Here is a 72,089-nt window from a genome sequence, read left to right as displayed (position 1 = left end):
TCCAAATACATCTTGGTATTTCCTGGGTGAATCGAATATGGTGAATCATGGGCCTCTTGCAGAATTAACTTCCTGATCTCCGAATCATTAGGCACATAAACACGATCTTCAAACCATAAGGTATCATGCTCATCTTCACGAAATCCCTTAGCTTTTCCTTTGCTCATTTTCTCCTTTATTGTGACGCCCCGAGACCGATGTGCCAGGTGTCCTCCAGTTATTCGCTGTTGTTGCCTTGTCATTTGCTTGCGTGTTGCATCTTGTCATGTCATCATGTGCATTGCATCATCATGTTTTCAAAACTTGCATCTGTTCCGGTCTCCTCGTTCTCTCTATTGTCCGTTCTGAGCCCAACCACACTTGCACGTGCCCGCGGCATGTCCGAAATATTATTTTATAAGTGGCCAGAAAATGTTCTCGGAATGGGATGAAAGTTGGCATGCGGTGTTTTTATGTTGTAGATAGGCCGCCTGCCAAGTTTCATCTCGTTTGGAGCCCGTTTGATAGCCCAACCGTTAACTATAGCGACAATATAGTCGGTCAAAACGTCGGACGTTTTCGGTCTCCGGAAACAGATGCCGGGCCCTCTCTCTATCTTCTCCCCCTCGCAGTCCACCTAGGCCCGGCCTAACCTCTCTCGTCAGCCCGCAGCCCCCCTCGCGCGTGTCCAAAAGCTGTCCCGGACCCGACTCGAACAGTCGTTACCGCTGTGTCCGGAACATCCCCAAACATCTACAAAACGTCTCTGTTTTCTTATTTGGACTCCCTAGCTATTTTATCCGCGATCGTCCGTTTGCAATCGTAGGGTCGAGATAGACCCTAACCTAATATCCACCTGCTATATATGTATCAGTCCAACCCTAAGATCCAGGAGGTTTGTCCCACCTCCGCCGCCACTCTTTTGGTTCCCCTCGGGATCCCTCCCGATCTATCCACTCGAACCAGCCACCGAATCCCCTCCTCCTCGATTTCAGCTACCAACCAACCAGCGCCCACCCTCTCGATCCAGGAGCCGAGCTCCCCTGCCAGGCCGACCTCGCCTCCATTTTCTCTCCCTCGTTGCTCTCTCTCTCTCTCACCCGGTTCCCTCTCTCTGTTTCTTCGCGCAGGAGCCGCATCGCAGCATGGCCGGAGCTCCTTCCTCGACACTCGTCACCGACCCCCCCTGTTTCTTCGGTCCCAGCAGGAGACAAGCCGCCGGATCTGACGCCTCACCAGGGAACGCCATGGCCGCCGCACCATGGAGCCACTTCGACCTGGACCCCGGCCGGATCGACGCAGCCCGCCGCCGTCCTGCTTCGCTAGCTCGGGCACGAGCGCCCCATCTTCCTCCTCGTCGCGCAGATCCAGGAAGAGCCCTCGCCAGCACCGCCGCTCCTCTGCGCCCTCGCTGCCCAAGTCGCCTGCATCCCCTGCTTCATGAACGAGAAGACTGGCGTCGCACCTTCGTTGACTTGTCCCATCGCCAGCGTGGACGAGATCCACGTCGCCCGCGCCTGGGTCTTCTCGCCCGAGGCCCAGCTCCTCCCGAGCCGGCCCCTCTCCACGTCGCCCACTCCCTGGCGTCAAGCCAGATCCAGCAGGCCCAGCGCCTCCCCAAGGCCCAGATCGCGCCGGCCTCACCCGGCCTGCTACCTCCTCCTCCTCACCGACTGGGCTTGGCCCATGGTGAGAACTCCCCCACCGCCCATCTTTTTTTTCTCTTGTTGGGCCAGTCCTGTTTCGGCCCGCGTATGTTTTTTTTTCAGCGCCTGGGATTTTCCTATTTATCCTGAGATTGCAGTTTTACAGAAAAGACCCTCATGTTCATGCATATAATAACTCACAATTCGTGCATCGGTTTAAAATGATTTATATATGAAACTTGCTTAAAATTGTGTCTAGTTTCATAATATGCAATTTTCATCCTTGGTTAAAATGATTAAATTGCTGTTTGTGTAAATTTGCTCCTATGCCATGCTAAAATGATTTAATTCATAACTAAATAACCATAGCTCCGTTTTAAATAATCTTTATATGTAAATGGGGTAGAAAAATGCCTAGTTTAACATGGTGGCTTCATTTTGCATGCTTAACAACTCTAAAATAATGTTTAGGGCAGAACAGGACCTAACCTAATATATGCTCATCAGGAGTTCCCGGAATTGTTGTTCGTTGCTTCCGGCCTCATTTAACCTTGACTAGATAGGTAGTTTTACTTTGCTTCACTCTCTTGCCATGTTTAACAACATTTAATATTGTTGGGTACATAAACGAGAGAGAACTAAATAATTGATGTGGTGTTTTGTCAATATGCATCCCGATGCATATTGAGCTCCATTTAAGTTGTAGGTTTGCTTGTGCACCTCGCCATGCCATGCATACTTAAACCGTACATGCATCATACTTGTTTGCGCATCATGCCATGATTATGTCGTGGTTGTTTACTATGTTGTCTGCTTCTTTCCGGTGTGCTTCTTCGGGTTGGTTCCAATAACGTCGTGTTGTGAGGATTCGTTCGTCTACGTTCCGTTTGTCTTCTTCATGGACTCGTTCTTCTTCCTTGCGGGATCTCAGGCAAGATGATCATACCCTCGAAATCACTACTATCTTTGCTATGCTAGTTTGCTCGCTCTTTTGCTATGCCAATGCTACGATGCCTACCTTTTGCTTGCCAGCCTCCCAATTGCCATGTTGAACCTCTAACCCACCTTGTCCTAGCAAACCATTGATTGGCTATGTTACCGCTTTGCTCAGCCCCTCTTATAGTGTTGCTAGTTGCAGGTGAAGATTGGAGACCGTTCCTTGTCGGGACATTTATTTACTTGTTGGGATATCACTATATATCTTATTTACTTAATGCATCTATATACTTGGTAAAGGGTGGAAGGCTCGGCCTTATGCCTGGTGTTTTGTTCCACTCTTGCCGCCCTAGTTTCCGTCATATCGGTGTTATGTTCCCGGATTTTGCGTTCCTTACGCGGTTGGGTAATAATGGGAACCCCTTGACAGTTCGCCTTAAGTAAAGCTCCTCCAGCAATGCCCAACCTTGGTTTTACCATTTGCCTCACCACCACCTACTTTTCCCTTGGGAGTCGCTCTCTCGAGGGTCATCTTTATTTTAACCCCCTCGGGCCAGTGCTTGTCTAAGTGTTGGTCCGAAATGGGCAGCCTGTGGGGCCACCTCGGGGAAACTTGAGGGCTGGTTTTACTCGTAGCTTGACCTATCCGGTGTTGCCCTGAGAACGAGATATGTGCAGCTCCCATCAGGATGTAGGCGCATCGGGCGGTGTTGCTGGTTTAGTTTTACCCTGTCGAAATGTCTTGTTGTACCGGGATACCGAGTCTGATAGGAATGTCTCGGGAGGAGGTCTATTCCTTCGTTGACCGTGAGAGCTTGTCATGGGCTAAGTTGGGACACCCCTGCAGGGATTTGAACTTTCGAAAGCCGTGCCCGCGGTTATGGGCAGATGGGAATTTGTTAACGTCCGGTTGTAGAAAACCTGAAGTTGACCGTAATTAAAATGAATCAATCGCGTGTGTAACCGTGATGGTTTCTTTCCGGCGGTGTCCGGGAAGTGAACACGGTGTTGGAGTTATGCTTGACGTAGGTTGTTTAGGGTCACTTCTTGATCATACTTTCTCGATCGTGCTTTGCCTTCTCTTCTCGCTCTCATTCGCGTATGTTAGCCACCATATATGCTAGTCGCTTGCTGCAGCTCCACCTCATACCTTTACCTTACCCATAAGCTTAAATAGTCTTGATCGCGAGGGTGCGAGATTGCTGAGTCCCCGTGGCTCACAGATACTTCCAAAACCAGCTTGCAGGTGCCGATGAGTCCGTGCAGATGACGCAACCAAGCTCAGGAGGAGCTCGATGAAGATCTTGTCCTTTGTGTTGTTTCGTTCTAGTTGATCAGTAGTGGAGCCCAGTTGGGGTCGATCGGGGACCTTTGTCGCATTTGGGGTTCTTCTTTTATTTTGGTTCCGTAGTCGGACCTTGATTGTATCTGGATGATGTAATGCTTTATTCATGTAATTGTGTGAAGTGGCGATTGTAAGCCAACTATGTAACTCTCTTTCCTTATTATATTACATGGGTTGTGTGAAGATTACCTCACTTGCTACATATGCCTTCAATGCGATTATGCCTCTAAGTCATGCCTCGACACGTGGGAGATATAGTCGCATCGAGGGCATTACATTTATAGAGGCAATCTCCTTGTCAGTCTTCTGAGCTTCTCTGATCTTATCCATCAAAGTCGATTGAATTTCCAATGCTGCTACATAGCCTCTCGGGACTATCTCCAAACATAGCTCTCGAAGATTTTCGGCTAACTCCCCGGGTAAATCTCCCGTCATTAAGGTGTTGACATGACTTTTATGGCTCAGCGCATTGGCTACTACGTTAGCCTTTCCGGGGTGATAATGCAATCTCATATCATAATCCTTGATGAGCTCTAACCATCTTCTTTGCCTGAGGTTCAACTCCTTCTGCGTGAAAATATACTTCAAACTCTTGTGATCCGTGTACACCACACAATGGTTTCCAATGAGAAAGTGTCTCCAAGTTTTCAATGCATGCACTACGGCTGCTAACTCCAAATCATGCGTAGCATAATTTAACTCATGAGGCTTAAGCTGTCGTGAGGCATATGAAACAACTCTTCCTTCCTACATAAGCACTGCTCCAAGTCCTCGACGTGAAGCGTCACAATACACCTCATAATCCTTGGTCTGATCCGGCAAAATCAACACAGGTGATGTAACCAAACGTCTCTTTAACTCCTGGAAACTAGCCTCACATTCCTCAGTCCATATGAACTTGGTATCCTTTTTCAACAATTCCGTCATAGGCTTTGCAATCTTCGAGAAATTCTCAATAAATCTCCGGTAGTATCCTGCAAGTCCAAGGAAACTCCGGATTTCTCCAACTGTTGTTGGGGCTTCCCAATTTGTCACAGTGTCAACCTTAGAGGGATCTACTGCTATAACTTCGCCTGATATAACGTGTCCGAGAAATCCAACTTCCTTCAACCAAAACTCACATTTGCTAAACTTGGCATATAATTGATGTTCTTTGAGATTACCAAGTACCAAACACAAATGCTCCTTATGCTCCTCTTCGTTTTTCGAGTATACCAGGATATCATCAATGAACACTACGACGAACTTATCCAGAAACACCATAAACACCTTGTTCATCATGTTCATAAAATATGCAGGTGCGATAATCAGACCAAATGACATAACGGTATACTCGTACAACCCATACCTGGTGGTAAAAGTCGTCTTAGGTATATCTTGTTCTCGAATCTTCAACTGATGGTATCCTGATCGCAGATCGATCTTGGAAAATACCTTAGCTCCTTGCAATCGATCAAACAGATCATTGATCATTGGTAGTGGGTACTTATTCTTGATGGTTACTTCATTCAATCCTTGATAATCAACAACCATCCTTAACGATCCATCCTTCTTCTCCACTAGAAGTATTGGCGATCCCCAAGGCGAAGAACTTGGGCGAATATATCCTTTATCCAGTAACTCCTTAATCTGCTTCTTAATCTCCACCAAATCCTTTGCGGGCATCCTATATGGTCTCTTAGATATTGGCCCTGTGCCTGGAAAAAGCTCAATCAAAAACTCAATATCTCTATCCGGTGGCATGCCTGGCAGTTCTTCTGGAAATACATCAGGGAAATCCCTCACTACTGGTACTTCCTCCTGCACAACTCTTGTTAGACAATTTACTTGAGTCGTCTTTGGCACATGCCGGGATACATACTTGATCCTTCTCCCTTCTAGGGTGGTAAGCAAGATCGACTTACTGGCGCAATCGATGTTTCCTCCATACATCGACAGCCAATCCATACCTAGAACTACATCCAATCCTTGTGATTCCAAAATGATTAAATCCGAGGGAAACACATGCCTACCTATACTCAATGGCACTTGAAAACATCCTTGGCTAGCCATATACTCCGCTCCTGGTGAGCTTACTAACATAGGTGTTCTAAGAACTTTGGTGGGCAGGTTATACTTATCCACAAATCCCCTTGATATGTATGAATGCGATGCACCAGTATCAAAAAGAATGAGTGCGGTAAATGACTTAACCAAAAACTTACCGATTACAGCATCTGGCTGCTCTTCAACCTCCTCCACGTTAACGTGGTTCACCTGTCCCCTGTTGAAAGGGTTCGGCTTCTTCCCAGAGCTTCCATTGCCATTTCCATTCTGGGATTCAGGACATTCACTGGCATAATGTCCGGTCTTCTAGCACTTAAAGCAAGTGACTTGGCTCAGGTCTCTCTTGGCTGGGGTCAATGGGTTGGTGCGGTTCTGGCCGTTACTTCCTCCATTCCCATTACCATTCTTGGTGCCATTGTGATTGTGTGAGCTACCTCCTCCATGGGTATGCTGAAAATGTCCTCCTGGTCTAGGGGTAAAACGTGGCTTTTGCTGAGCTCCTGAATTGTACTTCCCTTGTCCATACTTCCTCTTGCGGTTCTCAATCTGCTGCTGCTTCCCTTCAATCATAAGAGCATGATCTACCAACTCCTGGTAGTTGTTGAAGGTTGCTACCATCAACTGCATGCTCAACTCATCATTCAGTCCTTCCAAAAACTTCTCCTGCTTAGTTGCATCCATAGCAACGTCATCTGGGGCATAACGTGCTAGCTTACTAAAATCCTCCACATACTGGCCAACTGTCCGTCCTCCTTGACGCAAGTTGCGAAACTCTCGCTTCTTCATGGCCATAGCTCCTGCTGAAACATGGGCAGTACGAAAAACTTGCTGAAACTGATCCCACATGACAGTGTCTACAGGGAAAGTGGCTGTGAAATTCTCCCACCATGATGCTGCGGGTCCTTCTAGCTGATGTGCGGAAAACTTCACCTTTTCCGCATCTGTGCATCCTGCCGTGGTCAACTCTCTAGCTGTCTTACGGAGCCAATCATCTGCTACTATCGGCTCGGTGCTACTGGAAAACACCGGCGGATTCAGCCTAAGAAAACGGGCTAAGTGATCAACAGGTGGTGGTGGTGGTGGTGGGTTGTTGTTGTTGTTCCCCTGATTCTGATTCTAGACTAGCAACTGCATCAATGTGTTCTGCTGCTGGATCAACTGAGTGAGCTCCGGTGGGAAGGTAAATCCGGGGTCACGTCTTGGAGGCATCTGAGGGTTTAGAAAAGATGAGATTTAAGAATAGAGAGGGGTCTAGAGAGAAAACACTACCCATATGCACATGAGGCAAAAACAAACAATTCACTTCATTCAATCAAACAAGGGCATACAATCGATCTAACTATCGCAAAAGTGCTCAGACTACTATATTTACATGGTGGACTACTACTACTATTAGGGTGGTCTACTAAAAATACTCTTCGGTTGCAGACTCCATGATATCTGCTCCAGCTTCATCAACATAGTCATCATCACTATCATCTGGGTCCGAGTCGGTGTCGTCGATGATGATGTAGTCTTCCGGGCGAATCTCCTTTGGTTCTTCGTCTTCTTCTACTGGTGTAGGGCCTCCCATGAATATTCCGATCTTCATTGTTAAGTTGGCACTCTTATCCACGAGTACTTCAATTTCCTCTTCATAATCTTCACGTGTAGCCTTGAGTTCTTCCTCCAGTTCCTTGATTCTTGTCCTCACCTTCTTCAGATCTATCATGTCGGCGCACATCTGGTTCTCCTGACGTCGAATGTGCTGGTTTAACTCCTGGATAAAAAGCTGCAGTTGATCTATCCTTCTTGGTGCTGATCATCTCCCAGTGCTCATCTCGGTGACCACAAATCTGGTAGATAGTATCCTTGAGATCATTGCAGTAAACTTCTCCAATGCGTCCCATGGCGATATGAGCTGCCATGCTCTTTCCTAGATTCCAAGTTGGTGCATCAAAAGAAAACTCTATGAGCTCAGTGACTGGCATGAACGTCCTTCCTGGAACTTGAACTTGAATCATCCAGCGCTCTTCTTCAGGTAGAGTGGCGTTGTAGGTTCTTGTGAAGCTTGGTACTCCTATGTTCAGATATCTAGTGACTTCCTTCAAGTGACGTCCAAAGGGTGTATCTTCATCCGGTTGCGTGAACTTGTTCCTTGCATCTGCCATCCTAAAAGAGTAGAAAAGATGAGAAGTTAGAATGAGAAGAGTGAGTAGTGATCTAGGTCTTTTGCTTAGTGGTCGTGTCCTACAGTCAGCGTGTGCTCTGATACCATCTTGTAGCGACCAGACCTCAAACGGTCCAATATCTGTGCTCAGGTGTCATCCCTGGATCAGTAATGCTGACACCACACAGTACTTGAAGGATTTATAACAGAGTAGCAATCACACACTTATTACATCGAGAGTCTCAAAAAAGAACTTATTACAATAAATATGGCTTAAGGTAATCTAATAACGATAACAGCGGAAGACTTGGAAGATAAGTGAGTCCATCAACTCCAACGGCATCACTGAGTATAGAACCACGACCTAAAGGCACCTTAATCGTCGTCTGAAAAGTCTGCAACATTAATGTTGCAGCCTGAAACGGGTCAGCACATGGAATATGCTGGTAATGTAACACATAGAGAGTAATGGAATGAAATAGGCTATACTATACGCATATTTGGCTGGTGGAAAGCTCTATGGTTACAGTTTTGCGTACCAATTTTTCCCTACTGCAAAGGAATAAATTTTATTTAACTATCATGGTAGTTGTTAAACATTGGGAATGGTTGACAGCATTCTCAATCCCAATTAAGCATCATCATATAAACAAAACCCAACAAACTTAATTTTAGAGTAACATGATGAGATTCACATGATAATCCAGGTACTAGATACTCAAGTTGTCCATAACCGGGGACACGGCTAACCATGATTAGTTTATACACTCTGCAGAGGTTTGCGCACTTCTCCCCACAAGACTCATCTCCTCCGTTGGGATTCTCGCACTACATGGTGTTTGAGAAACGGATGACCGAGACATAGTCTTTCAGAAGCGCTAGCACCTTACGATCGGGTAGACCGTTACACCTACTTTCCCCTACATCTGCTAGTCTACCACTGTAAGAGTTCACACACTTAGTCAACTATGCTAGAGCCCATAGTAGCTTGTGGCTGCACACGGAAGTTTCTAGCATGAATAATCTCATGATCCCTTTGAGCCTGGGTGGCGGTCCAAAAGAAAACAGGCAATCGCTGGAATACCCAGGTGCCTCAATCCACCCAGATGTGTATTTAAGTTGCCACCTTAGATAAACCATTAATTTAACAATCTCACATCTGTCATGGATACACTCACCCAATCCACGTCTACTAGCATAGCATAGCATAATAAGCAAACGTAGAAGTAACTCCCAAAGGTTTGATAATAACAGGTAATAGGTACTACCTCATCTACTTCCCAAACCCACAATTTAATTAGATCCTAATCATGCAATGTGTGAGGATTGATCTAATGCAATAAAAACTGGGTAGTAGGAAGGTATGATCAAAGTGTTTTGCCTTGCTGATGATCCGCAAAACCTAGCGAATCGAAGTAGCAAGCGGCGCACTCCGGGTACTCTATCGCAAACAAACAAGCATACAATAAGTACTCAACTAATGCACAGGTAAAACTCGAATAAGAGGTCTAACCAGAAAGTTCAACTTAAGAACTCCGATTGGCAAAAAGAATCAAATCGAATGAAGCAACAAAAGACAAACGGCAAAAGAAACAGGCTTCGTTTACTATTCTGGATCTAGGGCAATTTTTTACAGTGGCAAAAACTTGTTTGAGTTGGTTAAACGGAAAGAGGGTTTCCAGAGGAAACTCCAGGCGCTTCAATCGCCTGATTCCGATAAACGAGCGAAAAGTTAGACTAGAACGAAAAACGGATCAGGAATCGCGATCAGAAAAATCGCGGATTTAATCCGAGAAAAAGAAAACGACGTACAGATTAACGAACGAACGTTCGTTATCTGGATCTAATCGAAGAACGCGTTCGTTAAAACGAACGAACGGGCGAACGCTCGCTAAATAAATAAACTGGAAAAACCGATCTATTAAAAAACGAACTAAAAAAGCCGAACGAAACCGACGGAAAACCGGTCGGTTTTTTAAAAAAACGGCGGCGAGATCTACCTCCGGTGGTGGTGGCGGGCGGCGGCGCGGGCTAGGGCGGCGGCTAGGGTTTGGTGGGGGTGGCAGGTGGGCCTCCCCGGCTATTTAAAGCCGGCCGGGCCAGGTGTCCTGGTCGGACACAGCCCGGTAAGTCGGTTGCGCGTTTTTTTAAATAGTTACGCTCAGAAAAAAACAAAAAGAAAACTAAACGGACTCCAAAAATCCCGAAATAAATTTTCCCCAGCTTCCAAAATCGAGCCGCACAGGATGAACATTTATTTGGGGCCTAAATGCAATTTTGAAAAACGCGCATTTTTCCTAAATTCAAATAAAATAGCAAATAAAACCAAAATAAAATCTTATTTGATTTTTTTATTAAATCCTCAATATTTCTTTATTTTGCGAAAGTCATTTTATTCCCTCTCTCATATTTTGATAATAGAAATAATTTAAGATAAAATAAATAAAATCAAATGATCCTATTTTCAAAATTTGAGAAAACTCAAATATGAAAATAATGAAATTTCCCAACTCTCTTCGAGGGTCCTTGAGTTGCGTAGAATTTTCTAGGATCAACCAAAATGCAATAAAATATGATATGCAATGATGATCTAGTGTATAACATTCCAAATTGAAAATTTGGGATGTTACAGAGAGACTCGCATGATTTGAAATTTATTAGAATACTCTATGTGCTTCACTTATATCTTTGGGATATTTAAATTAGTGCCCCTGGTTCCTTAGTTGTGCTCACTTTTCCCCACGCTCCAAACATTTGCTCACTTTTCCCCTCTTCCTTAGCTGAAACTCTCACAAATGCTCATAGCGGGCGTTTGCCGTCTTGACCGTCCATTGACCGTTAATTGCTGACGAGTGGGGCCGAGTCTTCGTCTGACTGTTGCTTGCTGATGGGTGGGACCGCAGGGAGACACGTATTGGGCAGCTTGTCTGAATCTGAAACAGATCTAGACAGGCCGCACTGCACAGCGCCGCCCCGCCCCCTCCGCCGGCGTCTTGCCGGGTCCACCGCAGTTGTTTCCTCCACCCTATGCCCTCGTCCGTTCGTCGGCGACGCCGCGTCTCCGCCAGATATAGCCCACCCCCCCATCTGGGATTACATAGCAATGTTGAGTGAGGACGCCCGGAATGCAGTCGATCATGGAGAGGATTGGGTCGAATCCGCGGGAGATAATTCATGGATTAAACCTGGGTAAGCATTGTTTCCTCTCAAATTGACGTTCTAAGTCGTATTGTAGGCCGTATTTGACTTCTGTTTGCTTGAATCGTTCGAATTTGTGCTCGATTTTACCAAGCTAACTGAAGCCTTTGTTTCCTTCCCCAACAAAATAGGATTGATCTCGCGCTGGCTTTCCGGCTGGCGATTAGAATGGAAACTAGTGTGCTGCGTGGTACTAAACCGCATTTGATTTCATCATTTTTCTATCCCAAAGTGGTAGAAACCAGCATGTCTTTCAAAGATTTGCGAGCTGAGCTCCGAAACACCTATCCCTGGAGTGATGTCGATGCTGTTGAACTGAATTACTTCAGCAGTGACGAGCAAAGATTTCTCCCACTAACTTGCGACGATCATATGCCGTTGCTTTTTGCTGGGATTGCTGGCTGCCGATTCGGTAAACTCCAAATCGATGTGCTTCAGCCACGCGCAGAACGAGCAAAGGGGAAGGGAGTTCAGACATCATCTGTCTGTGCTAATAGCCAGCACCCCAGCACTCCTTGTAGGTCGACACCAAGTAAAGCAAGTGGTTCATGGAGTCACAACATGCCTGCTGCCAATTCTTGTTCCGATTCAGCTGCTGCTTCTCGTGTACCTTCTGCAGTTGGTGTAGAAGAAGATGCAGAACCTGACGAGGCAGTGCCTACAAATGATGATGAAGACGAGATGATGTTTCCTGAACTGGTCGATGTAGCCAGTCAGCAAGCATTGGATGACGAATATATGGAGGAGCCCATCAGCCAAGCTAGGTTTGATGACACTGACGATGAAGAGAAGATGGAGAACATGGACAGCTTAATCGAGGATGAATACGATGGTGATGACATGCCAACAATTGAGTGGAACAGGGAAAAACCTGAGCTTAGTGTAGGTACCATTTTCCAATCAATGGTGGACTGTCGGAATACAGTGACAACATGGTGCATTATATCTGAAAACACCTATAAGATTAAAAGGAGTGAGCCAGCAAGGTTCACAGTTTTTTGTCCATATCCTAGGTGTAGGTGGAAGTTGCATGCATCTCGTATGAGAAAGAGCAAATATATTCAGGTAATCCAAGTTCAGTTAGTAATTTAGTTTTGGATCGTTGAGTAAGGTTTCTTAACTGTTCTTTACCCTTTTATTTTGTTTTAGATAAAGAAGAACCCACACAAGCACACCTGTCCACCTGGAGGGAGGGGGGAAGGCCAAAACCAAGCTAGCAAAAACTAGGTGGGTGGCAGATGCTATATTGGATTGGCTGAGAGGAGAACCTGGACTTGGTCCAACAGCACTCCATGGGAAGCTTTTTGAGAAGTACAAGATAGAAATTCCTTACATGAGAATTTTCAATGCTAGGGAAAAGGCTCTTGACAGAATTAATGGTCAATGGAATGACAGTCTTCAGCTGCTTTACACTTTCAAAGCTGAAGTGGAGATGGCAAGTCCAGGGAGTGTTGTAGAGATTGACAAGCATACAGTTCCATTCAAAATAAAAAGGAAGTCATTTCAGAAGGAGTGCTTCAGAAGGGCTTTTGTTTGTTTCAAGGCTTGCTGGCAGGGGTTTCTAGATGGTTGCAGGCCCTATTTGGCTGTAGATGCTACACATTTGACTGGAAGATGGAGAGGACAGCTAGTAGCAACTTCTGCAATTGATGGACACAACTGGCTATTCCCAGTTGCATTTGGTGTGGTGGAGGCAGAGTCTGAGGAAAGTTGAGTCTGGTTTCTGCAGCAGTTGCGCAACATTATAGGCACACCCCCAAGTTTAGCTATACACACAGATGCTTGCAAGGGTTTAGAGAGTGCAGTGGAAATTGTATTCCCTGGAGTGGAGCATAGGGAATGTATGCGACACCTAGCGCATAATTTCAAAAAGAAGTTCAAAGGTAAAGTTTATGATGAGAACTTATGGCCAGCATCATACACATGCAGCAAAAGGAAGCATGAACACCATTTGAGAGTGATGTATGCTCAAAATCCTCTTGTGAAGGAGTACATGGATGCACATCATGGCAAGGTGTGGTCAAGAAGCAAATTCAACGAAATCTGCAAAGTAGATTATGTGACCAGTAACCTTGCAGAATGCTTCAATTCAAAGTTCAAGTCAGTGAAAGGGCTCTTGTTGTGGCAAGCATTTGACAAGATGAGGCAAATGATCATGATAAAGATGGCTCTTCGCAAAAGAATTGCAGAAACACAATATGTTGGTCATCAAATGCTCCCATCACTGATTAAGGCATTGCACTTGAAGGCAAGAGGACTGAAGATGAAATGTATTCGATTTGGTACATATGAGGGAAAGGTTACCTATACTGACACTAAAAATAGGTTATGGAGGTATCCTGTGGACCTAAGTACTAGAGAATGTACTTGTAGGCAATGGGAGATCCGTGGGAAGCCATGCATACATGCCCTACATCTGATGACCGTTATCGGGGGTGCAGATGGTGAAGTTGATCAATATTGCTCTGAGTATTTCTCTGTTGCCAAATTTATGGCTGCTTATGCTGACAATGTGCATGCACTATTGGGGAAAGATCAATGGAACATAGTAGATCCAGGGTTCAAACTCCACGCTCCTGTCATTACTAGACCACCAGGAAGACCAAGGAACCAGAGGATTAGAGCAGGTGAGGAGGGTCGTCTACTAAAGAAGCGTGCTTGCAAAAAATGTGGAGTTCTGGGGCATATTGCTAGGCTTTGTACCAATGTAGTGGATGCATCATTTGGAGAGGAGGAAAGATGGACAGCAGCCAATGCTTAGGAGAATGCAGCAGCAATGGAGACTGAAGATGCAGTGGAGAATGCAGCAGCAAATGAAGCATCTTGGTATGTGTTTGCACCCTTTGTAGAATGCAGCTACCCTTTTGTTTGCATTTGTTCTCTTTTTTGCCTATGGCTTATAATTTTATTTACCAGCTCTAGGGAGAAAAGGCCAAGAGATGAAGAAGCAGAAGATTTTGAAACCATGGCCTTTGATGGTTTTGAATCTATAAGAGAGGAAGAGGAGGGCGTAATTTTTCCAATTGTGCCTTTAAAGATTACTGAACCCATAGATGACCATCAAATGGTCGTCAAGTGCTCGGCGAGTGCAACTACTCCATCAGCACCTCCATGAGGAAAACCCCAAGTAAAGCCCAAGATCAAAAGGAACAAGAATCCGAAAGAAAAGAGCATCTCAACTAGGGAAACCAGGAGCAAGACGGTGAAGCCAGCTGCAAACACAAGGAGCAAGTCGAAGATTTGAATTAAGTTGTTGGGAAATGTTTGTGTTGTCAATTTGAGAGCGAGTGGATCGCTTAAAACTTGGTAGACTTGTATTAAGATGTTGGCATCTTAAAACTTGGTAGATTTGAGCTACTGTGATAACTTATCAGTTGTAATAATGTTGCTTCTACTTTGGTTTCTTATTTGAGTCAGAATTCAAATTTCCATCAAAATTTGAATTTAAATCAATATTTGAATTTGGGCCAAAATTTGGATTCGAGTCAAAGTTGAAGTTGAACATTGGAGGTTCATTGCTCTGTGCGGTGTATTTGATCGAGCATTTGAAGTCCAATATTCGTAGGTGAACAGTCCGAATGAGAAATGTGCTAGAAACGAGCTTGAAAACTAGGGTAAACAGCCCTATTTGAAATCAAGTTTTTTTTTACCTTGCCTAAATGAGGCATATATATTTTTATTAACACTTGTTCCATATATATAGGGTAAAAACAAAGTCTCACTATTTATTGATTAATATTCATATTACTACATTTTTTTGAAAAAAATATGCTTTTAATTCAAAACCGTCAAATAACACGTTTTAGATATGAAAATGAAAAAGTAAGTTCAGATCCTTCTTACTCACTCCAAAATGAAGCTATGGAGATTTTTCTGATTTTTTTTAATTATTTTGATTTTTTTCAAACCCTAAACCCTCTCTCCCTATTCTACGAACTCTGAAAATGTTCATAGGTGATAGCTCATTTGTGTGAAGACTTTTTTCATGAAAATGATCTACACCAAGTTTATATTTTTTTTCTCATAACCTTGTCACATATGACGGCTATGTGCGCAAGAATTACAACATTTTGATTTTTTTTGAATTTTTTAAAAACATTTGAACTTGATTTCGACAGATCACTTCAAAAAATGATTTTTCAAAAAACGCCCCTATACTGAGTTTATATTTTTTTATGGTAACTAGGTCTCATAAACGGACGAACTACGTTTGTTTTATATTTTTGCGATTTTTTCTAATTTAGTTATGGCCATTTGAAATCTGGTCAAACTCTAATAACCCCGTTGACTCGCTCATAACCCCGCAGAAATGCTCCAAACCTAGCATCGAAAGTGCGTCGTCGGATCCTACCAAGCGCCAAACACCACCAGTCAGATGTGGGGCAGGCATGCGCAATCCGTGTGATGCATCCTGATTGGCTACTGCACTGTCCTTCTCGGGTTTTTTTACGATCTGCCCCACTTTACATATGAAATTGTATTTTTCGCACATGACCACCACATGTCAGTGTTAAGAGTTGGTTCAAAAATTGAAACTGCAAAATACAATGTGGCAAATCGTCAATATAGCTTCCCCTTATCCTCTTCTCCATCTGACAGACAAAGGCATCGAGCAGATCGAGCAATTCCTCTGTTTCTTTCCCCATCTTCTCGTTCTTCTTCCTCTCGAGCAATTCCTCTGTTTCTTCCTCTCGGGCGATATGTCGACCTCCTCGTCAGCCCCCCGTTCCACGTGGCCGGTGTATGGTCCAGTGCCGATGACTCGATGCCCTGACTGCCCACGGACTGCGCCACTGAAGCGGTTGACTTCGAAGGAGGAGAAGAATGGGAACTTTTGGCGCGAGTTCTTCAAATGCGAGAGCAAGCCGGAGGGGCAGGTTAGATCTAAGTTTTCCTCGCACCTTTATCTCTAATTTCTCAAAAAATCTGTCAGATTTGGATTTAGGTTACATGATTTCATTTTCAGATCGTGAAGAAATGCCACCATTTCGAGTGGATGGATGATTACATCCAGAGGCTTCAAGGGTCGGGCTTGCTGGATTCGAGGGGGAATGCAATCCGCGAGTCCAATCTGCCCCATGACAGTGCCGCTCCGGCAGCAGCAGCGCGTCCGGAATACCCGACGGTGGTAGATGTCGAACTGAAGACGGAATTGAAGAAGATGAACAAGAACTTCAAGTAGCTGATTGAGTTGAAGAAGCAATCCAATCTAATAGCTTTAGGAATACTTGCTCTAGGAATTTTTTACTTGATGGCCATCTCTCGTTAGAGATGTTTGTCTACTGTTGTTGCCACAGTTTAGGAATCCAAGTCTGTTTATCTCAAATGCAACTCTGTTTAGTGCAACTGTCGATCACTGAATGTATGCAGTTTACTGTTAAGTTTCGACACTTTCAGTTTCGGCAGAAAACAACTACCAGTTCAGTGATAGGATTATTTTGTTAGCTAATAACCTCGAGTATTGGATCATACCATAGCTCGTCAGATGACAGTAATTAGTACTTGAGCAGCACAAGGAATATACATCAAGTTCATCTCTTCTCTCTCGCACTTGCCAAACTTTTGTCCTCGAGTTCGTCAGTTCTGCTAAAAAAACCTAGTTCGCTGGCCCAAAAAGAAGCCCAGAAACAAGCGATGTTTCTTTTTTTGTTTAGGAAGGATTGCTTTGTTCTTTTTTGTTTCTGATTGCTTTTTTCATTAATTTGATTGCCCAATCTCTTCTATCTCATTGAGGAATTTTTTTGGCTTTCCTTTATGGGGCCCTTCATTTTTTAGAATCAAAGTATTTGCAAACTGCAGTATTATTATGCCTAGCAAACCAATACTTCATGATTAGAAAAAGAGGTCTAACCCTCTTTTTTATATACTTCAAACATAGTGTAGTTAAAACTACACTTTTGACTAAAGCCAAATATCTCAAAGTATTTGATACTTCAATATTTCTGAAAACCAAAGTATTCTTTGAATACCTAAAAAATACAGAGCTCTCAAACCAAATCCGTGTACAAATGTACAATATGTTCTTATTTTTAGAAGGCATCTATAAACACATCATTTTTAGTTTGTTTGGTTAATTTTTCCCACGCCAATTAGCCGTGTCTAAACTTGGGACAAACAAAATACAAACATAACAAAGCATTAATATAACACACATAACTTAACTTAGATAGGGTTGCTAGGGCAACATAAGTTCTTACATAGACACCGATAGATAATAGTTTAACCTTACATAGATAGCTCGGGCAACACACACACCAAACTCACACTACATAGTAGATAGATAGGGTAGCTAGGGCAACACCGTCTTCTTCGCCGCCGGCTTCAGTACTCCTCCTCCTCAAGGCCGTTGTCGCCGAGGTAGTACGGGAGGCTATGCATGCGGTTGCGAGCAGGGAAGACGCTCTCGAAGTCGGTGAAGATGTTATAGGCCGTGAATGTGATGAACTCGCACCCACACTAATACACCTTGCCGAGCAGGTAGTAGGCATCGAACCTGTTGGTGAAGTGGACGACGAGCCCTACCACTGGAGCGTTGGCGTGGGGACGCTGCTCCATGAGGTTGAACATGGGCGGCGAGCTGGCCGGGAGGTGGTGGAAGCCCGCACAGAGGAACCCCCGTGCAAGCTCAGTGCTTCCCCTCCAGCGGGAGAACACCCACACGCGGAGGGATTCCTCGACGACAACGTTGGCGGGGTACCGCCGTTCCGGCACGGTGGGCGGCGCTTGGAACGTCGACCCGTTGTACTGCATCTTGCTTGCTTCGCTGAGTGGAACAACTTTGGCTTTTGGGGGAAGAAGAGAAGAAGTTGGAGGCGCAGATGGATCTATAGAAGAAGAGGCAATGGAGGGCAGTTTAAATAGCGGCGGAGACGAAGTGGGTACACGCGCAAATGGCCGGTGTAGATCGTGACTCAGTGCGTGCGTGAACCGATGCGATCATCAATGTGTGAATGTGAATCGATGCGAGCGTGCTTTGCGTGCTCTGCGTTGGCGGCTGCCTGCCTCCCCTTCTGTGTGCTCTACGTTGGCGGCTGCCTGCCTCCCATTCACGAGCGTGCATGCAGCCTGTGGCGTGAACCAATGCCTCGACATATGGACACGACCGTGCGTGCAGCCTGCCCCTTCTGCCACCGGCACATATGCCTGCGACGCGTGAAACGATGCTGCGGAGCGACTGAATCCACCGGCAACCGTGCGCCATGGATCGATGCGTGCGTGTCGGCGTGCATGCATGCGATTAGGTCTAGGTCACTAGATGTGTGCGTGGCGGTGTTCGCATGCATAGCAGGCTACATCGATGCCAAAGCCGGGAATGCATAGCAGGCTGCATCCATCAATAGCAGTCTATTTTAATTTATTACCAACAAACTAACGGGCCCGTCCTATGAACACAAACACGGCCCAACCAGCGAAGCCACAGCCACAGTCATCAGAGTCCAACGTGGCCCCACAAGTCAGTTAACGGCCAAGACGGCAAATGTATGTTATGAACATTTGTGAGAGTTTCAGCTAAGGGAATGGGGAAAAGTGAGCAAAAGTTTGAAGCGTGGGGAAAACTGAGCACAACTAAGGAATTGGGGGCATAGATGGAATAAGCCATATATCTTTTGAGCTATATAGTTTTTGCTCTAGTGCTTCACTTATATCTTTTAGAGCACGGTGGTGGATTTGTTTTATAGAAACTATTGTTCTCTCATGCTTCACTTATATTATTTTGAGAGTCCTTTAGAACAACATGGCAATAATAAAAACTTTCATACAAGTGCATTGAATACTATGAGAAGTTTGATACTTGATAATTGTTTTGAGATATGGAGATGGTGATATTAGTGTCATGCTAGTCGAGTAGTTGTGAATTTGAGAAATACTTGTGTTGAAGTTTGTGATTCCCGTAGCATGCACGTATGGTGAACCATTATGTGATGAAGTCGGAGCATGATTTATTTATTGATTGTCCTCCTTATGAGTGGCGGTCGGGGACGAGCGATGGTATTTTCCTACCAATCTATTCCAATAGGAAAATGCGCGTAATACTTTGTTTCGATAAATAATAGATTTTTGCAATAAGTTTGTGAGTTCTTTATGACTAATGTTGAGTCCATGGATTATACGCACTCTCACCCTTCCACCATTGCTAGCCTCTCTAGTATCGCGCAGCTTTCACCGGTACCATAAACCCACCATATACCTTCCTCAAAACAGCCACCATACCTACCTATTATGGCATTTCCATAGCCATTCCGAGATATATTGCCATGCAACTTTCCACCGTTTCGTTATTATGACACACTTCATCATTGTCATATTGCTTGCATGATCATGTAGTTGACATCGTATTAGTGGCAAAGCCACCATTCATAATTCTTCATACATGTCACTCATGCATCATTGCACATCCCGGTACACCGCCGGAGGCATTCACATAGAGTCATATTTTGTTCTAAGTATTGAGTTGTAATTCTTGAGTTGTAAGAAAATAAAGTGTGATGATCATCATTATTAGAGCATTGTCCCAAGTGAGGAAAGGATGATGGAGACTATGATTCCCCCACAAGTCGGGATGAGACTCCGGATGAAAAAAAGAGGCCAAAAAGGAAAAAAAGAAAGAAGGCCCAAATAAAAAACGAGAGAAAAAGAGAGAAGGGACAATGCTACTATCCTTTTTCCACACTTGTGCTTCAAGGTAGCACTATGTTCTTCATATAGAGAGTCTCTTATGATATCACTTTCATATACCAGTGGGAATTTTTCATTATAGAACTTGGCTTGTATATTCCAATGACGGGCTTCCTCAAAATGCCCTAGGTCTTCGTGAGCAAGGAAGTTGGATGCACACCCACTTAGTTTCTTTTGTTGAGCTTGTTGGGTAACGTTGCAGAAAACAAAAATTTTCCTACTCGTTTCACCAAGATCCATCTAGGAGTTCATCTAGCAACAAGTGATTAGATGCATCTACGTACCTTGTAGATCGCGAGCGGAAGCGTTCGAAGAACGGGGATGATGTAGTCGAACACGACGTGATTCAAATCACCGATGATCAAGCACCGAACGGATGGTGCCTCCGCGTTCAACACACATACGGAACGGATGACGTCTCCTCCTTTCTTGATCCAGCAAGGGGGGAAGAGAGGTTGATGAAGATCCAGCAGCACGACGGCGTGGTGGTGGATGCAGGGCGTCACAGTAGCAGGGCTTCGCCTATACTACGAGAGAGACGTAACGGGGAGAGAGGAAGCACCAAAGGCTGAGGTATGAAATCCCTCCTCTCCCCCACTATATATAGGAGGGCCAAGGGGGGTGGTGCACAGCCTAGGAGATCCAATCTCCTAGGTGCGGCGGCCAGGGGAGGGTTTCCCTCCCCCCCAAGGCACCTCGGGGTGCCTTCCACCACTTGGACTCCTCCGTGGTGGAAACCCTAGGCGCATGGGCCTAGTAGGGCTGGTGCCCTTGGCCCATGAAGGCCAAGGCGCACCCCTACAGCCCATGTGGCCCCCCGGGACAGGTGGCCCCACCCGGTGGGCCCCCGGGACCCCTCCGGTGGTCCCGGTACAATACCGATAACCCCGAAACTTGTCCCGATGGCCGAAACAGCACTTCCTATATATAATTCTTTACCTCCGGACCATTCCGGAACTCCTCGTGACATCCGGGATCTCATCCGGGACTCCGAACAACATTCGGGTTACTGCATATACATATCTTCACAACCCTAGCGTCACCGAACCTTAAGTGTGTAGACCCTACGGGTTCGGGAGACAAGCAGACATGACCGAGATGACTCTCCGGTCAATAACCAATAGCGGGATCTGGATACCCATGATGGCTCCCACATGCTCCACGATGATCTCATCGGATGAACCACGATGTCGAGGATTAATCAACCCCGTATACAATTCCCTTTGTCAATCGGTATGTTACTTGCCCGAGACTCGATCGTCGGTATCCCAATACCTTGTTCAATCTCGTTACCGGCAAGTCACTTTACTCGTACCGTAATGCATGATCCCGTGATCAACCGCTTGGTCACCTTGAGCTCATAATGATGATGCATTACCGAGTGGGCCCAGTGATACCTCTCCGTTATCCAGAGTGACAAATCCCAGTCTCGATCCGTGTCAACCCAACAGACACTTTCGGAGATACCTGTAATGCACCTTTATAGTCACCCAGTTACGTTATGACGTTTGATACACCCAAAGCACTCCTACGGTATCCGGGAGTTACATGATCTCATGGTCAAAGGAAAAGATACTTGACATTGGAAAAGCTCTAGCAAACGAACTACACGATCTTTGTACTATGCTTAGGATTGGGTCTTGTCCATCACATCATTCTCCTAATGATGTGATCCCGTTATCAATGACATCCAATGTCCATAGCCAGGAAACCATGACTATCTGTTGATCAACGAGCTAGTCAACTAGAGGCTTACCAGGGACATATTATGGTCTATGTATTCACACGTGTATTACGATTTCCGGATAATACAGTTATAGCATGAATAAAGACAATTATCATGAACAAAGAAATATAATAATAATACTTTTATTATTGCCTCTAGGGCATATTTCCAACAGTCTCTCACTTGCACTAGAGTCAATAATCTAGTTACATTGTGATGAATCGAACACCCATGGAATTCTGGTGTTGATCATGTTTTGCCCTAGGGAGAGGTTTAGTCAACGGATCTGCTATATTCAGGTCCGTATGTACTTTACAAATCTCTATGTCTCCATCTTGAACATTTTCACGAATGGAGTTGAAGCGACGCTTGATGTGCCTTGTCTTCTTGTGAAACCTGGGCTCCTTGGCAAGTGCAATAGCTCCAGTGTTGTCACAAAAGAGTTTGATTGGCCCCGACGCATTGGGTATGACTCCTAGGTCGGTGATGAACTCCTTCACCCATATATCTTCATGTGCTGCCTCCGAGGCTGCCATGTACTCCGCTTCACATGTAGATCCCGCCACGACGCTCTGTTTGCAGCTGCACCAGCTCACTGCTCCACCATTCAACATATACACGTATCCGGTTTGTGACTTAGAGTCATCCAGATCTGTGTCGAAGCTAGCGTCGACGTAACCCTTTACGACGAGCTCTTCGTCACCTCCATAAACGAGAAACATTTCCTTAGTCCTTTTCAGGTACTTCAGGATATTCTTGACCGCTGTCCAGTGTTCCTTGCCGGGATTACTTTGGTACCTTCCTACCAAACTTACGGCAAGGTTTACATCAGGTCTGGTACACAGCATGGCATACATAATAGAACCTATGGCTGAGGCATAGGGGATGACACTCATCTCTTCTATCTCTTCTACCGTGGTCGGACATTGAGCTGAGCTCAATTTCATACCTTGCAAAACAGGCAAGAACCCTTTCTTGGACTGATCCATTTTGAACTTCTTCAAAATCTTATCAAGGTATGTGCTTTGTGAAAGACCTATGAGACGTCTTGATCTATATCTGTAGATCTTGATGCCTAATATATAAGCAGCTTCTCCAAGGTCCTTCATTGAAAAACTTTTATTCAAGTAGGCCTTGATGCTGTCCAAGAGTTCTATATCATTTCCCATCAAAAGTATGTCATCTACATATAGTATGAGAAATGCTACAGAGCTCCCACTCACTTTCTTGTAAACGCAGGCTTCTCCATAAGTCTGCGTAAACCCAAACGCTTTGATCATCTCATCAAAGCGAATGTTCCAACTCCGAGATGCTTGCACCAGCCCATAAATCGAGCGTTGGAGCTTGCACACCTTGTCAGCATTCTTAGGATCGACAAAACCTTCCGGCTGCATCATATACAACTCTTCCTTAAGGAAACCATTAAGGAATGCCGTTTTGACGTCCATTTGCCATATTTCATAATCATAGAATGCGGCAATCGCTAACATGATTCGGACGGACTTCAGCTTCGCTACCGGTGAGAAAGTCTCATCGTAGTCAACCCCTTGAACTTGTCGATAACCCTTAGCGACAAGCCGAGCTTTATAGATGGTCACATTACCATCCGCGTCTGTCTTCTTCTTGAAGATCCATTTATTTTCTATGGCTCGCCGTTCAACGGGCAAGTCAGTCAAAGTCCATACTTTGTTTTCATACATGGATCCTATCTCGGATTTCATGGCTTCTAGCCATTTGTCGGAATCCGGTCCCGCCATCGCTTCTTCATACCTCGAAGGTTCACTGTTGTCTAACAACATGATTTCCAAGACAGGGTTGCCGTACCACTCTGGTGCGAAACGTGTCCTTGTGGACCTTCGAATTTCAGTAGGAGCTTGATCAGAAGTATCTTGATCATCATCATTAACTTCCTCTCTAGTCAGTGCAGGCACCTCAGGAACATTTTCTTGAGTTGTGCCATTTACCGGTTCAAGAGGCAATACTTCATCAAGTTCTACTCTCCTCCCACTTACTTCTTTCGAGAGAAACTCTTTCTCTAGAAAGAATCCATTCCTGGCAACAAAGATCTTGCCTTCGGATCTGAGGTAGAAGGTATACCCATAAGTTTCTTTAGGGTATCCTATGAAGACGCATTTTTCCGACTTGGGTTCGAGCTTTTCAGGTTGAAGTTTCTTGACATAAGCATCGCATCCCCAAACTTTTAGAAACGACAGCTTAGGTTTCTTCCCAAACCATAATTCATATGGTGTCGTCTCAACGGATTTCGACGGAGCCCTATTTAAAGTGAATGCGGCAGTCTCTAAAGCATAGCCCCAAAAAGATAACGGTAAATCGGTAAGAGACATCATAGATCGCACCATATCTAATAGAGTGCGATTACGACGTTCGGACACACCATTACGCTGAGGTGTTCCAGGCGGCGTTAGTTGTGAAACTATTCCACATTTTCTTAAGTGTGTGCCAAATTCGTGACTCAAGTATTCTCCTCCACGATCTGATCGTAGAAACTTGATTTTCCTGTCACGATGATTCTCAACTTCACTCTGAAATTCCTTGAACTTTTCAAAGGTTTCAGACTTGTGTTTCATTAAGTAGACATACCCATATCTACTTAAGTCATCAGTGAGGGTGAGAACATAACGATAGCCACCGCGAGCCTCAACACTCATTGGACCGCACACATCAGTATGTATGATTTCCAATAAGTTGGTTGCTCGCTCCATTGTTCCTGAGAACGGAGTCTTGGTCATTTTACCCATGAGGCATGGTTCGCACGTGTCAAATGATTCATAATCAAGAGACTCTAAAAGTCCATCTGCATGGAGCTTCTTCATGCGTTTGACACCTATGTGACCAAGGCGGCAGTGCCACAAGTATGTGGGACTATCATTATCAACTTTACATCTTTTGGTATTCACACTATGAATATGTGTAGTAATACGCTCGAGATTCATTAAGAATAAACCATTCACTATCGGAGCATGACCATAAAACATATCTCTCATATAAATAGAACAACCATTATTCTCGGATTTAAATGAGTAGCCATCTCGTATTAAACGAGATCCTGATACAATGTTCATGCTCAGACATGGCACTAAATAACAATTATTGAGGTTTATAACTAATCCCGTAGGTAAATGTAGAGGTAGCGTGCCGACGGCGATCACATCGACCTTGGAACCATTCCCGACGCGCATCGTCACCTCGTCCTTCTCCAGTTTCCGTTTATTCCGCAGCTCCTGTGGTGAGTTACAAATATGAGTAACGGCACCGGTATCAAATACCCAGGAGTTACTACGAGTACTGGTAAGGTACACATCAATCACATGTATATCAAATATACCTTTGGTGTTGCCGGCCTTCTTATCCGCTAAGTATTTGGGGCAATTCCGCTTCTAGTGACCCTTCCCTTTGCAATAAAAGCACTCTGTCTCAGGCTTGGGTCCATTCTTTGACTTCTTCCCGACAGCTTGCTTGCCGGGCGCAGCAACTTCCTTGCCGTCCTTCTTGAAGTTCTTTTTACCCTTGCCCTTCTTGAACTTAGTGGTTTTATTCATCATCAACACTTGATGTTCCTTCTTGACTTCTACCTCTGCTGATTTCAGCATAGCAAATACTTCAGGAATGGTCTTTACCATCCCCTGCATATTGAAGTTCATCACAAAGCTCTTGTAGCTTGGTGGAAGCGACTGGAGGATTCTGTCAATGACCGCGTCATCCGGGAGATTAACTCCCAGCTGAGTCAAGCGGTTATGCAACCCAGACATAGTGAGTATGTGCTCACTGACAGAACTATTTTCCTCCATCTTACAGCTGAAGAACTTATCAGAGACTTCGTATCTCTCGATCCGGGCATGAGCTTGAAAACCATTTTTAGCTCTTCGAACATCTCATATGCTCCATGTCTCTCAAAACACTTTTGGAGCCCCGGCTCTAAGCTATAAAGCATGCCGCACTGAACGAGGGAGTAGTCATCAGTACGTGTCTGCCAAGCGTTCATAGCGTCTTGGTTCTGTGGGACGGGTGGATCACCTAGCGGTGCTTGTAGGACATAATCTTTCTTGGCAGCTATGAGGATGATCCTCAGGTTCCGGACCCAGTCCGTATAGTTGCTGCCATCGTCTTTCAGCTTGGTTTTCTCTAGGAACGCGTTGAAATTGAATACAACGTTGGCCATTTGATCTACAGGACATATTGTAAAGATTTTAGACTAAGTTCATGATAATTAAGTTCATCTAATCAAATTATTAATGAACTCCCACTCAGATTAGACATCCCTCTAGTCATCTAAGTGTTACACGATCCAAGTCAACTAATCCATGTCCGATTAACACGTGAGACGGACTAGTCATCGTCGGTGAACATCTTCATGTTGATCGTATCTTCCATACGGCTCGTGTTCGACCTTTTGGTCTCTGTGTTCCGAGGCCATGTCTTCACATGCTTAGGCTCGTCAAGTTAACCCTAAGTGTTTTTGCATGTGTAAAACTTCTTACACCCGTTGTATGTGAACGAAAGGATCTATCACACCCGATTAACACGTGGTGCTTCGAAGCGACGAACTGTAGCAACGGTGCACAGTTAGGGGAGAACACTTCTTGAAATTGTTGTAAGGGATCATCTTATTTACTACCGTCGTTTTAAGTAAACAAGATGCAAAACATGATAAACATCACATGTAGTCAAATAATAACAGTGACATGATATGGCCAATATCACATAGCTCCTTTGATCTCCATCTTGGGGCTCCATGATCATCCTTGTAGATCGTCATACTCATCGACATGTAAGTCGTGATTCCTTGTACAAGAACATGATCAATCTCATACATCACATATATCATTCATCACATCCTTTTGGCCATATCACATCACATAGCATCCCCTGCAAAAACAAGTTAGACGTCCTCTAATTGTTGTTTGCATGTTTTACGTGGCTGCTATGGGTTTCTAGCAAGAACGTTTCTTACCTACGCAATGACCACAACGTGATATGCCAATTGCTATTTACCCTTCATAAGGACCCTTTTCATCGAATCCGATCCGACTAAAGTAGGAGAGACAGACACCCGCTAGCCACCTTATGCAACTAGTGCATGTCAGTCGGTGGAACCTGTCTCACGTAAGAGTACGTGTAAGGTCGGTCCGGGCCGCTTCATCCCACGATGCCGCCGAATCAAGATAATACTAGTAACGGCAAGCATATTGAACAAAATCAACGCCCACAACTACTTTGTGTTCTACTCGTGCAAGAGAACTACGCATAGACCTAGCTCATGATGCCACTGTTGGGTAACGTTGCAGAAAACAAAAATTTTCCTACTCGTTTCACCAAGATCCATCTAGGAGTTCATCTAGCAACGAGTGATTAGATGCATCTACGTACCTTGTAGATCGCGGATCGCGAGCGGAAGCGTTCAAAGAACGGGGATGATGTAGTCGAACACGACGTGATTCAAATCACCGATGATCAAGCACCGAACGGACGGTGCCTCCGCGTTCAACACACGTACGGAACGGATGACGTCTCCTCCTTTCTTGATCCAGCAAGGGGGGAAGAGAGGTTGATGAAGATCCAGCAGCACGACGGCGTGGTGGTGGATGCAGGGCGTCACAGTAGCAGGGCTTCGCCTATACTACGAGAGAGAGACGTAACGGGGAGAGAGGAAGCACCAAAGGCTGAGGTATGAAATCCCTCCTCTCCCCCACTATATATAGGAGGGCCAAGGGGGGGTGGTGCGCAGCCTAGGAGATCCAATCTCCTAGGTTGCGGCGGCCAGGGAGGGTTTCCCTCCCCCCCAAGCACCTCGGGGTGCCTTCCACCACTTGGACTCCTCCATGTGGAAACCCTAGGCGCATGGGCAGTAGGGCTGGTGCCCTTGGCCCATCAAGGCCAAGGCGCACCCCTACAGCCCATGTGGCCCCCGGACAGGTGGCCCCACCCGGTGGGCCCCCGGACCCCTCCCGGTGGTCCCGGTTACAATACCGATAACCCCGAAACTTGTCCCGATGGCCGAAACAGCACTTCCTATATATAATTCTTTACCTCCGGACCATTCCGGAACACCTCGTGACGTCCGGGATCTCATCCGGGACTCCGAACAACATTCGGGTTACTGCATATTACATATCTTCATAACCCTAGCGTCACCGAACCTTAAGTGTGTAGACCCTACGGGTTCGGGAGACAAGCAGACATGACCGAGACGACTCTCCGGTCAATAACCAACAGCGGGATCTGGATACCCATGATGGCTCCCACATGCTCCACGATGATCTCATCGGATGAACCACGATGTCGAGGATTTCAACCCCGTATACAATTCCCTTTGTCAATCGGTATGTTACTTGCCCGAGATCGATCGTCGGTATCCCAATACCTTGTTCAATCTCGTTACCGGCAAGTCACTTTACTCGTACCGTAATGCATGATCCCGTGATCAACCACTTGGTCACCTTGAGCTCATAATGATGATGCATTACCGAGTGGGCCCAGTGATACCTCTCCGTTATCAGAGTGACAAATCCCAGTCTCGATCCGTGTCAACCCAACAGACACTTTCGGAGATACCTGTAATGCACCTTTATAGTCACCCAGTTACGTTGTGACGTTTGATACACCCAAAGCACTCCTACGGTATCCGGGAGTTACACGATCTCATGGTCAAAGGAAAAGATACTTGACATTGGAAAAGCTCTAGCAAACGAACTACACGATCTTTGTACTATGCTTAGGATTGGGTCTTGTCCATCACATCATTCTCCTAATGATGTGATCCCGTTATCAATGACATCCAATGTCCATAGCCAGGAAACATGACTATCTGTTGATCAACGAGCTAGTCAACTAGAGGCTTACTAGGGACATATTATGGTCTATGTATTCACACGTGTATTACGATTTCCGGATAATACAGTTATAGCATGAATAAAGACAATTATCATGAACAAAGAAATATAATAATAATACTTTTATTATTGCCTCTAGGGCATATTTCCAACAGAACAGAGCTTTCATATACTTATAGCTCTAGTGCATCCGTTGCATGGCAATCCCTACTCACTCACATTGATATCTATTAATGGGCATCTCCATAGCTCGTTCATACGCCTAGTTGATGTGAGACTATCTTCTCCTTTTTGTCTTCTCCACAACCACCATTCTATTCCACCATAGTGCTATATCCATGGCTCACGCTCATATATTGCGTGAAGATTGAAAAAGTTTGAGAACATCAAAAGTATGAAACAATTGCTTGGCTTGTCATCGGGGTTGTGCATGCTTTAAATATTTTTTGTGGTGAAGATAGAGCATAGCCAGACTATATGATTTTGTAGGGATAACTCTCTTTGGCCATGTTATTCTGAGAAGACATAATTACTTAGTTAGTATGCTTGAAGTATTATTATTTATATGTCAATATTAAACTTTTATCTTGAATCTTTCGGATCTGAACATTCATGCCACAATAAAGAAAAATTACATTGAGAAATATGTTAGAAAGCATTCCACATCAAAAATTCTTCTTTTATCATTTACCTACTCGAGGACGAGCAGGAATTAAGCTTGGGGATGCTTGATACGTCTCCAATGTATCTATAATTTTTGATTGCTCCATGCTATTATATTATCTATTTTGGATGTCAATGGGCTTTATTTTACACTTTTATATCATTTTTGGGACTAACCTACTAATCAGAGGCCCAGCCCAAATTGCTGTTTTTTTTGCCTATTTTAGGGTTTTGAAGAAAAGGAATATCAAACGGAGTCCAAATGGAATGAAACCTTCTGGAACGTGATTTTCTCAACAAACATGATCCACGAGACTTAGAGTGGGCGTCAAGAAACAACGGAGGAGGCCATGAGGCAGGGGGCGCGCCTACCCCCTGGGCGCGCCCTCCACCCTCGTGGGCCCTCCGTTGCTTCACCGACGTACTTCTTCCTCCTATATATATACACGTACCCCCCAAACATCCAGGAGCACCATGAAACCCTGATTCCACCGCCGCAACCTTCTGTACCCGAGAGATCCCATCTTGGGGCCTTTTCCGAAGCTCCGCCGGAGGGGGCATTGATCACAGAGGGCCTCTACATCAACTCCATGGCCTCTCCGGTGATGTGTGAGTAGTTTACTTCAGACCTACGGGTCCATAGTTATTAGCTAGATGGCTTCTTTGCAGTGTGTTTGTCGAGATCCGATGAATTGTGGGTTTATGATCAAGTTTATCTATGAACAATATTTGATTCTCCTCTGAATTCTTTTATGTATGATTGGTTTATCTTTGCAAGTCTCTTCGAATTATCAGTTTGGTTTGGCCTACTAGATTGATCTTTCTTACAATGGGAGAAGTGCTTAGCTTTGGGTTCAATCTTGCGATGTCCTTTCCCGGTGACAGCAGGGGCAGCAAGGCACGTATTGTATTGTTGCCATCGAGGATAAAAAGATGGGGTTTATATCATATTGCATGAGTTTATCCCTCTACATCATGTCATCTTCCTTAAAGCATTACTCTGTTCTTATGAACTTAATACTCTAGATGCATGCTGGATAGCGGTCGATGTGTGGAGTAATAGTAGTAGATGCAGATTCGTTTCAGTCTACTTGTCGCGGACGTGATGCCTACATACATGATCATACCTAGATATTCTCATAACTATGCTCAATTCTATCAATTGCTCGACAGTAATTCGTTTACCCACCGTAATACTTATGCTCTTGAGAGAAGCCACTAGTGAAACCTATGGCCCCCGGGTCTATCTTTCATCATATTAATCTTCCAACACTTAGTTATTTCCTTTGCCATTTATTTTACTTTTCATCTTTATTTCTCTTTATCATAAAAATACCAAAAATATTATCTTATCATATCTATCAGATCTCACTCTGGTAAGTGACTGTGAAGGGCTTGACAACCCCTTTATCGCGTTGGTTGCGAGGTTTTTTTTGTTTGTGTAGGTGCGTGGGACTTGAGCGTGATCTCCTACTGGATTGATACCTTGGTTCTCAAAAACTGAGGGAAATACTTACACTACTTTGTTGCATCACCCTTTCCTCTTCAAGGGAAAACCAATGCAATGCTTAAGAGGTAGCATCGGTCTCACGTCAAGGGGGTCCACGAGGCAGCGGCAAGGTAGGAGCACCCTCCTGGGGGTTAGCGCGCGCCCCCCTACCTTGTCGTTGCCTCGGGAATCTTCTGGTCCCACTCTTGTGCTTCGAGGTTCTCTTTGGTCCATAAAAAATCACTGTAAATTTTCAGCCCATTCCGAGAACTTTTATTTCTGCACAAAAAACGACACCAAGGTAGTTCTGCTGAAAAAAGCGTCAGTCTAGGTTAGTTCTAATCAAATCATACTAAAACCATATAAAATTGTTGTAAACATGGCATGAATACTTCATAAATTATAGATACGTTGGAGACATATCACGAGGCAAATACTCAAGGTCTTTAACCAAAAACTCACTGGGGCAGTCAGCCTCAACTGGCAATGGCTTCATCATGATGAACTCTCTGTCATGTATGGTCCAGGCTTATGTAAGATGCTTTCAACTTATTTTTCATAGGCTTCACAACCTGGATTGTAGTTGTCACCATGAGTGGGCAGGTTAGTGAGCTCAAGAAGCTCGCGAGTGTGAACCTTGTGGTGTACATCACCTGTCATCCACTGAAGAACTCGAGTGTTTGGACCCCTGTTGTAGCCTGAGATGTGAAGTGTCTCATAAAATTGGAGAATTAACTCCTCATTACAATGTTTCTCGTCAACGACAAAGGGCAACAGTTTAACATCTTTGAAGCATTCCAATGCTTGATCAAAGCATGGCAGATCAGACATGGCTTCAAGACTAAGCCTCTTGTGAAGATTAATCATGTCTTGATTATAGAGCACACACATGTAATAGCTTCATTGGAGATGGCTCCAGAACCGATCTGAAGATATACATGGTTTGTTGTAGGGATTCTTGGCGTGAACAAAGAAAGTGTTGTGCTCTCTGAAGCTTAAAGACATTGAAAGTGCAATATGTGGAAGCAGCACTTCAAAGCTTTGGCAGCCTAGGCATTGGCTTCTGAATCTGAGGCCTATTGTTGACCTTGAACTCATACTGGGGTCCAGGCACTTTAGGAGGAGTGAGATTTGGCCATTGGACTCTAACCAGTTGAACTTCAGGCCCAAACTTGCCTTCAGCCAAGACCATGCCATCATTGACTTCGGGCTGAGAAATGTCTTCAGCCACATTAGCTTCACTACCTTTAGTTTCATTGGCTTCAGCCGTAGTGGTTTCAGTTGTTGTGGCTTCAGAAGTAGTGACGACAGCCTCGGTTGCCATAGTGGCAACAATAGGTTCAGAAAATGGGAGCTTGAATGTCTTCGGCTGATGCAGCCGAAATGTCTTCATTTAGTTTGGTTTCAAGCTCAGCTATGGTATTTGTAGGCATAGCTTCTTGAATGACCTCTTGTGCAACATAAGTCTCAGTTGGCACTTCCTCTTCAGGAATGCTTGACATGGAGGATGAAGGCCTTGGGCCTTTGCGAAGCCTTCAGAATAAGGGTGATGCTTGTGAAGAAGTTTTGTCTTCCTCCATGGTTTCCGGTGGTGTCTTGGGGAACTCAAGCACATGTGTTGTAACTTGAGCTGAGGAATAACTGCATCATATTCTTGCTTCACATTGGCTTCATGACCAATGTCTTCAGCTGCGGTGAAATCAACAGCTGGAATATCTTCAGACACTTTTTGAGAAGCCTCTATGGAAGCAGGCTCTACAATCACAACACGTCTTTCAGTGTTGGTTGAGGCAGGTGGAGCAATAGAAATGGGTTCAACAAACATAGGCTCCTCTTGAGAGGGTTGTTGAGGAGTTGGAGGCACTTGGGTCCTTTGTGATTTCTTTGAATATTTCATCTTGGACGCTTTTGTGGGGGGGGGGAGCAATTGCTTCAGCCTGCTTGAGCTTGCGATATTTGGCTTCAGGAAGCTTTGTCTCTGCCTGTCTTGAGCAATAGACGAGGCAGATGGCTTCGTGCCAACAAAGTTTGGCGAAAAGATGATTCTAGGCATTTCTTGCCTTGAAGCCTCAGCGGCAAATATCACTAGCTTCTTCTTCTTGATCAGCTTGGGATCAAGTGCTAGACGACCAAGTGCTTTCCTCTTCAGGCCCTCATCGTGAGCTTGCACAGTCTACTTAGCATATTTCTTCAGATGCTCTCTAGCGCCTTTAGCTTCCTCACGACGCTTATGAAACTCTTCTTTCATATCTTCCATCATCATCTTGAAGCCCTTGATTTCCTTGGCTCCAAGCTTGTGAACATGTTTCTTGAAATAAACCTTTTCATGATCGATCTTGTTCTTTTGCTCAAGAACCTTTTGCGCTCCTAGTTTTTTGGTAATAGACTCTTGAAATGTGACACTTGTGTCAATGGGTAGTTGAAGATCATCATTGGAAAGGGAGGGGTCTCGAAACCATTCATCAATGAAGTTGTTGAGAATGTCATGATCGTACAGAGGCAGGTCCTTGAAGATATCAGCCTCTTCCTTCTTGTTCTTGATCAACTGCTCAAGATCATCATCATCAGACAAGTCAATGATATCATCATCATCTCGAAGTGTGCTTGTTAGTTTGGGGCCTCGCCCAACAGATGCTTTTGTCTTCGGAGAAGTCCTAGACACAGTTTCAGAATGCACACTGGTTTTCGTTTTCACTCTACATTTTTGTATATGTCAAAAACATTTTTAAATAAATGATCAACATTTTTTGCATACACGTTCAACATTGTTCGAACACTTATTCAACAATTTTCAAATACTTTTTCAACAATTTTCAAATACTTTTTCAACAATTTAATACTTATTCAACACTTTTTAAATACTTGTTCTAATTTTTTCCAAATATAATACTCATTATACATTTTTTATATTCATTCAACATTTTTTTAATAATTATTGAACATTTTTAGTACTTATTCAACGTTTTCAAATAGTTGTTCAACATTTTTCAAATTATCATTCAACAATTTTAATACTTATTCAACAGTTTTCAAATACTTGTTCAAGTTTTTTTTTCAAATGTGTGTTTTGAAGAGTGTTTTAAAGTATAAAGAAAAATATAAAAATCAAGCAAAACACGAGAACAAAAATGCAAAAAAAACAGGTCGTGGCCTTCCGCGTGGTTGAGCCTGCCCATCTGGGGCTCCCCCAGCGCAAGAGGTTCCCCCTGTCTTGCTTAAAGCGAGACATAGGGGTGCGTAGAGACACCGAAGTACAGATCGAAGAACAACTTTGCTCCAATGGCGATGATTAGGGCAGATCGGGAGGTGTTCTTGCACTCACTTGGGAGGGGGGCCCTTGGTCCTAGGGGCCCGGGGCGGCTCCCCATCCCCCCCCCACCCCCAGGGTCGGGCATGTATGTGTGGTCTATTTCAATGGCACTGTTTAATCTTCTTTGTCTAGTTCCTTATAATTTTTCCTCTCGGCCTCCCTGCCGGCGTCCTACTACATACTACATTGGCGCTGTCACCGGCGTCGTTCCTTTTGGCCTCCTCTCCCTCGTCCTACAACACTGGCGTCGTCATTGTCTCGTCAGTGTCGTTCCTTTTGGCTTCCTCTCCTTTGTCCTACAACATTATCACCATCGCCGGTATCGTTCTTTTTGGCCTCCCCTCCCTCTTCCTCCTACACTAACACCATCATTGCGCACACACACTGCATTTCTCCTCCCCGACCTCTGCCTCAGCGTCCTTCTATTTGTCTCTCCCCACGGACTGTCTTCGCGGCAGCGAATGCTAGCAACTGGTTCACCGCAGACGGGATCAATCGCCCGTGGCTCCATTCTCGTTGCGCCGGACGCGACGCCGCGGCCACCATCCACTACATCCACAGAGGCACTCTATTCTCACTAATCGTCGTCAACCTTTCCAGATCAACGTCATGTTGTGCCCGCCGCCGCAGCTGGCACCGCCCGGTTGACCTCCTTACCCACGACCTACACTACGGCCGCCATTGAGCACACTCCCAGTGTAACACTTAATCAAACACCATGTCATGATTGCTCCCCTAATGTGTCATGTTTGGTTGCCTACATTAGTTCAATCAACCCCAACTGGGACAAGTATGTAAAGTGCCCAAAACGATGGCAGTAACCAAACGCGTCCTAAGCGCGCGAGATTGCATGTTCCGAGTTGTCATGTCGCTTCTTATTCGGGCTGGTTCCTATTTGATGCCTTAAGTGCTGGTTATAGTGCTTCTGGTAAAAGGCGCACACTCCCCATGAAGCGAGTTTTATTGTAATGGGCAGGCCCATGTACGGTAATACACTTTCTTGTTCACATCATACACTTTCAGTTTTTTCTTGGGCGAGTTTTCCCTAATTTTTACTTTATGGGTTTTGTTTGATTTTTATTTTTTTGTTTTTTACTCTTTTTTTATCTTACCCTTTTCTCTTTTCTTTCCAAATTCGTGAAAATTTTGAGTTCAAAACTTATTCAAAATCATGAAATAGATTCAAGTTCATGACTTTTTTAAATGCATGTAATTTTATAAATTTATATAAAAAATCAGAATTCTTGAACCCCTATAAAATTCATAAAAAATATTGAAATTCGCAAAGCATTTTGAAACTTGTGAATGTTTCCCTAAATTCATAAAGTTTTTTTGAGTCCACGGAAGAAGTAAACTTTTTTAAAATTTGTGAACTTTTTGGGAACCCAACTTTGTTTTTCAAATTCATGAACTTTTATGAAATCCATGATTTTTTTAATCCTGGTTTTTTTAATCTATGAAGCCCATGAATTGTTTCAAATTCGTGTAATATTTTGAATCCCACAAACTTTCTGAAATTTTCTGAAATCTATGAACTTTTTAAAATTTTCAATAATATTTATAGATTCATGATTTTTTTTCAAAATCATGTTTTTCAATTCATTTGCAAACTTTTTTTTCACAAATACCGTTAACTTTTTTCAAATCCGTAAACATTTTCAAATTCCTGAACTTTTTTTAAACCCATGAATATTATTTGATATCACCGATGTTTTAAAAACTAACAGAAAAACGTGAAAAACCCGGTGGTTTTCCCCTTGAGATTGAGATTGCAGACCAATTTGTACGAGCAGACATTCGCAAAAAAATAGTACCAACAGACGAGAGTGAATAAACAAGAAGCGAGTGAAAACTTTTTCAAAAAAAAGAAGCGACCGAAAACCAAGACCATCGGACGAGAAACCAGTGAACGAGATCGAGCTAGCGTGGACAATTATTGAGTGGGCCCACAACACGGATACACGCCGAATAGGAGCTCTTCCTTTTGGAGAGCATCGGCGAGCGTGCGCACGGCAACAAAGCAAGCATCATCGTCTCGTCATCGCTACCTGCACTGACTATCTGGAGTCTTACTCTTCCCGTCGGCCAGTCAGTCCATTCCCACTGGTATGCCGTGTGGAAAGTGCATGCCGCGCTCCAGAATTCCACAGAGTCGGCGTCGCTCAGTCGCTGTCGTCGACGTTTCGCTGTCAGTCCATTCCCACTGGTATGCCGTGTGGAAAACATGATCCGCACCAAGACTCCATGGGTGTTAGAATCATTACAATGTAATCTACATTATTGACTCTAGTGCAAGTGGGAGACTGAAGGAAATATGCCCTAGAGGCAATAATAAAGTTGTTATTTTATATTTCCTTATATCATGATAAATGTTTATTATTCATGCTAGAATTGTATTAACCGGAAACTTGATACATGTGTGGATACGTAGAAAACACTGTGTCCCTAGTAAGCCTCTACTAGACTGGCTCGTTAATCAAAGATGGTTAAGTTTCCTAACCATAGACATGTGTTGTCATTTGATGAATGGGATCACATCATTAGGAGAATAATGTGGTGGACAAGATTCATCTGTTAGCTTAGCATATTGATCATTCAATTTTATTGCTATTGCTTTCTTCATGTTATATACATATTCCTTTGACTATGAAATTATGCAACTCCCGGATACTAGAGGAATACCTTGTGTGTTATCAAATGTCACAACGTAACTGGGTGATTATAAAGATGCTCTACATGTATCTCCGAAGGTGCTTGTTGGGTTGGCATAGATCGAGATTAGAATTTGTCACTCCGAATATCGGAGAGGTATCTCTGGGCCCTCTCGGTAATACACATCATAATAGGCCTTGCAAGCAATGTGACTAATGAGTTAGTTGCGGGATGATGTATTACGGAACGAGTAAAGAGACTTGCTGGTAACGTGATTGAACTAGGTATGAAGATACCGACGATCGAATCTCGGGCAAGTAACATACCGATGACAAAGGAAATAACGTATGTTGTCATTACGGTACGACCGATAAAGATCTCCGTAGAATATGTGGGAACCAATATGAGCATTCAGGTTTCGCTATTGGTTATTGACCGAAGAGGTGTCTCGGTCATGTCTACATAGTTCTCGAACCCGTAGGGTCCGCACGCTTAACGTTCGATGATGATTTTGTATTATATGAGTTATGTGATTTGGTGACCGAATGTTGTTCGGAGTCCCGAATGAGATCACGGACATGATGAGGAGTCTCGAAATGGTCAAGAGGTAAAGATTCATATATATGACGATGATATTCGGACACCGAAAGTGTTCTAGGGGTACCGGGTACATATCGGATCACTAGAAGGGGTTCCGAGCACCCCCCCGGCGACTATATGGGCCTAATGGGCCAAGAGGGGGACAGACCAGCCCCTGAGGGGCTGGTGCGCCCCCATATAGGCCAAAATAGGAGGAGAAGGAAAGAGGGGAAGGGAGAAGGGAAGGGGAGGATTCGGCCTCCCCCTTCCTCCCCCCTCTCTTTCCTTTCCCCTTCGATGAATAAGGAAGGGGGGCGAATTGGGGAGGAACCCCAAGTAGGATTCAGCCTACTTGGGGTCCCCCCCTTGGCTGATCCCTCTCCCTCCCACCTATATATATATATATATACGGGGGAAGGCGCCTAGAACACACAACAACATCTATTAGCCGTGTGCGGCGCCTCCCTCCATAGATTACACCTCCGGTCATATCTTCATAGTGCTTAGGCGAAGCCTTGCGCGGATCACTTCACCATCATCGTCACCACGCCGTCGTGCTGACGAAACTCTCCCTTGACACTTTGCTGGATCAAGAGTTCGAGGGACGTCATCGAGCTGAACGTATGCAGAAGTTGGAGGTGTCGTACGTTCGGTGCTTGATCGGTCGGAACGAGAAGAAGTTCGACTAGATCAACCGCGTTGTCAAACGCTTCTGCTTTCGTTCTACGAAGGTACGTAGAGACACTCTCCCCCTCTTGTTGCTATGCATCTCCTAGATAGATCTTGCGTGAGCATAGGATTTTTTTTGAAATTGCATGCTACGTTTCCCAACAAAACCACACCGATAGAGGACGCCGGTAGAACCATGGACACTCGAAGACGCAGGTCCAGGAACACCGGGCTGAAGCAGCGGCGGTAGAAGGCCCTGCGTGGTCACATGCGCCCACCACGCCACCAGGCCGGTACACAGTTGCTGCCGGGATCGACCACATGAGCCAACACCATAGCTCAGAGGCAGACGCCGCCGGGGACGAATCGACCCACCTACACGAGGCAGGCACACAGAGCCCCAGCCAGCAAGGCGCGAGCCCGCCCGAAAAGGTTGTGCCTGCACCCGCGGCCAGCAGCAGCAACGCATCAGAGGAGCTGGGCTGCGCCGCCAGGGGATAGCAGAGGAGCAGTAGGAGGGCCATAGCCGGACACGCCGACCCGCCCGAAATGGCAGCGCCTGCACCCCGGCCGGCGGCAACACTCGCAGCAGAGGAGTTGGGTCGCGCCGTCAGGGAATTGCAGGGAAGCGGCAGCAGGGCCCAAGCCGGATGACAGGGGAAGACCACCATGTTACAACGACGCCGGACGACAAGGGGAAAGCAGCAGCCGGAATGGACACCCCGAGACGCGCGGCCAGATCTCAGGGATGGGAGGGGGCGCAGCACCAGCGCCGCGGGAGGACAGATCCGCCCCGCCGTCACCATCCCCGGGCTCAGCACGGCTTCGCCGGCGAGCCCTCCGGCGGCTGCGACGCGAGGGCAGGGTCGCGGAGGGGGCCGCTGGTGGCGGCGGCTAGGGTTTCCCCCGTGTCGCCGCGGGAGGGGCGACTCGGGGGACGAGACGGGGAAGGAGCAAACACAAGCCGTTTCATATTATTTTACACTTTGAGAACCTACATTTCATTTTTCACTGGTTTGTTTCATAAAAGTCACATATGTTTCAATTGCGCATTTTTGAAATAACACATTTCACTCTTTTACAATAAATTATTACACATTTTAAATAATCAGGTGTACAAGTTGACATTTCAGTTTCATATTTAGGTTAAATAGGTTTCCAGTGAAATAAGTTGGCTCCACATATTTCTATTGAAAAAGAGATTATTTTTTCTTCTTTTTTGGAGGAGGGGGGGTGTGTGGGGGGGGGGGGGGGGGGGGGGTCATGGCTAGCTTTATTAACCTCAAATAATAGTTACATCGTTTACCAATTGGCCAACTAAGAGCTCAGGAGGTTTGTTAGTTCAACTGTTATCAAGCTTATTACAAAAACTAAACTTTGCTACCTCATGAGCAACTGAATTCGCTTCACGAAAATAATGAGTAAAAATGACCTTTTCTATAAAAATAGCCGAATCTATGCACTCAGCAAAAATGGCTGCAGCTGCGTCCCACCATTGGTCTTGTCCTCGGCAACAATTGATAACGCTCAACGACGAAACTCGGAGAACAGGCAATGGGAAGAATTATTGGGCAGGCCCACAACGCGGATACAGTCCACTGGTATCAACGACGAGCGCGCGCATGGCAGCGTCTCCCGTCAAAAAAGAGAAAGAAAGAAAAAGCAAGCATCAGAATCTCGTCGTCCCCACGTGCACTAACTATCCCGAGTCTTACTCTTCCCGCCGTTGGTGAGTCAGTCAACTGGTATGCCGTGTGGAAAACGCATGCCGCGCTCCAGAATTCCACAGAGTCGGCGTCGCTCAGTCGCTGTCGTCGACGTTTCGCTGCCGGTCGGCCCGGTACTGCCACCGCCGCCACATACAAGTGGGCGTCGTGCAAACCAAACAACTCGCTCCACTCGAATTCCAACCATGGCAGGAGGACACGCCCAAGCTTCAACAACACCTCTGCTGTGCCTCCCCCTCTGCCTCCTAGTACTGCTATCCTCTGCCCAACGGGCGACGGGCATGTACCTCGACGCCGGCGGAACCCACGAGACCTTCTCCGGCGGCACCGTGCCCGAGAGCTTCAGCGTGCGGAGCCGCAACTCCTCCAACAGCTCCGGCGCCGGCGCGGCCTTCTGCAGGCTCCTCTCCCTCCAGATCCTCGACCTGTCCAACAACCAGCTCACGGGCGAGCTCCCCGACTGCTGGTGGAACCTGCAGGCGCTGCAGTTCATGGACCTCTCCAACAACTCCTTCTCGGGCCAAATCCCCGCTGCCAAGGCAAGTCACAACTGCTCCCTCGAGTCGCTCCATCTCGCCGGCAATGGCTTCACCGGCACCTTCCCGCGGGTCTTGAAAGGTTGCGACTCGCTGGCCACCCTCGACATCGGGAGTAATAACTTCTTCGGTGCCATCCCTCCATGGATCGGGACCCAGGTTCCGTCGTTGAGAATCCTTAGCCTTAGATCAAACAATTTCACAGGGGTAATCCCTGTGGAGTTGTCGCGGCTCTCTAAACTCCAGCTGCTCGACCTCGCCAACAACAGACTCACAGGAAAAATTCCGGTAGCATTCGGCAACTTGACCTCCATGAGGAACCCAGAAATTGTGTCGAGTACGGCATCATCGCTGGATGGGTCGACTTATCAGGATAGAATCGATATAATCTGGAAGGGCCAGGAGCTCATCTTCCAAAGAACGATCCGGTTATTGACCGGCATCGATCTGTCAGGCAACCTCTTGTCTCAGTGCATCCCTGACGAGCTAACCAACCTTTACGGCCTCCGATTTCTGAACCTGTCAAGAAATCATCTGTCATGCGGCATCCCTGGAGATGTCGGTAGTTTGAAGAATCTCGAGTTTCTTGATCTATCATGTAATGAGCTTTCAGGACACATTCCACAGAGCATCTCGTTCTTGTCGACGCTCAGCATATTCAACATCTCCAACAATCATTTGTCAGGCAGGATACCTGGTGGGAGCCAGATGCAGACGTTGACTGAACCTTCGTTTTACCGGAACAATTCCGGCCTTTGCGGATTTCCTCTAGCCGATTGTCCAACTACTTCGCCTGCTTCGGATGAGAAAACTGGTGAAGGGGAGGACCAGTGGCTGTACTACTGTGTGACTGCTGGGGTTGTTTTTGGATTTTGGCTATGGTTTGGACTGCTCTTTTCAGTTGAGACCTGGAGATGTGCTCTTCTCTTCTCTGTCGATGGCATGCAATCCAAGATTATGCAGAAGGTGTCACATATTGACCAGTTTATTTCAAAAAGTAGTAATGATCAATATACTATGTAGTTGTTTCTTTTTTTGTTGTAAAACAAAGAATGTATGTATGTATGTATGCTATGCTACTCCCTCCGTTCCTAAATATTTGTCTTTTACAGACTACAACATACGGATATATGTAGACATATTTTAGAGTGTAGATACACGCATTTTGCTCCGTATGTAGTCATTTGTTGAAATCTCTAGAAAGATAAATATTTAAGAACGGAGGGAGTATATTATTAACTTCGTTTTGTAATAGCCAACTTTTCGGCCCATTTTCTCATGTAGTGAGGAGGGGAAAGAGTATCATGCATATGTGGGCTTCACTTGGCGTCCTTTTACTTTGAATGTCAATAGTTTCTTTGTTCTACAAGCTTGCTAATTTTGTTCCACTGGTACCTTTGCAAAGTTCTTTTTTCACATAAACAGCAGCCGCTCTACTATTTACATGCAACAGCTCACGGTGAACTAAATTACCATGTACTTGTTTTCGTTTATTGGACAAGTAAAACGTCGATCTAGGAGAGGGAGCTCAGGCCAGTTTGTTGATCATGTCCGTTTATGTGTTGTGCGTGCCTTGCATATGTATTGGGCTTGTTGGGCTGTGCCCGCAGCTGAACCCTTGTAGTGTTTGTGTGCATGTGTGTTGGACCTTGCCTGCGGTGGCGTTGTGTGTGTGTGTTGTTCGATTGATATCATGTTGACTTTGTGTTAGGTGGTTGCTTTATTTATAAAGCGGGGCGAAAGTCTTTTTCGGTAAAGGTTAGCATCTATCTGGTGGAGGTCATTTTCTCCACAAGCGAAACGAATTAGGTTGAAGTCATCTAGAGATAGTGAAGATCGTAGGGAGGAGCAAATTCATTTGTTTAGACAAAATAATGGTTTTTTACTTCTATTAATTAGAACACAATATTAACTTATAGCTTGGGTTGAAAGGAAGAAGAACAATAAAAGAAAGGAAAATTACAACAGTTTAGCTAGCCATTGTTGAAAGCAATCTCAACTGGAGCAATTGATTTGAGTTCATTACTCCTTCAAAAGAATGTTGGAGTACCCACCTCCTGGGGTCATCTGTGCCCTCCGATCCATCCACGACGCGCCCGATGCCCACATGCCGTCATATCGTGTAATCTCGTGCCTCACCGTGAAGCCGGCGCTAGGGTTCCATGGTATGTGGGTCGCGGACACGCGCGGGCCCCACGCGTCTGGCGTTTTTACGTCGATCCGTCGGGTGTTGTCTCGTGCGCTTGTTTGTGTGGGTTGGGTGCCGGTGATTGTACGGTGTTTCTCTGGCTGCCTGCCCTGCCCTCTTTGTGTTTGCTTGGCTGTTTGGTGTTGCCGGTGTTGCCCGATGTTGTGGTTGTAGGCTGTATGTTTGGTGGTGTCTAATCGGTCCACCCGACTGATGGACTCTCTGAGGGCTGCCCGGTTGGTCGAGTCTGCTAGATGTTTCATGATTGGGCGGCGCAACTTGTTTGCTCAAGTCCGTTGGCCATTTTATGATCAGGCGGCGCTTGCTCGGCACTGTTGTGCCCACCCGAAGATTGGGTGTTGGCAAGGCTGCCAGTTCTGAGCCGGTCCCTGCACGACGGTGTGTTGGGTGTACGAAAGGGTGTGGTGTCGTTTAACTTAGTCGGTAAAAGCATGGCTTATGCTCTTGGTTTGTATGGGGTGGGCGAGCGTGAGCTTGGATGGGTAACATTCCTCTTTGTCGCATCACTGAGGGACAATGCCTCCCTCACTGGGCCCATCAGCGAAAGCAACTGCTACTTAATCATAGGTTTGCTTTCGTGCAAGGCCCCTATTGCTGGAACAGACTGTTGCTCCGTACTCGGTGGGTTCACATGGGTTGGGTGATAGGGGCGAGGGTGTCCCGATCTTTAGATGAGATGATAACTATCGATTTGATGGAGACGACTTTGACGATCCGACTACAAACGTGCACGACGTTGCACCTTAGCAATCACTAAACCAATCTCCTGAGGTTACTGACGATGCCGGAAGCACGGTCAGCCTGACCACGAAGGTCTATTCCTGCAAGCAATCGAAGAACAAGCAAGAATATGATAAAACAATCTGAATATTGCAAATATATATGAGGTATTGATAATGGTGGGGATCCGTAAGCGGTCTTGGTCTGGTCGTTGGACACAAACGAAGTACACGAAGTTGCAATGGCTAACTTTTAACTAAACAAATCTCAAGGAAAAAGCTACTAGATGGATCTACTTATATAGGAGCAAGGGGTGGCGGCCAAGGAGGTGGGAGGACGTCCCAAGGCAGCCTAAAACTAACCCTAGGTCGTACAAGGCTCATGGGCCCAAGTGGAGGTGATGCAACACCTTTGGGCTTGTAGTTTGACTCGGATTCTGCTGCAACGTCATATTGTTTCGTCCGTAACTCAACGCTCCGGACGAATTTGAAGGTGAATCCAATTGGGTTGGAAAGAGCACGAAATCTAGTTTCCAACAAAAAAAGAATCACCCAATTCGGATTCCGTATGAAAAAGTTGTTGGCGTTTTGAGTCAGGTATGTCTGTGCAGTCCGAATCTGAATCCAGAACGTGAAAGACTTGGACTCTACCTTCTCTTGGCCCAAACGTGACGTGAGAGGACTTTTTGAACACAACATAAACTTCTCCTTTTCCCTTATCTTAATATGTGGATTGTACAAATGTCCCATACACCTGCAATTAGACAAAACACAAAAGTGTGTGAAGTATTTTTGTTCTGGATAACATAAATATATTATTGAATAGTTTGCATTAGAAATCACCTGACAAATATGCATGTATGCAATATTTTTGGTCGTATCCAAGGTAGTCATGTCCTCATCATCCTCCCCTTTTTGAAAATAAAGCCGTCCTCGGCATTGCTTAATCTGAAATGTGGCTAACAAAAGAGACAAGGTGTACATGTTGTATATGTATATGTCATTCATTTTAACTTCCCTTGATTTTTGCACATATGTCACATGTATACATGAGTAACTTTCATTGTTCATAAAATCTAAAGCCAAAAAATTATCACAGGAAGTAGAAGGCATGAAAATATTGGAACTCAGTTTGCACATATAAGTGAAGCTCTTATTCTCTTCAAAAGATTGACAATGTTCATCATTAAACCATCCTAACTCCGATGAATAAACCTTACTTGCATCAAATTTACATGCTACAACATGCTTAAATAAGCAAACATGCAATAAGTCATTGTACACAGAATCATCATCAAGATTAGAGGTCATATCAAAATGATTAAACATTGGTTCTTTTGCATCAACAGTTAATTCAATGGGTGCACTCAAAATTGTTGATATTTCAGTTGTTTGATCACATGACGCATTCATGACAGTAACAAGAGTCTCTAAAATAGGTGGTGTGCTCAAATCAACAGGTAACTCAACACATGATGCATTCAAGTTAACTAGGCATGCTTCATTCTCATGTGAAGTTATATCATCAATACCTTTACTGTTACCTCGCAGAGATGTAGCTGATGTAGGTACGGACATTGACAATGCACCATACTCTTGAGATGATATTGCGCTCACAATCCGAGGTGGGGCTGCTCTAGTAGGTGCAATAGTGGAGTAACCAACCGGCGATGGTGAGCATGAACTGGAATAGTAGTTGTTGTAGTCACCCAATGCATCCTCCTGTATCTGTCTCTCAAAGGTACAAGCACGGACATACATACCAGTAATGCAACGAGGAATATACTGAAATCTTGCCTGAATATCATGGTTCAAACCACCAAAAAATCTATTCATTGTATCATTCTCAGATTCTTCTATGTCACAATGATGCATATAAGATTTGAACTCTTGGTAGTAAGCATGAACAGTGTTGTTGCCTTGTTTAAATTGTTCAAATTTGCGAAGCAATTCACGACGATAATAAGGAGGGAAAAATTGTTGTCTCATTACAGCTTTCAAAACTTTCCAAGTTGTGGGTTGGTTATCAATGTTTTTCTTACAATGTACACTCCACCAAACAGAAGCAAAATCAGTAAATGCTCTAGTGGCTGCTCGCACTTGCTCAAGTTCAGAAAAGTCATGGTGACTAAAAACTTGTTCTACTTCAAGCTCCCAAGCTAGATATGTAGTAGGATTAAATCTATCCTCAAATGACGGTAAAAAGATAACCTGACCATGTGCTTGTGTGTGTTGTCCCAACTCTCGTGATGGTGAAGATGTGTCCGTCGTCCAAGAACTTCTATCTTCGGAACCTGTCATGATTAGTAGAAACAAGAAACAAAATTCAAGAATAATGTTCCTATGAACTACTAGGGTGTGGTGGTAAAGCGCTCACAGTAAAGCAAATATCAATATCTTACAAGTTCTTACCAAGCAACAGGTGGTGACAGGCAACCAACGGTGTCAAATAACTTTGAAGATTGTGTAAAGCGATTGCCAGGGGAACGTACGTATACACGGTGTAGAAATATGTGGAGCTGGGTTGGCTATATATGGTAGCAAAAGATTAGCAATAATCAATTCAGAGATGCAATGTTGAATAAACGCTCAACGACGGTACTGTGCTGGTCCTAGGCTAGACCGAACTAGAGACGCGAGCCTAGAACACTAATGAGGTCACGTCGTAGCACAACTAGCATCAATGAAGGATACTAAGTAGCTCTGGACAGCAAGATATAAGTGAAGATCACAACGGCAGTAAAGATAATGATGTGAAACAACAGCCAAGCATGATATATCAACAACTTTGTCTCCAACTTTCCTCTGAAAAAGTTTGTGCCGATTTTTTTTGATTTTTTTTTCCTTTTTTTCTCTGACTTTTTTCTCTTTTTTTTCTTGTTTTTCTCTCTCTTTTTTTCTCCCTCTTTCCAAAACAAACTAGATAAGACGCAGATTGGATCAAGCAAAGATGTGAACGATCTCAACTATTATTATGACAATGAATGGTGGGTAGCACGTGGTGGAAATTGATGGATGGGTGGTGGACAGCGGAAGAGATAATGATGCAGCGGTGGCGTGACTAATGTGAACAGAACTCGAAACTCTAAACGAACTAGACACTAAGACCAGCAACTCGACACGACGATGCAACCGATAATTCAACTATGCAAGCAATGAAAAGAAAATTTCAAAGGCTCAGACTGGCTTGGACCAAGGATGAATAGATCTAACTCTTTTTTGTGGCTTTTTCTTGGACAATAGGTAAGAAAATAAATCTAATCTAGGAAAACTGAAAATTCTCACCGAGCAACCTGAAAACTGATACCACTTGATAGGGGCGAGGGTCCCGATCTTTCGATGAGATGATAACTATCGATTTGGTGGAGACGAATTTGACGATCCGACTACAAACGTGCACGACGTTGCGCCTTAGCAATCACTAAACCAATCTCCTGAGGTTACTGACGATGCTGGAAGCACGGTCAGCCTGACCACGAAGGTCTATTCCTGCAAGCAATCGAAGAACAAGCAAGAATATGATAAAGCAATCTGAATATTGCAAATATATATGAGGTATTGATAATGGCGGGGATCCGTAAGCGGTCTTGGTCTGGTCGTTGGACATAAACGAAGTACACGAAGTTGCAATGGCTAACTTTTAACTAAACAAATCCCAAGGAAAAAGCTACTAGATGGATCTACTTATATAGGAGCAAGGGGTGGCGGCCAAGGAGGTGGGAGAACGTCCCAAGGCAGCCTAAAACTAACCCTAGGTCGTACAAGGCTCATGGGCCCAAGTGGAGGTGATGCAACACCTTTGGGCTTGTAGTTTGACTCGGATTCTGCTGCAACGTCAGATTGTTTCGTCCGTAACTCAACGCTCCGGACGAATTTGAAGGTGAATCCAATTGGGTTGGAAAGAGCACGAAATCTAGTTTCCAACAAAAAAAGAATCACCCAATTCGGAGTCTGTATGAAAAAGTTGTTGGCGTTTTGAGTCAGGTATGTCTGTGCAGTCCGAATCTGAATCCAGAACGTGAAAGACTTGGACTCTACCTTCTCTTGGCCCAAACGTGACGTGAGAGGACTTTTTGAACACAACATAAACTTCTCCTTTTCCCTTATCTTCATATGTGGATTGTACAAATGTCCCATACACCTGCAATTAGACAAAACACAAAAGTGTGTGAAGTATTTTTGTTCTGGATAACATAAATAGATTATTGAATAGTTTGCATTAGAAATCACCTGACAAATATGCATGTATGCAATATTTTTGGTCGTATCCAAGGTAGTCATGTCCTCATCATTGGGACAAGTAACTTCACTCTCGTTGCTCGCGCTAGAGCTCCAATGCTCATTCAGTCATTCCGCACCTACCGGGCTGCTTGTTGGGGCCGGGCTATGGTTTGGGTCCACCTGCCAGTGTGTTGGGTCGACGTCTTGAACGGGTTAACATTTAGGTGGATTGGTGAAAACATGTGCTATGATCGCTCGATTGGTTTTTTGATCTTGTTTTCCCCGTGCATGGTGGGTGGCCGTGGGATGGTTCATGTAACGTCCCTCGTGATTGCCCACGCTAGTGTTTGGATACTCGTTTTCGGTCTACCTAGGTGCATGTTTGCATCGGGTTAGCGTCTTGGTGTACATGCTAGTTTGTTGGGCTGATGGCTTGGATGGGTTAACCCATTGGTCGGGGTGTTTACCATTTGTCTGGTTGGGTAAAAGCATGTGGCTTGCTTGGTCGTTTGGTGTCGCCTTGCTCTGCGGGTGTTTAGTACTATCCTTCTAGTGACGTGTGTCGGATGTCTGTCTGGGCTTTATTTTTGGTTGGTTGCAGTAGCAGGGAGTGATTGTGGCATGAAGCCCTAGGCTCTCTTGTTGTACGTCGATAAGGGTTGTGTCAGGCGGGGGTAGTCCTTCATGTTTTATCTTTCTGTGTCGATGGCGCCCTCATTGTATCATTCAACATCCTTCCTGTGTTCTTTTTGGCTTCGTCCTGCTTACATGCGAGGAGGGCCTATTGGCGCTGCTTTCCCTGGTACTTGCTTATGTGGTGTCAACTACTTTGCCTTGCCTCCTTCACCATATCCTTTTCTTCCTCCTGCGGCGCTTTCTTCACTCCCACCATTTCACATCTAACAAAGCACACTAGGTTCCCTCCGCTTCACTCCTCACGGATGGAAGGAGTTCTGTAATCTTCTCATCGGTTCTCGTGCACGACTGCCTTCTATTTTCTTCACTGGCCAACATGGTGTTCATTGCTTAGTCTAGTTGAGGTTCGGCTTTCATTTCCTTGCTCAATGTGTGTGATTTCTTCTTCTCACTGACCGTACATTCTCTTTGCCCTTGCGACTGTAGATCTAGTGGGCTTCTTCCTAAAGTTTGATTATGGATGTTCTTGGATCCCTGCTTTTCCACGTGAGCTATCTCATCAGTCCTATCTGTGCAGTCTGTCTGATGAAATGGTTGTGTTCTAATCTCTAATGCTTGAGAAGGTTTGTTTGCTTTGTGGCTCCCGACGGGCTCGATTGGCCACTATTGCTATTCGATTAGGTGGACTGTCCATTCTTGTTGCCCACCTCTGCTTGCTTGTTTGATTTCTTTGTAGATGTCTTGCTGCCTTTTGCATATCTAAAATGGTTGATTCTCTTCATGTTGCTCTAACCGTGCACCGTGTTTCTACAAGTGATTTCTTACTGCAACTTTTTGCATTTTTTTGTTAGTTCATGTGTACAAGATGGGTTTTGTTGTCTTTTCAATAATCCCTGTTTTGGAGAGCATGAAGATGTGGTTTGCTTTGATGGTGTTTTTCTATGTATGTGAGGTTACAGACTACGGGGTTGTGTTGGCTGAAATAAAAATCGAGTTGCCTCGAGATGGCGTCTTACCCTCACCGAAGAGAATTTTTTTTGGAGGGTTGCTTGGCAAGGTGCCTTCATGCGTACGACCAGACTGCCTTACAGGCCATTAGGTTTTTCAGGGACGTTTTGGCTTTGTGCTAAGGGATTATAACTACGATTCAATGTTGGTGTATAAGAAGTCGACCAGTTCTGTTGTTGTGCGGTGTTTACCGTGCGTTATAGCATGCTTGGAGAGAGCGGTTGATTCCATGCGGCTTTCATCCGGGCACCAAGGCATTGATTAGCGCCTTGACATGTGCTTCCTCTAATCTAGGAAGGTGTTGGGCCTCAAGTGCGAGGTTTGTAGTAAGCAACAATTTTTTCCAAGTGAATGATCTTAAGGTTTATCGAACACACATGAGCTTTGAATTGCTACTAATAATCAGTCCTTGCACCCAAAAATACAGAATTTGCCTTGGCCTCAAGCGAAGGTTGTTAGTTTTATTAGCTTTGCTAGTTACAAGAATTAATGCAACTTATGTTTAGAAGTATTGATTGCAACAAGAGAAATAAATTCAAATTGTAAAAATAACTCAAAGTACGTTGATCGAGGTTGAAAGCAATAGGAATGAATGAATTGGGATCCATAGTTTCACGAGTGGCGTTTCTTTAATTAAAAAATAATATGACATGATGAATTAATTATAGTTGCGTATCGACTAAATTGCAGTTAGGGTCTAGTTTGCTAGGACTACCAAATGAATAGGGATTGAAGATTCTGAGAGAAGCTGGGAATAAGTTTGATTCTACAAGAATCGGCCAAAAAACTGGTCCTAAGAGGAGAGAAAAGAGTTTGATGACTCAGAAGAAGCGATGCTAGACACACGTACCTAGGCAAGAACACAATTTAGATTCTACAAGCTTAGCAACAAAAAGCTCTGAATCTATACGTTTATGAGTTTATTATTTGTTAAGCCCTTTCATGCACTTAGCGCATTATTACCAAAAAAGACTTTCGCTTCGCTTTATATATAAAGCAAACCATCGAGTACAAGGTTCAACACGATACCCAACACGCAAATACATACAAACGCCGCACGCAAAGTAGCACAAACATAGTAAGAAGGTTCTGCTGTGGATAGAACTCAACAAGCCCAAAAAAATAAAAAACATAGCACAGGCGGCGGCGCGGGCGGAGAAGATCTAGTCCAACTCTGATGGTGGAGGGGGGAGCGGCGGTGCCAGTCGAAGAGCCATCGCGCGAAGATGAGCAATGATGGAGTTGATGGCGGGTCCCGGGAACCACACCATTTGAACACAACGTCAGTAGCACGCTGCAGAAGAATATGCTGAATCACAAGCTTATTCCAAACTGTTCACAGCATTCAGGCAAGCACCCCAATGGTCAGCCACCTAATATGACGAACCGCGGTGGTAAGGCCTGGAGTTTGGCGAAGAGGTTGGGGATGTTGTTGTGACACCAACTTCCACCCATCACTTAGCGCATTATTTAAGCACACATTGGATGAGGCCTTTAACATTTGGACACACACAAGTTAAGAAGCTGCATTTTTTTAAAAATGGAGGCAAAGGTTGCCTAATTTATTAATTAAGCAGAAGAGAATTGCCCAGTTAATTATGGAAAACCGGGTGAAAACCGGAACAACAAAGGCTAAGTCCACTCCCATAGACTGAAACACACAGGGCAAAGCCCACCCTTATCGACCACAAGTCGACCTGCGGCCAGACAACGCAACTCTGAAACTGACGGAGAACTCGGAAGAATAAAACCAGGCACGGTCGGTGCCACAGAAGATCGTCGAATAGGCCACCTGTAGCCAGTCATCGTACACCACAGGGCCCCGCCACTGTAGCTTTGACTCCACAACAGCAAGCAAACTGAGGCAAAACCGTGGACACGCCGGAGAAGAGCCGACTATCGCAACCATTGCCGCGTCACCGACATCGCTCCCACCATCATCGTTGCCTCAAAAGTCTGGTCACCACAGTGATTCTCTCGGAGCCGCCGCCCCGACATCCACCACTCCGTCGCGCCCAGCGCAATCAACCAGCACCGCTGAAACTGCCTTCCGAGGCCACTGCCCGGCATACCACTGCTCCCCTTGAGTAGCAACGCCACACAACCCAGTTGCCCGCAGCCCACGCTGCTCAGGGCAACCGCTCGCCGACCACGGCCGTCGCACCACATCCGGGGCCGCCGCCTCGATGTAAAGTCAGACTGCCTTTTCTGGGCACATCGACCGAGCCGACACCCCTACCGCCCAAGCGGGACAAGGATGCCACCCAACCAATGTCGAGATAGAGCCCCACCTCATAGAGCTGCCACTCACATTGTTCCCGAGATTTCCATCTCGACGCACAATCAGAAACCACCCGAAGCCACCGCCCCGACGTCCACTGTCCCCAACTACGAAGAGATCCGTGCAAACTGCAACATTCCGACTTCCAGGAGATTCTTGAAAGAAGGAAACGATGTAGCCGTCGTCATCGCCCACTTCGACCATCCGAAGCTAGGGATTTCCCCCGGAGAGTCGTGTAATGGAGCTCCACGGCAACACCTTCAAGAAGGGGAACGACACCATGGCCATGGCGCCGTTGTTGCCGGCACCGACCCAAGGTCAGTGCTGGACTTTAGACACACATGTAATTCTCCCGAAGAAGTAACTCCGAGGATACTAGGGTTTTCCCTCCTCCCGTTGACGTTGTCGCCGGTCTACCCCACTTTCGATGTCCTTTGAGTCATGGAGATGCGAAGGACCTCCAACCCATCGCCGTGCGGGAGGGACACAACTCCCGGTCTTGTTGGTTCAGCGTCTCAATAAGGGTTGTGTGGCGGTGAGAATGTCCCAATATCTCCAACGTCCAATCCCCATGTAACACCCCGGATGTAACTTTCCCAATTTGTACTCCAACTCTTACCGTTTCCGGCGTTAAGTTATATTTATTTCCTCGGGTTCGGGTTTTGTCTCCGTGTGTTGTTATCGTTGTCTTGCATCTCATATCATGTCATCATGTGCATTGCATTTGCATACGTGTTCATCTCATGCATTCGAGCATTTTCCCCGTTGTCCGTTTTGCATTTCGGCGCTTCGTTCTCCTCCGGTGGTCATTTCTAGCTTTCTTTCGTGTGTGGGGATTAAACATTTCCGAATTGGACCGAGACTTGCCAAGCGGCCTTGGTTTACTACCGGTAGACCGCCTGTCAAGTTTCGTACCAATTGGACTTCGTTTGATAATCCAACGGTTAACCGAGGGACCGAAAAGGCCTCGTGTGTGTTGCAGCCCAACACCCCTCTAATTTGGCCCAAAAACCCACCAAACTCCACTCCATGACCTAGAGCGTTCGATAACGATCGCGTGGCCGAAAACCGCACCTCATTTGGACTCTCCTAGCTCCCTCTATGCCTATATATACACCCCCCTCCAAAAATTCGCGGTTCAATCCACCCCTAACCCTAGAGAAAAAAAATAGATCTCCGCCGCCGCCGGACGTGTCGGACCCGCGCCGGACAACGTCCGGATCCGCCGCCGCCAACCACCGGGCGCCACGTGGCGCGGGCGGACCACATCACCGCCGCCACTCCCGCCGTGATTGTTGTGTGCATGATATGCCTGTGAGTCCTTCATATGTTTTGTTAAGGATTTTGTTATATTTCCAGAGGTGAAACCCATGCATTTTTAGGATGTGTGTGGTGACTTGTGCAAGCTTGCAAAGTGAGGCACCCGGTAATTCTGTTTTCAGGGACTTAGTGATTTCAGTAAGTCCTGGGATTGTTTATCTCACGATGCCATATGTTCTTGTTGTTTCCTAGTGATTCGTGCCTATTTTGAGGATGATCAGTAAGGGAGTTTTGTTAATCTTGTAGTGCTCTATACACCCATGTCTTTGTTTGCAATTATGGAGTAACCTAACTTGAGTCCATCGAGCTCTACTTTTGCTTCGTTGTGAATCTGAGCAGATCGTCAACTTGTTTGCGATTTTGCCGATGTTATTGTATGATCCGTGCATGCTATGCCATTGTTCTTGCCATGTCTAGCTTTTATTTTGTGCCTTCTTTATGGGTGTATGCTTGTCTTGCCATGACTTGCACCGTAGTGAGTGCATCGAGCTCGTAAACAGACCTTCGTGAGTTATATTTCAGCAAGTCCCAGTTTTCACTAAGTCTGAAAACTGATTATGTTTTTGCTATGTTCGTGTGCTTGTTAGTATATTTTGTGATCCCTTTTGGCTCAAGGTCACTAAGGGACTTTTGTTAAGCTTGTTGAGTAGCTCCATGCCATGTCTTTCTTTGTCATGTTCAGGTCCTGTAGCATGTTGTTTTGTTGCTCCGAAGAGGGCTATATGATCTGAAATTCCAGACAAGTGTTAATTTCACTAAGTCTGAGATATGTTTGTCATTTGAGTTTTTGCCATGCTTGTTTGAACTTGTTAATGGATGATTTGGCCGTAGCTCAGTGCTAGACTTTTTTTAAGCATCTTGTGTGCATACCTGCCATATATTTTTTTGTCTTGTTTGGTGGCTGTAGCATGTTCATGTCATTGCATTTAGATGCCTACTTGCTGTAAATCGCAGACCGGTGTCATTTTTGAATTGCTTGCCATTTCCAAACCGTAACTCCGATTCCGGCGTTCTTTATATCGTTTTCAAGCGATTTCATCCCATCTTTCCAGTGGAACACTTGGTTTTCCAAGTTGAGGCCAGGTTCATGCATTTCCTGTCATATCTTGCATTTTGCATCCCGCATCGCATTCCGCATAGCATACCATCATTGCATCTTGTTGTTTGAGTTTGCACGTGGTTGATTGTATCCTTGTTGTTTGTTTGTCTTGTTTGGGTAGAGCCGGGAGACAAGTTCGCTAACGAGGAGCCCGTTGAGTTTTCTTTTGAGGATCCAGTCAACTCTGACAGCTTTGCAGGCAAGATGATCATACCCTCGAAATCACTACTATCTTTGCTATGCTAGTTTGCTTGCTCTTTTTCTATGCCATTGCTACGATGCCTACCACTTGCTTGCAAGCCTCCCAAATTGCCATGTCAAACCTCTAACCCACCATTGTCCTAGCAAACTGTTGATTGGCTATGTTACCGCTTTGCTTAGCCCCTCTTATAGCGTTGCTAGTTGTAGGTGAAGATTGGAGGCCGTTCCTTGTTGGAACATCTTTATTTACTTGTTGGGATATCATTATATTGCTATGTTATCTTAATGCATCTATATACTTGGTAAAGGGTGGAAGGCTCGGCCTCTCGGCTAGTGTTTTGTTCCACTCTTGCCGCCCTAGTTTCTGTCATATCGGTATTATGTTCCCGGATTTTGCGTTCCTTACGCGGTTGGGTTATAATGGGAACCCCTTGATAGTTCGCCTTGATTAAAGCTTTTCCAGCAATGCCCAACATTGGTCTTATCATTTGCCACCTAGCCTTTTCTTTCCCTTGGGTTCTGCAGACTCAAGGGTCATCTTATTTTAACCCCCCCGGGCCAGTGCTCCTCTGAGTGTTGGTCCAAACTAGAGCCCCTTGCAGCGCCACCTCGGGGAAACTCGAGGGCTGGTTTTAGTTGTACGAATTGCTTATCTGAGTGTGCCCTGAGAAAGAGATATGTGAAGCTCCTATCGGGATTTGTCGGCACATTCGGGCAGTGTTGCTGGTCTTGTTTTAACCTGTCGAAGTGTCTTGAGTTACCGAGATACCGAGTCTGATCGGAACGTCTCGGGAGGAGGTCTATTCCTTCGTTGACTGTGAGAGCTTGTCATGGGCTAAGTTGGGACTCCCCTGCAGGGATTGAATTTTCGAAAGCCGTGCCCGCGGTTATGGGCAGATGGGAATTTGTTAATGTCCGGTTATAGATAACTTAAACATAAACTTAATTAAATGAATCAACCGTGTGTGTTACCGTGATGGCCCCTTCTCGGCGGAGTCCGGGAAGTGGACACGGTATTGGAGTAATGTTTGCGTAGGTTGTTCTCTAGTTTCTCGCTCGTGCTTTGCCTCCTCTTCTCGCTCTCCTTTGCGAATAAGTTAGCCACCATACTTGCTAGTCGCTTGCTGTAGCTCCACTCATATTTTTACCTTGCCTTACCTATAAGCTCAAATAGTCTTGATCGCGAGGGTGCGAGATTGATGAGTCCATGTGGCTCACAGATTACTATATCACCAGATGCAGGGCCTGATGATTCCGCTCCAGGAGACGCGTACGAGCTCAAGTGGGAGTTCGACGAAGACTCTCAACGATACTATATTTCCTTTCCCGATGATCAGTAGTGGTGCCCAGTTGGGGGTGATTGGGACCGTGTCGCATGTTGGGTTCTCTTTTATTTTGGCGCCGTAGTCGGGCCATGAGTGTTTTGGATGATGTAATGTTATTTATGTACTTGATTGACGTGGCGAGTGTAAGCCAACTATGTTATCTCCCCTTTTATTATATTACATGGGATGTTTGTGAAGATTGCCTAACTTACGACATATGCCTTCAATGCGATTATGTCTCTAAGTCGTGCCTCGACACGTGGGAGCTATAGTCGCATCGAGGGTGTTACACCCCGTCTCGATGGTGCGTCTAGCATCGTCAGAGGGCGTGTGGTGGTGTGTGTTTGTCGGATCTCGTGAAATTCGATTGGTGCTGATCTTCCATGGATCTGTTTGGATCCAGTCTTCGGTCATGTGTCTACATGTTTAATCCTTTTGATCCATGCTTTTCTTCATTAGACGGATGGTGTAGCACGACGACTTCACAACAGGTTTTGTCCGGCTCTGGTGAGGAAGGGGTGATGACAGCGGCATATCTTCGACTCGCTTCAATATTTAGGGGGTGTTTGGTTCCAGGGACTTTTTTGTGTTGGGACTAGAAAAAGTCCCTAGCAAACCAAACATGGTGGGACATTTTTGGGACTTTTTGCTAAAAGCCTTTAGAAGCACCTCCTTGAGAGTCTTTTCCAAAAAGTCTCAGGGACTAGAAAAAGTATTAGCACTAGAGAACCAAACACCACCTTAGTCATCACTAGATGGTCTATGCACCTGTATATAAGTTTTATTACTTTAGTATATTTACTGTACAACTATAAGGACCTGTTCGAAACTCCACCAACTCCACAAAATTCTAGAAGCTGCGAAGCCAGAAAATAGCTGCTCCATAATTTTCAACTATAACTTCATCAACTTCGGAAGCGGAGTTGTGAAGTGGAGGTGCTCTAAACAGGGCGCAAGTGTTAAAGTTTTCTCCCAAAAAGAAGACGCGAAGGTAAGCCTCACGTTACACAAGACCACCCAATCTTGCGGGCCCGTGAGGCAGCCCTCCCGATCGCATCCTGGTCACGGACTCGCGGGCCCTTGTGAGCTGCTTCTCTCTCCTTTGCTCTCCCTCTAACCCTAGCATTTCCATCTCCAATACCGTATGCTAGGTGAATTATCCTTCCTAACTTATTTCCTCTTCTATTCTAGTAGTACTACTGTCTCAGTCTATGAGTAAAACGACATTAGTTCTGTTAATTACAGTGATTCAAATCGCTTCACCGGCAGACATACGCCTACCTATTCGACGAAATGCCGCAGTGACTAAAACCCTCTTGTCTTCACTTTCCTCCTACATATGTCCCGCAGGTGACGCGATGCTGCGCAGCTTCCCTCAGGCCCATCCGCTCCTCAGGTAAGCGGGCACGAGCATCTCATACCTGGCTCTCCCTCTCCGCACGGATTAACCGTTGATGTCGTCTCTGTTCTTGTTGCTTTGGGGGATCAGGAGGATGGGGTTCAACAAGAGGGATGCCTACTTCTTTAAGCAGATGGGCAAGGGCATGCTCTTCACCTACGCGCTTCTCGGCGCAGCATGGCTCTGGAATGACACGTCGCCGCTTGGTTGGTGGACGCTCAAGCCACGCTCCAAGGTAGGTACTATGGCTGGTTACCCTTGTTAGTTTAGGCAGAAATGAATTGGTGCCACCTTTTGTTTCACTAGTACAAGATTCTATCAGAGTACAATGAAGTTCATCTACCTGAATGCTCATTTTTTGGAACTATGGTTCAGAACTGCCAATAGATAATTTCAATGCGTTCCATACTGTGTCTTACAGTAAGACATAAGTTAATCCAGGTTCTCTCCATTCCACAGCTTCCTTGTGTGTCCATAACTTCTTTTTCCAAAAAGGACGGCTGTATGACATCCGTCCATCACTGCATCAACTAAGTAGCAATTTTGGCTACGCAATTAACAAGAAGCATGCCATTTTCTTGATGGGATGCGATTCATACAGCTTTTTGTGGGGTTGACCAAGCATTGATTGTATCTTCAAATCTTGCACATGCCTCAGGTTTTACTGAAACAGTATATTCTGGTCATTGTTTATCATTCGACGAGTTCTCCTTATATATGCCACCTTCAACACTCAAACATGAAGTTATGATGAAAAGGAACTTCTATGATGCACTGGATTATACATCTTATGTGACACCAAAATTATCTCTTGGACAAATATGATTATATACAACAATCACTTAAGGTGAATATCTCTTCTACAAGACCGTGATAAATAACGTCTATTTGCTAATGTTCACTCTTCCATTGATTCATGCCCTTCCAGTTTATAGTTTTCTAAAAACTATCTTCAATATTTTCCAGGAAGAAAAAGAGATGGCACATCTTTATGAGCACAGGGAGTTTCCCTACCCTGGTGATGAAGAGGCAGTTGAGGAGTTCATAAAAAGTGAGGGTGCTCTAGGTACCACGATCGGGCCCAAAGGTTTTGCGGATACAAATGTGGACTCTGATAACATGCAGAAGCAACTGCAGTCGAAAAAGTTCGACCAGGAGGCACAAAACCTCTGGTTCCGAATGAGGAATGAGGTTGCACATGAACTACAAGAGAAGGGATTTGGTGTTGAATGAAGTTTTATTCTTCTGAAAGGAGAAGAGAAATGCTGTCATGCTAGAGTTATCTTTGGATCGTCTCAGCTCTGCTAATTGACACAGCAGCTGGTAACTTAGAATAAATGCAAATATTAAACATGGAGCTTATGCTACGATTATCCTCCTTTTTCCCGCTACCTGCCTGGGCTATATCTTATTCCATGGCAAATGTCTTTGCAGAGCATCTACGTTGTGTCTGTTAGGAATGAGCAACTAAGCTTTACTGAGGGCCAATGGCCAATACATATACAGATGTGGTAAAGTGCAGAAAAGTCCCTTATACAATGGGGATGTACACAATGAACTATACACATACACATCTAACACCCCCCCTCAAACTCATGGTGGATCAACAACACTGAGTTTGGAGAGGAAAAACCCATGCTGAGCTCGAGTCTGTGCCTTCGTGAAGAAGTCAGCCAACTGTAACTCCGAGGGCACATAGTGAAGAGCGAGAGTCTGATCCTGCACAGCAGCACGCACAAAGTGGGCATCCACACCGATGTGCTTGGTGAGCTCATGCTTCACCGGGTCACGCGCAATATTGATAGCACCGGTGCTGTCGGACAGTAGAGGAGTTGAGGTAGTAGCAGACACACCAAAATCCTCAAGTAACCACCGTAACCAGATCACCTCAGCCGTCAACATAGCCATGGCTCGCAACTCAGCCTCTGTACTCGAGCGAGAAACGACTGTCTGCTTATTTGTCTTCCAGGCAATAAGAGAGCCACCAAGAAAGACACAGTAAGCAGACAGCGAGCGTCGATCAGAGGGATCACTAGCCCAGGTAGCATCAGAGTAGGCCTGGAGCTCAAGAGAGCTGGAGCGAGGAAAAAACAGGCGCTGAGAGATCGTGCCACGAAGATATCGTAGAACACGGAGGAGGTGACTATAGTGGGCAGAGGTGGGGGCTGAAACAAACTGACTCAGGATGTGGACAGGATAGGAGATGGCAGGGCGTGTAACAGCCAGATAGACAAGGCTGCCAACGAGGTGACGATAGCGAGTGGGATTAGGAAGAGGGTCACCATCAGAGGCACGAAGCTGAACGTTGAGCTCCATAGGAGTCACAACTGTGCGCTCATCACCAAGAGCAGCGCGAGCAAGAAGATCCTGAATATATTTTTCTTGAGAGATGTAGAAGCCATCAGAGGTCGAGGAGATCTCAATCCCAAGAAAATAGCGAAGAGGACCAAGATCAGTCATGAGGAACTGGTCTCGAAGGCGAGCCTTAACAAAGGCAATGTACTCAGAGTCGTCACCAGTAATGATCATGTCATCAACATAGAGAAGGAGAAGAGTCCGACCACGAGGAGACGTGTGGACAAACAACGCTGGGTCATGGTCACTGGGCAAGAAACCAGCGGTAGTAAGCACAGAGGCGAAGCGCTCAAACCAGGCACGAGGGGCTTGTTTAAGACCATAGAGGGAGCGGCGAAGCCTACAGACCAGACCATCAGGAGCATAGTACCCCGGTGGTGGCTGCATATAAACCTCTTCACGCAACTCACCATTGAGAAAGGCGTTCTGGACATCAAGTTGAGAGATAGACCACTGACGAACAGAAGCCACAACAAGGAGAGTGCGGACAGTGGTCATGTGGGCCACAGGAGCGAATGTCTCATCATAATCGCGTCCCTGCTCCTGCTGGAAACCACGGGCCACAAGACGAGCTTTGTAGCGCTCAAGAGAACCATCAGAGCGAGTCTTAATCTTGTAGACCCACTTGCAGGTGATGGGACGAACACCGGAAGGGAGGGGGACCAGATCCCATGTGCCAGAGCGCTCAAGGGCAGCAAGCTCTTCGGCCATCGCAAGCTGCCATTCAGGCTGAGTCATTGCAGTCCGATAGGAAGTGGGCTCAGCAATAGCAGAGAGACCGTACCGATCAGGGGAGTAGCGATCAGGCAGGGGGCGAGGCCGAGCACGGAGATTGTGAACCGGGGAAGACGTGAGGGGAGGAGCACCAGAGGTGGAAGTCTCATCAGGGGAGACATCCTCAGTATGAGGGCGACGAGTATAGTGGAGAGGGAACGGTGAGAGAGGGCGACGGACTGGAGATGATGATGGAGAGGTGGAGGAGGAGGATGGAGAAGATGGGGTCGGTGGTGAATGAGAAGGAATGAGAGGTGCCAGAGGAAGAGGTGAGATATGAGGCACATAGCAGGGTGTATCGGGAAGGAGAAGGAAAGAAAGGTCGTCCACAGAGAAACTCGAGGAAGAAGGACGTGGGTAGTAAGAACGAGACTCATCAAAAGTCACATCACGCGAGATGCGCAAGCGACGGCCCACAGGATCCCAACATCGATAGCCCTTGTGCTCATCACTGTAGCCAAGGAAAAACACTCAACCGACTGAGTAGTCAGTTTGGTGCGTTCTCGGGGGGCAAGAAGAACATAGCACACACACCCAAACATACGGAGAGCTGAGTAGTCAGGAGAGCGACCAGAGAGACACTCCAGAGGAATACCACCCTGCACAGCAGTCGATGGCTGAATGTTGATGAGATAGGTGGATGCGGAAACAGCCTCAGCCCAAAAATGGGGAGGAAGGGAAGCAGCAATCATTAGCGCACGAGCCGTCTCAAGCAAATGACGATGCTTACGTTCGGCAACGCCATTCTGAGCATGAGCACCAGGACATGAGAACTGGGCGAGAGTACCCTGTTCCGCGAGAAAACCACGCAACAGCTGAGAGATATACTTGCCAGCGGAGTCAGCACGAAAGGTATGAATGGGCGTGGAGAACTGGGTGTGAACCATGGCAGCAAATCGTTTGTATATAGGGAGCACCTCGCTACGAGATTTCATGAAGTAGAGCCAAGTATAGCGAGAAAAATCATCAATAAACAAAACATAGTAGCAATGACCACCTTTCGAATCAAAGGGAGCAGGACCCCAGACATCAGAATGAACTAAGTCAAAAGGACGCTGAGATACAGACTCACTAGTAGGATAAGGTAATTGAGTCTGTTTGCCAAGTCTGCAACCATTACAATGCAAGGAGACATCTCCAGATACAGACCCCAAGAGGCCCTGACGAACTAAAGAAGACAAACGAGAGCCACAGAGGTGACCAAGACGATGATGCCACTGCTGGAAGGACGTAGACGAAGAGGCAGCAAGAGCATGGGAGTTGGCAGAAGTGGTGGCAGCGGAAGGAACACAAAGCCAATCAACCTCCCAAAGACCCTCTGACTCACGGCGTCGGGGGCCAGCACCAACCAAAGCCTTGGTGCGACGATCCTGAATGGAGCAAGAGTCGGTATCAAGAATGACACGACAACCAGAATCAGTGAGTTGGGCAGCGGAAAAAAGATTCATGGTAAGGCGAGGAACATGTGAAACACTAGGAACAGAAAAGGATGGAGTGGAAAGAAGACCACGACTAGCAACAGGAAGAGGTGTGCCATCGGCGGTAAGAACATTAACAGGTGAATCGAGAGGTCGGAGGGAAGACAGCACAGAAGAATCAGAAGACATATGGAAGGAGGCTCCGGAATCCAGAACCCACGAAGATGTACCTGACTGTGTAGAGGCCTGCGGTGGTGGAGAAGTGGATGCAGTCACAGCAGCAGCTGAACCAGTCGACGAGGAGCCGGAGGAGGCAAGTAGACGCTTGAGGCGTACAATGTCCTAGTCAGTGAGTGACGGAGTCGAGGATGACGCTGGAGTGCCACTGGAAGAGGAGCACCTATGGTCTCGCTTCTTCTGGCGACAGTCAGACTCTGGGTGACCTGACCGAGAGCAGTAACCACAGAAGGTGTCACGGCGCGACGTACTCTTCTCAGCATATGGAGAGCGAGTCACCCCCCCTGAAGGAGTAGGCAGAAGTGGTGGAGCGGTGAGGCGAGCAGAGGACACAGGAGCTCGGGCGGCCAACACTAAAGGAACCACAAGTAACCCTGCAGAGCGAAGATGGGTCTCCTCAGTACGAAGCTCGGCAAGCACCTCCAAGATAGGAACACGACCACGAGCAAGCAGGTGAGCACGACGAGGCTCAAACTCAGATCGGAGGCGAGATAAGAACTCATGAACCCTCTAAAACTCCAAGTCAGACCGCGTAGTCTGACAGCAACGGCAAGTGCCATAAACAACTGTCCGCAGTGAGTCAAGCTGACGCCAGATGGCAGAGCACTACGAGTAGAACTCATCCATAGACGAGTCACCCTGCTGAAGAGCATGCTCCTGACGCACCACAGAAAGGTAGAGGGCATCACCAGAGGGCTGATAGCGCTGACAAAGATAGGACCACATTGCTGCAACAGTGCTGAGGCCCATGAACTCCGAAGCAAACTGAGGGAGGACACTCGCAGTGAGAACGGCAGCAACTCGAGCATCATCATTGCACCACTGAGTGTAAGCAGACAGAGCATCCCGGTAGACAGAAAGAGCATCAGAATATGCTGACACCTGCTGATCATAAGCATCAACTGCAGCATCATCTAGAGCCTTGGCGGCATCCCGGTCAGCCTGAGAAGCATCAACAGCAAGGACTGGCGGCACCGGTGGGATTGGGACCACTGGCGCAACAGGGCATGGCGGGCAGGGGACCTCGCCAGAAAGAACTCCCCACAGAAGGAGTCCACGCATATGGATGCGCATGAAGCCCACAAACTCGGCATGGTTGGTGCCATCGAAGATCACCGAGCACCGAGGAACCGCGACATAGCCCGAAGAGGACATGAGGAAGTCACTCTGCTGTTGTTGCTCTTTTTGTTTTGAGTCAACACAGAGGGGATCAAGCAGAACACGCTCGAAGCAGAAGCGGATCGAACGCAGCCGACCGAGTGGTGGCCGGCCAGAGAGGGGTTTGGGCCGGCGCGAGCCAAGGGAGCTGGAGGAGCGCCCTGGGAGCTGAGGAGCACCCTCCTTCGACCAGATCCACCTGCCCCGACCGGATCAGGCAGAGGAGGCAGAGGATCCCACCGGGATCCCGCTCGCTCGCCCACGTGGCAAGGAGGGACGGGGGAGGCGCTCGAATCCCGCTCAGAGCTCGCCCACGCAGCGCGGAAAGGGGGGGAGGGCGCTCAAGCGAGGGTCAGCAGCTGCGCGGCAGGGGGGCCGCGCGAGCCGGGGGGGGGGGGGGGGGGGGGGGGCAGGAGCGGCGCTGCAGCCATGGGAGGCGTGGCCGGCCGGGACAGATGTGGCCGGCACAGCGGCAGATGGTAACGGCGACCGGAACAGCAGCTGCCGGAAAGGTTGGCTGGAATGGAATCGAGGCAGACTAGGAAGAGGGAGCACGGAGTTGCGGGCGTGCGGGAGCGGGAGAGGAACCTAAGCATCTGATACCATGTTAGGAATGAGCAACTAGCTTTACTGAGGGCCAATGGCCAATACATATACAGATGTGGTAAAGTGCAGAAAAGTCCCTTATACAATGGGGATGTACACAAACTATACACATACACATCTAACAGTGTCGTGTCCATGCCAATATTAATCTTGTTGGCTTGTTCCATTTCTTCTGTTACTGATTTCTGATCTTCAAGACGTGTTATCAACCAGTCGTTGAGCCCTTATTTTCCTGTTTTCACAAACTTTGAGTTATTTTCTGGTGTTTTCAAACCAGCCGTTGTGCCCTTATTTCCCAGTGGCTTTCTGTCAAACATTTAAGTTTTATTTATTTTTGACGGTGTTACGGCGGGCTTACGCCAGCCTGAACCATTTCATTAGCATTTAAGTTTTATCATTCACCAGTGTAGAAATAATGGCAGCGCTCTTGTTCTCTAGGGCTGCTGAGACCACAGCTTTTGCCATCTTTTTGATAAATCATAAACAGGTCCATGTAATCAGGTAGAAATGTTGAAGTGTGAAACAGTGGAAGTCCCAAGGAATTTTCTAAAGTTATTGCAGTAACTTGCATGTTTTTTTCCCTTTGAAATCTATGGTATGTTACTGTGTGTCAAACCACCTACATGTGAAATCTTTTCAAAACATGACAGGTAGCCAGCAGGTTCAAAAAAGCCCTAGGTCTAAATTCCTATTTTGCCTCTGCCTAGCACTAGCAGCCCTCAAGGCTAGGCGTTCTGCTGTCGCATAGCGCCTAGTCATGCTTAAGCGCTTGCCTAGCAGTGCTTTTTTTAATAAATAAAATCGTTGGTAGCCAGTATAACATCTTCTCCTAAAAGAAGTTGTTGGAAAGGTGAACACATCTGATGCACCTGTCACTTTAGGTGGTGTGTTTTCACATTGACTACATAGTAGGAGTACTAGTACAGGATAAAAGAGACCCTTTATTGTGAACAAGTATCAAATAATCAATAACATTTTGGTGTTAATTAATCACTATCAATAAGTAACATGTACATTCAAAACATAATACAAATATTCAGATACATTTGTTAGCTACACATTATGTACTGTGTTATACTCTGCTATAATGGATACCTACTATCTGCCAATGTGCAGTCACACTATCACAGGAATATATTTGCACCTAGTCTTCATGGTTCAAAAGTTGGGACTTGAGCAGAAACACCCTGAGTTGCCTGGTACACAGCACGCTGAGCTATACTCCTGTAAGGGTCTTCCTCCCTCTTCCTCTTTAAGTATGCCATTGCGTTCTCGACTTCTGATTTGATATGTAAATACACTTCATTTGCGCTCTCCCTATCCGTCAGAACATTGTTCATCCCTTCCATTTTGATTGGTTTGCCAAAAAGGTAGTAGAATCGTCCGGGTACTTTAGGAACAATAGCAGGTATGTGCATGTCCTGATTCCCTTCCTCTCCTTTGACGCTATCTCTGAAATGACAAATATTCACAGCAGAATGAAAAAGAGTCCAAGTAGCAATTCCACAAAGGTAAGATCAGAACACTTGATTCATTTGTTTGGAAATTAAATCTGACCTCACTCTCTGGCCGTCTTTGTTGATTGACTCTATCCACTCCCGAAGGTACGGAATGTTCTTTTGATCATTGTAATCCAGAACCAACTGCAGAAAGAAAACACAAATACACTTGGTATAGCTTTCCCCAAAATCTGCTACTCAACCTTGGTTACAAATGTGTTATCACTTATCACCACACATGTCCTGCGGAGATCTCGAGTTGGTGTCTTTTTCTATATCTTCGAAGTCATTTGCTGTGCCATGCTTTCATGTTATTTTTCCTCGAATAACACATGCTTTCACCTTTATGTAATCGGTAAGTTGACTTCTGAAAACTACAAAACTTCAGCTTGGTTGGGGCTGCAGCGGTATTTTGGTCTATTTGGCTATGCATGAATGATGTTTTTTCAAGCAACCAGCAGGAGCGCTGCCTTTTCATTACGATGTTTGTGACAGCAAAAAGTTCAATCATGTATGCAGGTGTTACTCTCGTGTACGAGTTGGATGTAATCACGAGTGTTGTTACAGAAGGCACAGCACAAGCGCCAAGCGGCTCAAATGTATTACCTAGGGGTTTATGTCCCGGTTTGGATGGCATGCCATTGACAGGTTTCTTAGTCTTTGCCTTGGTCGGTATGTTACTACCTACTTTCATTTGATTGTATTGATATTTTCGTCTCCCCCTTTTCTCAGCGAAGTCAATTTTTTTGTCTCTGCATCTATGATGGAGAGGCCGGGGGCAATAAGGCTTCCATTATCTAAAAGGGCAGCCTAGTGCACGTAGCTCCCGCTTGCGCAGGGTCCGGGGAAGGGTCCGACCACTTTGGGTCTTTTTGGCAAAAAATGGCTCCACTGAGAAAAAGGCTTCCATTATTATCTAAAAAATAAATAAATGTTCAACTGGTTAAGATTTCAAATGACATGACATATGAACGCAAATTTCGATTTTCAGTGATATTTTTAGAAATAGAGATTTAACAGTGTTGATTTCTCCTATAGAAACAAAAGAAGGATTAGGAAAGCTACCTCTAAAATGTCATCTTCTCCGACAAACCCAAATGGAATGACTGTAACACCAAACCTTGCCGCCATCCTTACAAATTCAGGCTGATCTGGCCAAAACAACTTGTATTCTTCACCCTGCCAAATCCAGCTCAATTATTGCATTAGAAAAAAGAAGGTAAAATCTACTATAACTCTGAGATACCATTTTTTTGGTATGTGTTTTAAGTCGTGGTCCTTGTGGAATACTTGTTAGACACTAGCCTTGATCATACTATTTTTGTACATGTGAGCACACTCCTAATAACAAAAGCTGATGTGCTAAATTAGGTGTTTGCAAAAGTAGTTCCGTGTGGTGAAACTCTAAGAGCATGTTTGGAAGAGTGGTATTCTGTGGTAAACTTCAGGAATTTAGTCAAATTTGACTTAAATACCAGTCCTGTCCCTAATGGTTATGTCAAGGCTTAATAGAGATATGGAGACATGGAGACATTAAGCACACCTTCCTATGTAGAGCTTCCCGAGCACCACCAGGATAGAGGAGAACATATTGATTTCTCTCAAACAGCCTGTACATATTGATTGGAGTGACTGGTAATCCGCCATACATAGAGACTATATCAAGCCGAGACGACTCCTGGCGCGAGGTCTCATATTTTGATCCAAACAACATTGGATGAGCCATGCCACGAACAATCGTGTTCTTCTCCCTCAAAAACTCTTCATACAATGGGCTTAACTCGATCCCCATCAGTGCATGATAACCCACAAACAAGACAGGACCTTGGTCAGGAACACCAGCAAGGCCACGGACAATTTTTCCATTTGTCAGAGTAGACATCATGACTGGGCTCAGTGCAAGGTGAAACAATCTGCAAAAGGTTATAAGTTTTTCACTTACTAGATCTATGCAAGTAGGGAAGCACTCTCAGAAGTTGAATACGTACTTGTGGTCTTCATCAAATGTTTTCTTGAACTCACTTAGTGTAGGGGGAAGGTAGTCGGTCACAAAGTCCCGTTGCCTGCCACGGCGGTACATGTTTGCACCTTTTATAACAGATAACAGATTCACACCATCCTCCTGTGCAAGGAAAATATGAAGTTCAAAATTGTACTCCAAGACATACAGTGGTTGGCATGAATATTGAAATGAAAACACCGGACTGGCTCCGAAACGCTTTGATGAATTGTGAGTGTACCAAGAGTAGTGTATGGCCATTTTCCTTGAAGTATCGAACTCTGCAGTTTTTCAGTGCCTTGAAGAGTCGATCTGCCTCTTCTCCACTCGGCAGAAGATTGTCTTTGCCACTAAATAAATTAATTAATATGGAGAGTATCAGATCAAACAGTTAGATATAGAAAATCAAACAAGACTAGAGAATGAGGATTTAGGCAGCACCATTATAATGATTACCTGGCAAGAAACAGAACTTCAGCTTGTACAGCATGAAGACGAGAGTTGGCATAGGCTGCTCCTGACTTAAGAAGCTTGAGCTTCCACAAAAGAGCATCCCTTGGTATGATATCTGCCAATTGCTGATAAATGAAAGGAATGAAATCTAAAACAATAATAAGAAAATATATCTAGGTGATTAAATAGCTCTATAAAAGGTTGTAACCGATTCTTCTGAGGACTAAGAGCACAAGGACTTCTGAAAATAGTGGTTAAAAGAAATGGATACTTCTCCTTTCCGGCAAATGCAACTGTACGTCTGTAGCTTTTCTAGACTTGCAAAAATAAATAAATAATCATTTCTTAAAGTAGAGATCTCCTAAAAGATGTACAAATCAAGTCTTTTTTATGAACGTTGGCGGATAGAGTTACAGCAGATCAAATAACATTTAGGAAGTTTATAAGCATATATGTTTCTTGCACTCCATATGTTTTTTTTGTAGTCTATATGGATTTTTTTCTTGCACTCCATATGTTTGAATAGGAGGTCACATAAAAATGAATGTATGGGATAGATAAACATAAAACTTAAAAAGAGGAGGAGCTATGGAAACATACTGAAAGCAAAGGCAGCAAAGAAGTGAGACTTTCTGACAGCTTTTGAAGAGTTTCTGGAGGAGAAAGGTTGTTCTCAATGCTAACCATAGCCATCTTCAGAGGGTCAGCTGCGCATAAACATCCTTGGCTCATAAAAAATAATTGAACAAGATTTAAATTTTAAAAGTACATACAGTGAGGTAGAATTCTGCCTGGATGCTTTTATTATCAAGCAATAACTCAAAATCAAGATCATGTCTTCCAAGTTCTTTAGTTCATATGAAATTAACAAGAAAATTTTGTGACAAGCATATCAGATTATACAGTTGGAAAAAAGATGCATGGAACAACTGGAAGAAAGCACAGGCCAGGGTAATTAACAAGCTAAGAAGTATACCCATAACAAAACTAAGAAGATACGGAACTGTAACATGAAGGTCGCTTGGCATTGCTTCCAAAAGAGGCAATATTGGCTGCAGTGGAGTCTTTGCAAATGATGTTGCTGCAGAAAAAAGAAGAAAAACCATCAAGTTATTTTATAATTAAAGAAAGAACTATCTCATTACATTCTAAAATACAACATTTTCACTTGCCTGGGTTTACCAGTAGGAGGACCAAATCGATGTGTGGATTACGAGCTGCCGCTGCAAGTGCCAGGCATCCACCAAAGGAATCTCCAACAAGATATATCGGTCTGTTTGGTGATAAATCATGCTCATATTGGATAGATTTTTCGACAATTTGTAATAGCCCTGTAAGCATTTATGTTCATTGCTGTTAGGTCAATAGAAGCTTTCGGGGTACTTATCCCTGATTTCCCTTCACAATTCATAACAGTAATTTTATTTTGTAGTCCTACTTCTGCGGTGGGCTCTACAGGGGCAACATGGTGCGGCGGACAGAAGACCTCAGCAAAGAGGACGCCCGGGAGACAAGACCAAGCAAGTTAATGCACATGTAGGAGATGAAGTTGGTGTAATTAACACCGAAGAATTACCAGGCATTGGGAGATGCAAAAGAAGCGCGACGATGACATTATGCCTTTTTTCTTTTTCTTTTTTCGTACAGACCAAAACTGGCTGGTCAGAAGGATGCCACCGTTGCCTCTGTCCTCGGAGTGGCAAACTTGTGGGTTGATTTCCCCGGGGCTCTCTTGGTGAATCTAGTAGAGTGGAATGAGATCATACTGAGAGTCCCGGGGGTGCAACAAACTCAGGAGAAGGACTCGTTTAGGTGGGATCTCCACACCACCGGGTGTTTTCTATATTTGGCATTGGTGGATACGCTGGTCAGTTTTAGATCAAAATGGTTATGGCGTCTAAACTAACTTTAAAAACCAAAGTATTCCTCTAGTTCCTCTGCACAAAGTCGTTCTTATAAAGGAAAATTTTATTAAGCGCAAATAGCAGGGGGAAACAAAACTAGACTTGGATTAAACTGTAGTCTTAATGAGATACATATATATCTCTAGAAACAAAATTCTAAGAACTGCAAAACTTATGAGTTGGTATGAAACTAGTTTTGTGTCCTAAACTTGTCCTAGTTTTGATCTTTATACCTTGTGCAAATTTCTGAAATTAGACTTGGATGAAACTGTAGTCCTAATGAGATACATATACATCTCTAGAATCAATGCATATTTCTACATTCTGGACTTTGTTGTGAGTTGGTATGTAGAAAATACTTGTAGAGAAAAGTTGGTACATAGATGATTATCCAAGTAAGAATAGTACTCCCCCCGTTCACTGTTATAAGATGTTTTTAGTATGAACTACATACGGACTGAAATGGGTGAACAAACACACTAACATGCGTCTATATACATCCAATCCAGAAAAAGGTTAAAAACATCTTATAATAATGAACGGAAGGTGTAATAGTGAAGCCTAGGTGAATAATGCAAGTCATACCTTCAAATGGTGTACGATCATTTACTGGTATATGCAAACAACGAACTTCAAAGGCCCTGCAAATGAGTAACGTGAGGTTTTATTAGACTTCAATGTAGAAAATGAGAAACAAAAGGAGGCAGTCTAGTTTTTGTCACGTTGGGCAGTTTTAGACTAAATAAGAAGGAACATGTAGACGAATCATAGGTCACATTGGGTAGGCTTATTCTTCCCTCATTTCCGGTTTATTGGACTAATCTTGCAAATAATGTCAACCAAAGAAGGCCCCTACTTAAGTACTGGACAACATATTAATGTTATATGCATGGCCCGCATATAGGTCTTCTAAAAGTCAGCTTTGTGTAAATTTTATTTGACATCAAAATACATTTGAATTTTAATATTCTTATTATATCTAGGCTCGGTGGGTCTTTGCGTCCCTTTGTTTTGACATTGATTAACTTGATAGATAATGACTTCATGGAAACTACTACACTAGTAGTAACGCTAAAAGCAGGCTTTCCTGCTTGGCCCGCAATAGTATTTCCCTAAAGTACTACGTATATAGAAAGCAACAGCATACTCACTTGCCCAAAGACTTGTGGTGCAGAATGAGCCCCATCCCAACACCATCAGTTCCTGCAGTCAGGTAAACTCTTAGAACAGAAGCAAACTGGCCACTTAGCCATTCAGGTAACCGCGAACATGGCGGTGATCTCGCGCTGATGAGCTGCCTCCATCATGCAGTGGCCAAGGGTGGAGCGCACAAAGCACGGAGTTATATACTATTATTGCTAAAGATTGGACGACCAACCTGGCAAGAAGAGCAGCAGGGGCGCGTCCTCCACCGCCGGCTGGCCGCACTCGACGGGGCTGAACCACCGCGGCGGCCCTCCGTCGTCCTTGCACAGGGCCCTGGCGGCAGCGAAGTAGTCCTTGACGGTCACGCCCCCGAACCCGTCGTCGTACAGAGGCTCCAGTCCTCTGTCCTTCTCCTCCTTCACCGCGTCCTCCTTCTTCCCGCTCCTGTTTCTCAGCCCCACCTCCCCGTTCACAGCGACGGAGCTGGCCCGGAGGCCGCCGCCGAGCCGGGAATGGTGTCGGACCAGGCGGGCGGTCGGCTTCACGCCGTAGACGGCTGGGAAGGAGCGGAGGGCGGGAATGGACATTGCTGGAGATGGAAATGATGCTTTTGGGTTGGAGAAACGGAGGAGTTACTTGAAGAAGGAAAGGCGGGGTCTGTGGAGGGGATGGGGCGGCGAGTGATTGGGGTGGCAGCGGGGCACGTAGGAGAGATCAAGAGCGATGCACTCTCGGGGAAACAGACAAGGGGGACAAGCTCAGTGCTGACCGCACCTACTTTATTTTTCCTCTTTTTCTTGTAACCCATGTAAATTAGTGGTTTTTTTTATTCAGAAGGCCATGTGACAAGCTTTATATCATTGCATCAAATACTGGTTGCATCGTCAATCAGTTTGCTCAAAATAAATCTAGGAGCTTCATGGACCCAATTACAAGAAGTATGTCTATCGATATCATGAACAACTTAAAAAGCCTTCCGAATTAGCATAATCAGGTCCACTCAATCTGAAAAAATAACGTGTTGAGTCGTTTCACCAAGTATAACTTCCTTCCAATGCTCGAATCGTTTCCAAAGAGTTTGATTCCGCTTCAATCATGAACACCTCATAGGAACTGCCATCCCATTTCAATTTCGCATTGTTGTCGCTTCCGCCATTACTGTAGTTGTGTTAGCAACCTAACTCCAACACAGGCGACAACAGACAAAAACGCTGCTATGGAAGCCAAATTCAAAAGCGTCGTGATGGCAACAAAATGGGGCAAGCATCAGGCGCAAGGCAAAAGTGTTGCCATGGCAGCTGAGACAACAGCCGCAATAAATCAGGGAGAGGATCGTGTTATCAACCGTCCACGTCGGATCATCCAACCTAACCACAAGTACGTGGACGCGTCATGGGACAACACTACTTAAAGAGAAGGAAGATAGGAGCGGAAGACATTGAGCTTGGATCACACCAAACGGCCTGCTTTCCCAATTAAAGTAATCAGATCCACACAATCTGCAAAACTAAATTGTTGAGTCAATCCACCAAGTGTATCACTTCCTTTCAAGGCTCGAATCATTTCCAAAAAGTCCGATTACGCTTCAATCATGAACACCCCATATGAATGGCCAATATCAACCCATTTCAAATAGTTATCGCCTCCGTAATTACTGCACTTGTCACGTTAGGAAGAATTTCACATGATGCAGCTATAAAAATACCTTTATCATCCCACAACACAGCCCCCGTGACTTCGAAACCATCTTCCACATAAAATGTTGCATGAGTGTTAAGTTTCACCCATTTTATTGACTCGCATATTGATCCCCTAAGCCGCAGCTAGGGTTTCTTCGTGCCGGGCGTTGATTGCAATCACCTCCAGGAGTCCTACCATGGTCAGCCACCTTGCGACCTCCCTCCTCCCATCCCCTGTCGGGTGATCGTGCCCACCCCATCAAACC

General features: G+C 45.4%; 3 protein-coding genes across 3 annotated transcripts; 2 read left to right on the top strand and 1 right to left on the bottom strand.

The window, feature by feature from the left end:
- The first annotated feature begins 39,753 nt into the window (after window positions 1-39,753).
- LOC125508240 (receptor-like protein EIX2) lies at window positions 39,754-41,552 on the top strand. Its single transcript, XM_048672871.1, has one exon. The coding sequence runs from the start codon at window positions 39,827-39,829 to the stop codon at window positions 41,198-41,200; it is 1,374 nt and encodes a 457-aa protein (XP_048528828.1). The 5' UTR covers window positions 39,754-39,826; the 3' UTR covers window positions 41,201-41,552.
- Window positions 41,553-56,554: 15,002 nt separating this feature from the next.
- On the top strand, window positions 56,555-57,871 carry LOC125532465. The gene is made up of 3 exons (XM_048696522.1): window positions 56,555-56,592; window positions 56,686-56,830; window positions 57,562-57,871. The coding sequence occupies exons 1-3, from the start codon at window positions 56,555-56,557 to the stop codon at window positions 57,826-57,828; spliced, it is 450 nt and encodes a 149-aa protein (XP_048552479.1). The 3' UTR covers window positions 57,829-57,871.
- A 6,234-nt stretch (window positions 57,872-64,105) lies between these two features.
- LOC125508231 (phytyl ester synthase 1, chloroplastic) lies at window positions 64,106-70,840 on the bottom strand. The gene is made up of 13 exons (XM_048672861.1): window positions 70,377-70,840; window positions 70,150-70,201; window positions 69,584-69,639; window positions 68,267-68,425; window positions 68,071-68,175; window positions 67,695-67,801; window positions 67,098-67,219; window positions 66,883-66,991; window positions 66,631-66,764; window positions 66,186-66,555; window positions 65,708-65,821; window positions 64,701-64,786; window positions 64,106-64,595 (listed from the first exon to the last, which is right to left on the bottom strand). Exons 1-13 carry the CDS (start codon window positions 70,729-70,731, stop codon window positions 64,295-64,297), a joined length of 2,070 nt encoding a protein of 689 aa, XP_048528818.1. The 5' UTR covers window positions 70,732-70,840; the 3' UTR covers window positions 64,106-64,294.
- Window positions 70,841-72,089: the final 1,249 nt, after the last annotated feature.

The sequence above is a fragment of the Triticum urartu genome, chromosome 1 (genome assembly GCF_003073215.2).
Source record: "Triticum urartu cultivar G1812 chromosome 1, Tu2.1, whole genome shotgun sequence".
Taxonomy (NCBI): domain Eukaryota; kingdom Viridiplantae; phylum Streptophyta; class Magnoliopsida; order Poales; family Poaceae; genus Triticum; species Triticum urartu.
This window is presented reverse-complemented; position numbering and strand designations above follow the sequence as displayed.

Coding starts and splice junctions, on each gene's coding strand:
- LOC125508240 (XM_048672871.1), top strand. CDS start 39,827: ATGGCAGGAGGACACGCCCAAGCTTCAACAACACCTCTGCTGTGCCTC.
- LOC125532465 (XM_048696522.1), top strand. CDS start 56,555: ATGCTGCGCAGCTTCCCTCAGGCCCATCCGCTCCTCAG. Junction 56,593..56,685: donor CAGGCCCATCCGCTCCTCAG/GTAAGCGGGCAC, acceptor TTGGGGGATCAG/GAGGATGGGGTTCAACAAGA. Junction 56,831..57,561: donor CGCTCAAGCCACGCTCCAAG/GTAGGTACTATG, acceptor AATATTTTCCAG/GAAGAAAAAGAGATGGCACA.
- LOC125508231 (XM_048672861.1), bottom strand. CDS start 70,731: ATGTCCATTCCCGCCCTCCGCTCCTTCCCAGCCGTCTACGGCGTGAAG. Junction 66,556..66,630: donor ACATTTGATGAAGACCACAA/GTACGTATTCAA, acceptor AACCTTTTGCAG/ATTGTTTCACCTTGCACTGA. Junction 64,787..65,707: donor GAGAAGATGACATTTTAGAG/GTAGCTTTCCTA, acceptor TTCTTTCTGCAG/TTGGTTCTGGATTACAATGA.